Source organism: Narcine bancroftii, unplaced genomic scaffold, assembly GCF_036971445.1.
Source record: "Narcine bancroftii isolate sNarBan1 unplaced genomic scaffold, sNarBan1.hap1 Scaffold_691, whole genome shotgun sequence".
Classification (NCBI taxonomy): domain Eukaryota; kingdom Metazoa; phylum Chordata; class Chondrichthyes; order Torpediniformes; family Narcinidae; genus Narcine; species Narcine bancroftii.
In genome coordinates, this window is record NW_027212200.1 from 1 (window position 1) to 64,322 (window position 64,322).

At 44.7% G+C, this 64,322-nt stretch overlaps 1 protein-coding gene across 2 annotated transcripts; it reads right to left on the reverse strand.

The window, feature by feature from the left end:
• Positions 1-6,162: 6,162 nt before the first annotated feature.
• On the reverse strand, positions 6,163-40,875 carry LOC138751101 (casein kinase I). Of its 2 annotated transcripts, none has more exons than XM_069913179.1 (10): positions 40,801-40,875; positions 35,607-35,717; positions 31,978-32,126; positions 27,283-27,511; positions 26,490-26,660; positions 23,456-23,604; positions 18,939-19,131; positions 16,886-17,025; positions 14,234-14,287; positions 6,163-10,482 (listed from the first exon to the last, which is right to left on the reverse strand). In XM_069913179.1, exons 2-9 carry the CDS (start codon positions 35,620-35,622, stop codon positions 14,255-14,257), a joined length of 1,080 nt encoding a protein of 359 aa, XP_069769280.1. In that variant the 5' UTR covers positions 35,623-35,717; positions 40,801-40,875; the 3' UTR covers positions 6,163-10,482; positions 14,234-14,254. The 2 variants fall into 2 exon arrangements, with proteins under 2 accessions (XP_069769280.1, XP_069769279.1); XM_069913178.1 differs by having other exon boundaries at positions 14,224-14,287.
• Positions 40,876-64,322: the final 23,447 nt, after the last annotated feature.

The following is a 64,322-nucleotide window of genomic DNA, read 5'->3' on the forward strand; positions in this document are numbered from 1 at the left end:
TAACCCGGGGAGTCGAGTTGAACGAAGAGAAAAATGGAAGCAGGTTGCAAGTAATAGACCGGAGAAACCTGGGAAAGTGTCAGGAGGCTCTTACAAAGGAAATTCGGGTGGCAAGAAAGTAGCAGGAAATTTCACTGGTGAAGAGAATTAACCGACAAGCCCGGTCCAACTCTCCAACGTGGCCACAGGAAGTCAGCACCCGGAGTCAACCTGCACTGAGAGTATCCAAACCCCGACCATCGGACCCGCTTCTCTGGCACTGTTTTGTGGTGGGAATATTTTAAATTAAAAATTATGAAATTTCAACAAAACTACATCAATATAATTATGCACACACACGTTACACATTCACACAGCTAAAAAATAGGTATACAGAACCCCCCCCCAACAGCCCTCCCTTTTATTCCCCCCGCCTCTTTATTAAATATTCTTTCGTTCATTGTCAGAGTTTAAATTTACCTCGAATTTAAGGACAGATCACTTTTGATTTTGGAGGATTATTGACATTGAGCACCAACACAGTTTAAGTCTGGTCGGCATAGATTCAGATACTTGTTCCTTAAATAGTACGTTTTTATTTTCCATGGGTCTTCAACTCTCCATCTCTGCTGTCCCCGGAGAGTCCGACTTCCACGTGTTGGCTACTGCCAGTACAATTAACACACAAAACTGTGGGAGATCTTTGCTTATAACTATAAAATTGCCTTATAAATAAAGTCCTGGATTCCCCCCCCACCCCCCCCCCCCCCACCACCTCCAAGAAGGTCGCCCTTGTAATCCATGTTAGTACTTCAGAAATTTCTTTTCAAAAGGTTCTCACCTTCACACACATGGCCAGGTTGCATGAAATGTGGATATGTTACCCATCCAAAGTGTCCACTCTATTTCACTAACTCCTGAAGGAGTCAATGCCTGTCCCTCATGAAAGCGCTCACTTGGGAATGGTTCCATTAGGTGCACCCTTATTTGTTCAAATGACATCAAAAAAACACCATCTTTGTAACAATCTGCTATACAGCGTATACCCTTTTGTATCCATAGGTTTAGGATTCTGTTACGCATGTTGTCCGTGAACTACTCTTTGCAGATGATGCCGCTTTAGTTGCCCATTCAGAGCCAGCTCTTCACCGCTTGACGTCCTGTTTTGCGGAAACTGCCAAAATGTTTGGCCTGGAAGTCAGCCTGAAGAAAACTGAAGTCCTCCATATGCCCCCCCCACATCTCCATTGGGCACACAAAACTCAAAACGGTCAACCAGTTTACCTATCTCGGCTGCACCATTTCATCAGATGCAAGGATCGACAATGAGATAGACAACAGACTCGCCAAGGCAAATAGCGCCTTTGGAAGACTACACAAAAGAGTCTGGAAAAACAACCAACTGAAAAACCTCACAAAGATAAGCGTATACAGAGCCGTTGTCATACCCACACTCCTGTTCGGCTCCGAATCATGGGTCCTCTACCGGCACCACCTACGGCTCCTAGAACGCTTCCACCAGCGTTGTCTCCGCTCCATCCTCAACATCCATTGGAGCGCTCACACCCCTAACGTCGAGGTACTCGAGATGGCAGAGGTCGACAGCATCGAGTCCACGCTGCTGAAGATCCAGCTGCGCTGGATGGGTCACGTCTCCAGAATGGAGGACCATCGCCTTCCCAAGATCGTATTATATGGCGAGCTCTCCACTGGCCACCGTGACAGAGGTGCACCAAAGAAAAGGTACAAGGACTGCCTAAAGAAATCTCTTGGTGCCTGCCACATTGACCACCGCCAGTGGGCTGATAACGCCTCAAACCGTGCATCTTGGCGCCTCACAGTTTGGCGGGCAGCAGCCTCCTTTGAAGAAGACCGCAGAGCCCACCTCACTGACAAAAGGCAAAGGAGGAAAAACCCAACACCCAACCCCAACCAACCAATTTTCCCTTGCAACCGCTGCAATCGTGTCTGCCTGTCCCGCATCGGACTGGTCAGCCACAAACGAGCCTGCAGCTGACGTGGACTTTTTACCCCCTCCATAAATCTTCGTCCGCGAAGCCAAGCCAAAGAAAGAAAGACGCATGTTCATAGATACCAATACACTATTGCATAACGGAGCTCCAATTTTGCCATATGTATTAAACAGCCTGGCTAAATTATTCACTGAATGTCTACAAATCCTACCTGTCCTGGACGTATTAATTTCGGTAGATATTGCCCTATCCTATTAGTTAGTGCCTTTGCTACAATGTTATAGTCAGCATTGAGAAGAGAAATTGACTTGTATGATAATGTTTTTAATGGGTCTCTATTCCTTTTACGTAATGCCACCATTGAAAAAGATTCTGTAAGTGTCTGTGTCTCCACCACTCAGTCCAATACATCCATCAGTAATGAATTCAGGTGGAAACCCATCCTCTCCCAGAGACTTGTTAGTCTGTAAAGTAGTCAGTGCTTTCTCTTTTTATATTAAAAAAATAATTGTTTACATCATTACAGGAAAAAAATGAATAAAACATTAATCAAATATCCATACCCAATGATACAAAAAATACTTTTATATTTTTCTCCCCATCCCTCCTCCCACCCAAAAGAGAAAGAAAATACACACCTACCATTTAATATACAATATTAGCATATACAATCATTAATGGTTATTAAAAATGACTAATTAAGAGGAGTGGATAAGATAGGTGGATGGAAAATTATCCATAAAATCCATAGATGGTTTCCAAATTCTATAAATATTTTCAACTTGATTCCTTAAACTATACGTAATTTTTTCCAATGGTATACAATTTCACACCTCATTGTACCATCCGCTTCATAACACTTCTCCATCATCTCTCCATGACATCGCTATGCATTTCTTTGCAGCTGCTATTGCAACACTTAAAAAAATTTCTTGGTATTTGTCCAATTTCAGTTCTATATCTTTTCATAGATATCTCAAAGTAAAAATATTCTTAGATCCTTTGGTACCTTTATCTTTATAATTAGCCCTAATAATAAACTCAGTTCATTCCGAAACCTTTTCCACTTTTTCACAAGACCACACTGAATGCAAAAAAGTCCCTATTTCTTTCACTCATTTCAATAATTATGATCGTCCATTTAACTTGTGTGGAATAATACAATTGATGAAGCAATTTATATTGAACCATTTGATATCTAACATTTACAGTTTCCCTAACACTTTCATAACATAATTTTGACTAAATCTCCTGAATTTCTATATTTAAATCTTTCTCCCATTGCATTTTTGATTTACATAAATCTTTTTGCTTTCCACTCTTATTTTATATACACATTAGTAATAAGTTTCTTAACAAAAAATGTGTATTATTATATCTTCAAATTGACTTTATTTAGGGAGTCTCAAATCTGCCCCGTCTCTTTTTCAAATACATTTTTATTGATAATAAATCGAGGAAAATTAATAGGTAAAAAAATTATGGAAGTTTAAATTTTTAAAATTTAGACCTCCAAAACGGTAACAGGTTCTTTCAGCCCAAGCCGCCAATTACACCAAAATAACCTCATCCACAGTACAGTTTGAATGGTGGGAGGAAACCGGAGCACTTGGGGAAAACATGAAGACAAGGTGAAAACATACAAACTCCTTTCAGACAGCATGGGATTCAAGCCCGGCACTGATACAGCATTATGCTAACTGTTGAGCTACCTGTGCCTCTCCAAAATTGGCGCACCTCTCCGATAGTTTTCCAATGACGCAACACCCAATCTCAAGCAACTGGAAAATACACTCATCTGGCATCTACTAATCCCCATGGTGCCAGACACCAGGGGTTTTACAGTCCTTTGTAGTTGAAGGAGTCTGTGAAGGAGGGCAAATCTCCATGATAAAGGAGGTACTTGATGCCTCAGTGGGCTTTAAGATGAATATTTCCCTCAGTCAGGTGGAATTTATCCCAGGCTACCATGGGGAGCAAGGAAGGATTGCCTGGGCTCTTGGCCGAGATTTTTAAATCTTTGTTTCCCATAAATTAGGTACAAGACTGGATGGCAGCGAAGATTGGGTTACCAGTGAGCACCAGCACTCTCTCCGAGTCTAAACTAGGACTCCTGGTTCTTGACCATTTCAATTCCCCTCATCATTCCCACATAGACCTGTCCCAGACTTCATCCGTTGCCAGGTTGAGGCCAAATGTAAATTAAGATCATATTCCTCTCAGACAGCCTTACACCTAATAGCCTGAACATTAATTTGGATAATCTTAGGTAACCTCCACCTGGTTCCACTAAAGTGAAGAAACTGAGGGTTGAGCACACCTTTCATTTTTTATGGGTGCTGCATGGCCTGCTCAGTTTCTCCTCCACCTTTGTGTACTGAATTTGGTGTGGGAGGGAAGGAAATAGTGGCTTAGCCCAATTTAAATCCCCACAAGAGGGCGCAACTTCAGGATTGAAGGGCGTCCATTAAAAAGAGGTGGAAGAATTTGCCCAATGACACCACCGTTGTCAGCAGAATTTTGCATCTGTAATGCACAATAATGTTCCACAAAACAACAAATTTTGCAACACACGTTCATTATCTGAAACTGGATTCAGAATTTCTTTAGTCAGAGTGCTGAACCTTTGGAATTTGCTGTCACCGGCAGGTGTGGAAGCCAAGTTGTTAAGACATTGAATTAGGGTATCAAAGGTTATGCAGAGAAGACAGGGGAGTGGGGCTGAGTGGGAGAATGGATCAGCTCATGATGAAATGGCGAAGCAGACTCAATGGGCCAAATGGCCTACTTCTGCTCCTATATTTTCTGGTTTTGTGAAGCTTTGCAAGGAGCTAGTTTGGAGACATTTCAGTGTACAATAAATCTGCTGGAGGAACCTAATGGATCGAGTAGCAACAGTGTAAGAAACATCATCAATGTTTGGGTTGGATCAATCCATGGGACCATAAAAGGCGAGAGTCACTGGAGTCTCCCTCCCCTCCATCAATGTGATCTACCAGGATCGTTGTCTGAAGAGGGCGCACAAAATCATTGAGGACCCCTTCCAACCTGCACACGGCCTCTTTCAGCTGCTCCCATCAGGGAAGAGATCCAGGAGGATCAGAGAAAGCACCACAAGGATGAGGAACAGCTTCTTCCCATGGGCAGCGAGAATGCTGAACGACCAAAGGAACTGCTCACACTGACCTTCCATGACTCACGTTTAAAAAACAATATTTTTTTGTGTGTATATTTATCCTGCATTAAGAATCATTTGTCTGTGTGTTATGTTGGGTTGTGTGCCTGCTCATTTTTGTACCAAGGACCAGAGAACGGTTTTGTCGGGTTGTACTTGTATAATCAGATGACAATAAACCTGAAGAATGGTTTACTGGTGTTGAATCAGGAGTAAATGCTTCAGACCAAAACTTCATTTCCAGACTTCAACAAAACATTAGCTTTATTTCTCTCTCTACAGATGCCTGCTTTCCGTTTCCAAAATCACTTTGATTCACCGACCTCCAGGCCACAGTGGTTACTTGATTTTACAAGCTTTAACTGGTCAGCTGATTGCTTGAGATAGGGTTATGAGATAGGGTTATGAGATAGGGTTATGAGATAGGGTTATGAGATAGGGTTATGAGATAGGGTTATGAGATAGGGTTATGAGATAGGGAGGGTTTCTTTTTTTTTTGTCGTTATAGTTCAGCACATCGAGATCCGAATGGTCAGCATTGTGCTGAGGTGTTCTAAAGACTGGGTAATAAATACCAGTTTTGCCAATAATGCCTATTCCTTGTCAATGAGTATCTCAGTGGTTCTCAGCCTTTTTCTTCCCACTCACATCCCACCTTAAGTAATCCCTACGCTATCAGTGCTCAGTAAGGGATTGCTTAAGGTGGGATGTGAGTGGGAAAGGTTGAGAACCACTGCTCGAGATCTAATTGTTACTGAAATATTTTGTTTGAGAAAAATTCTCATTGGCCCATTTCCCTTGGAGTTCTGAAACCCTGCACATAACGAGTCAATGAGGTACGATTAAAACAGTGGTTTTCAACCTTCTTCTTTTCACCCACATCCTTTGCTAATCACAGAGCACCTATGACATAGGGAATACTTAAAGTGGGATGTGAGTGGAAAGAAAAAGGTTGAGAACCACTGGAGTAACTAAACAAGATTACCATGAGAATTATAATTCTGTTGTACAAATGTAAAATAAAACATACCAAGGTTTTTCTCCTCTCGCTTTTATTTATAAGTTTTAAAATGTACACAAATAACAATATTAAATTGCATTGTAAATAATGTTAAATAGTATCAGGAATAAAGAACTGTACATTAGACATCGAGACAGAAGGTCAGAGAGCACTCAAAAAGAAATAAGGGGTGGAGCAAGGGCAGTTTGAACCATATTACATTTCAGCCAAGTTCACATTTTGATAGGATCTATGACAGGATAGACTCAACCCCCACAGAGAAGCCAACAAAAATCACTGCCAGTAACACAAAAAGGTCAAACTAACAAGGTTACAGGAAGTTTCCATTTGTTGCTTTATTGCAGGCATTAGACCCAGAGCTTAAAAATCAGTGCACTCCCCTCAAAACGCCCAAAGTTATACAGGGTATCTGCAATACCGAGGAAGCATCTTCCTCCATTTAAAATTGCAAACAGGAACTCAGTCTTGCAATGGTCCCCAACATGTCAGGCGGTGTCACTTTTCTTTTTAAAAGGAGAAAAAAAATTACATCAGACAGAGACAATCACATGCTGTACACAGGCGAAAATTTGGGGAGTGATTGCAAATGAACTGCGCTGTAAGTCTTGAAGCCACTAATCGTTAATTCCCTTAAAGTCTTGCCAGTAGCCAAAATACATACACGTATACACACATTCAGAAGACAGTTTGCAATAAATACAATATACAACATGGATTTGTTTTGCCATTACCTCCCTAACTTGAACCAATACTAGCACCCAGCCTGGTGCCAGTCTTCAGAAATGCAAACGGCAAAACACAAGCCGTTTTTCCCCCCCCAAATTAAACTGGTCACCGATTTCAATGAATCTTCTTCCATACCATCACCTGTTAGTGCAGCGCACTGCTCTTTTATCCTCCTGAGGCCCAGTAGTTGATGTCTGGTGATAGAACTTTGCAGTGGCAGCTCTGAGCTAATGCAAATGTGGTTTAATTTGGACCCTGATCTTTTGTCAGATTGGAATTTGGAGAATTCAGTAAGTAAATGTGAAATGCATAATTAAAATTTTAAAAAAGCCATCAGCAAGAAAACCAGAGAGAATATCCCTTGAATTCTGGTTGGAGTTAACATTGCTTCTTCAGAATGGTCAAAATTCCAAAGAACACTAATGTACTAGCGACTAAATCTAGTTTATAGTCCACCCGTAGGTGAACTGTGGTGCAGGGATACTCCCCACCCAACCAACCCCACGTCTTGGACAAATCAAAACTATGTTACACTGTTCAACATCAGTACTAAGCAACAGTTTGCACTTTACAATCAAAAACTTGCTATTTACACAAATACAAAAAAAATCTCAGTTATTTATGAAATACCAATGTTTAAAAAAAACAGGGAAATAACTTAGTGTATTAAATACAATACCAAAATATCCAAGGGGCTGTTAGCATTGGTGCAGTAAATCTAAAAAAGTGACATTCAACTTTACAATAAAGAAAACAGATTTTAATTATAAATTGAAGAGGAGGCTATTGGCTGTCAAATAGCAGGCGAGAATCTTTGTGGAGAAACTTGTGAATGAGACTAATCTATTTTTCTGCTTTAAAATTGCAAACTGCTAGACTCAAACTCGCGCCCCCCCCACCCCCCCAACCACTAAACTTGCCCAATCCTGCCTTCTTTTTCCTGAGCACCGTTTGTGGATACACCCCACCAGTCAGATGCATAACCCAGGCCCTAGATTGGCAAAAGCCAGAATTGCTTTGGTGTTGAAGAACTTCTGTGAGGTTGCAAAACAGAGGGACTTTTTTTTTTAAAAAAACCAACCTGTAAACAAAGATGCAATGCTACAATATATATAGATTTTTTTGCTTAGCATAAATTGCTTTAAAAGGTGGTAGTGGTATAAAAGAGAACCCTGGGAAATTTTGATGAACTGCAATGGAACATGGAGGTAACCTTTTGCGCTTTCTGCTCACAATCAAAACGCAGGTGCTTTTTGATTTTAAATGCGTTCAAATTGCACAGAGTGAAATATTATTTTGCCATCTTCAAACATTTGACCTCGTTGGCTCTCCCTCAGTATTTGCTTGCCCGCAGATGAACCCAGAACCTTTTTTCTGCAGAGTCCCAAAATAATTTTTTCAAGTGAGGGGAATTTCAGAATGCTGGCCAGTGGCCCTCACAGAGGGTGGCAACGATCCATCTCCGTAGGCAGAGGCCCTGGTGCCTAAAGTCCAGGATTGTGCTGACTCCAAGCTTTGTTCCGATAATTCAAAGCCTTGAAGTTGGTGGGAATCTGTTCAGGTTTCTGGCTGCTGAATTTGCAAGAATTTCACAGAACACTTAGAAAGCCACAAGCACCGAGGTTGTCAACACATTTACACCTGGACTGGAATTTTAAGAAAAATCAATTGTGCCAGACATGAATTAAAGAATTAGGAGCATAATACATTTTATATCTTGTAGGCGGTCTCTAAACCGCATTAAAAAGAGGGCTTTTTTTTGGGTATTTTGGTCTGTCTCGTTGCTTTCTTTTCCTTGTGATCCAAGCTAGTCTTTGTACTTAACTTCAACGCTAGGTGGGCAACCGTTTAAAAAGGATAGCGTCAGTCGCATTTTCAAACAGTTAGCACCTACAAGGCATGGCTGACAAAGCAGGGGAAGCCATTTTACAAAGGGATCCATCCTTAAAAGGAGCAAGTCACATGCACAACCATTTGGCAACAGACATGGGGAGACACTTGAGCATTCAGTCCCGCAGCTCCACCAGATGCCCAGCTGACGCGCAGCTTTCTTCCTTGGATGTTTACTGGGCACTGGCCGGGCTGAGGACTCATGCACACAGAATGTATGTGGGCATCCAATTGCGCTACACACGTGCAGCTATGATAAGGGGTTCTTCAACAAGATGAAGGGTCACTTGAATGAGACGGGGGGGTGTAAGGAAAGAGAGAGCGCCTAGACATTTTAATCGGAACAACTCCTGTGCGTAACTGCCTTCTAGGCCAGAGTCCACAATTGGGGCTTGACCATGCACTTCAATATTCTGCCACAGTTGTATTAGATCTAGGTTCATCCAATGTCAGTGTAGACCCGGTCGGTGCCTTTGCAGGAATGAAAAACATCTGAGGCCATAAACGAAAGGAAAAAGCTTTGCAAAAATACCCCCTACGGCATGAACAGCTTGGTCAAGCATTGTCAAGTAATCAAAACAAGGAGTGCACTCAAAAGGGAACATGGCATTGAAGCTTTACACCTGGATTAGAAAACCTCGTTCCCCCACTCTGAATTTCTTGATCCTTACTTGAAGAACAACAGAATGCTATAAAAAATATTTTTAAAAAATAAATACATACATTCTTCAGAAATTAGCAGCCAATGCGATTCCAAGTCACTGGTTTTGTCAACACACAAACACAAGATATAGTCGTCACTGAAAAGAAAAGCTGTTCTAATTTCACAAACTCTCTTTAATGATGGTTTGCTGGGCAAGGATTTCCTCCTTCCCTTTAATACCAGGTAGTGCTGCTATTTAAAAAAAAATCATAACTGATTTTATATATAGTTTTTTAAAAAATATTATGTCTTATCACCCTGGATATAGATTAAAAAAAACTTGATACTTACAAGGAGAGATACGGAGTGAATATTATTCAGAGCGAAGGTTCAGAGTGGGAAGAGGAACTAAAAGAGACGCCTTACATACAGGAACCTACTTGATCGAGAACGAAGGGGGGTAATCCCAATTTTACTTGCACCACACCACGTGAACTGCAGCCATGGTGTGCAGGTCTTGCTACTTAAACCGAGCTACTGTGGGAAACACCCACATTTCTTTTAAAAACTACAGCAGCCAAACCTGGCGTCGCAGAAACAGGACTACTGCAGGTCACAAAAGCTTTTGGACCTCGGTATTAAGGTATTTCCTTTTTCTCTCACCTCCCATCTTTTTATTGACGTCTTGGGAAACCATCACACACTCAGCAGACAGGTGGCGAAAGGCAAAGACAAGACATTTGCAACTGACCACAGGAGCAAGCTTGAAGCCCTGAAGGCAGAACTTCCCCTTGTCGGGGTGAAAAGGACAGTCGAGGCAAAATCTGGGTTTTCTTCCAGGTAAAGAAAACTCCAAGCATACAAGGAAGAGGGTGGGGGGGAAATCTACATAATAAATCGGAGGTGATTGACAAGATCATTGCAAGTAAGTTCTGACTGAAATTGGAGATCCCGCATTGTTAATTCACACACAAATACAAGTGCGGGTCATTACGAGCCCTCTTCGAATATCCTCCCTGAAAGCCTGTGCGCAGTGGTCAGTGTTGGAAAAGTTGTCCCAGTGTTGGCAAAGGTTCTGGGGAGGGGAAAACAGACCATTATTAGAACATTCCTTCTCCCGCTGTGAAAGAATAAGTTTAACGAATATGCTAAACAAAGGGAAAAAATACTGTAGTCAACTTGAAACATGGTGATAATGTAATCATCTTCTAACTTGACCTTCCGTGTGTTGCAGTGAGATAGTAACTAACACCACAAAGAATGTAGTAAAAGTAAATAAACCAAGAGTCAGGACCCCCTGACATTTCCTAGCCATTTGCAGACACAAGGGAACAGGTTGTGTAAAAACAGGAATCGCCAGCTGTGTGAAACTTGCTGGGTCTCACGGTGACCCCTGCCCAAAGGTGTAGAAAAGTGCAATAACACTCTGTATGCTTTGAGTGGAGCTCAGTGTAGAGAATGTGTTACTGAACTCTTTGTACCTCTCACTCCTGCTAGCGTTATCAAGGTTGAATAAGGAATCTGTTGTACACTTAATTGGTTCTGCTGTTTGTTTTATTACAGTGCGGGTCGACTTTCACACTTCCACCCCACCAAACCCCCTCTTAAAAACTCCCCTTATAAACAAAGGCGTTGGTGATGTGTCTTAAGTGATCTAGTGGAAATCTGGATCCAGTTTTGACCCAGCCAAGGTGACAACTGGTAATGGAGTCTGCCCTTTGCTCAAGCTTGGAGATCTACGGCATAGCCAGCACTGCCCTGTACCTCAGCCGCTCAATCCCATAGTTGGACAACACACAGGCGGTCCCGCGAGCAAAGAAGTTGCTGGAGGGATTCAGAGGGTCAGCCAGCATCCATCCAGAGAAATGGACTGGGAACCCTTTATTCAGACAAAAATCAGGAGATAGCAAGCACAGAAAGGAGTGGTGGAAAGAAATAGGATATTGGGTAAAAGGAAGGGGAACCAAGGAAAGGGTACATCTTCTCATTTTCCCAACTGGTACTCAATTTACACTCTGTCTTGTCTCCCTACTCCTCCTTTATTTGTCCAGTATCCTACCACCATGCCCATCCATCTTCACCCTCTTCCCAATAAAAGGTCCCAACCCAAAATCTTCATAAACTCAATATCCTACACATCCAGTCAACAAAAATGGGTTTAACCAGTGGTTTTCAAACTGCCCCCCTAAACTCATCCCACTTTAAGTAATCCCGATGCCATAGGTGCTTTGTGATTAGTAAGGGATTGCTTAAGGTGGGATGTGAGTAGCGAAAAAAGGTTGAGGACCAAAAACGGTAGAGGACCAAAAACGGTAGAGGACCAAAAACGGTAGAGGACCAAAAACGGTAGAGGACCAAAAACGGTAGAGGACCAAAAACGGTAGAGGACCAAAAACGGTAGAGGACCAAAAACGGTAGAGGACCAAAAACGGTAGAGGACCAAAAACGGTAGAGGACCAAAAACGGTAGAGGACCAAAAACGGTAGAGGACCAAAAACGGTAGAGGACCAAAAACGGTAGAGGACCAAAAACGGTAGAGGACCAAAAACGGTAGAGGACCAAAAACGGTAGAGGACCAAAAACGGTAGAGGACCAAAAACGGTAGAGGACCAAAAACGGTAGAGGACCAAAAACGGTAGAGGACCAAAAACGGTAGAGGACCAAAAACGGTAGAGGACCAAAAACGGTAGAGGACCAAAAACGGTAGAGGACCAAAAACGGTAGAGGACCAAAAACGGTAGAGGACCAAAAACGGTAGAGGACCAAAAACGGTAGAGGACCAAAAACGGTAGAGGACCAAAAACGGTAGAGGACCAAAAACGGTAGAGGACCAAAAACGGTAGAGGACCAAAAACGGTAGAGGACCAAAAACGGTAGAGGACCAAAAACGGTAGAGGACCAAAAACGGTTGAGGACCAAAAACGGTAGAGGACCAAAAACGGTTGAGGACCAAAAACGGTTGAGGACCAAAAACGGTTGAGGACCAAAAACGGTTGAGGACCAAAAACGGTTGAGGACCAAAAACGGTTGAGGACCAAAAACGGTTGAGGACCAAAAACGGTTGAGGACCAAAAACGGTTGAGGACCAAAAACGGTTGAGGACCAAAAACGGTTGAGGACCAAAAACGGTTGAGGACCAAAAACGGTTGAGGACCAAAAACGGTTGAGGACCAAAAACGGTTGAGGACCAAAAACGGTTGAGGACCAAAAACGGTTGAGGACCAAAAACGGTTGAGGACCAAAAACGGTTGAGGACCAAAAACGGTTGAGGACCAAAAACGGTTGAGGACCCAAAACGGTTGAGGACCCAAAACGGTTGAGGACCCAAAACGGTTGAGGACCCAAAACGGTTGAGGACCCAAAACGGTTGAGGACCCAAAACGGTTGAGGACCAAAAACGGTTGAGGACCAAAAACGGTTGAGGACCAAAAACGGTTGAGGACCAAAAACGGTTGAGGACCAAAAACGGTTGAGGACCAAAAACGGTTGAGGACCAAAAACGGTTGAGGACCAAAAACGGTTGAGGACCAAAAACGGTTGAGGACCAAAAACGGTTGAGGACCAAAAAAGGTTGAGGACCAAAAAAGGTTGAGGACCAAAAAAGGTTGAGGACCAAAAAAGGTTGAGGACCAAAAAAGGTTGAGGACCAAAAAAGGTTGAGGACCAAAAAAGGTTGAGGACCAAAAAAGGTTGAGGACCAAAAAAGGTTGAGGACCAAAAACGGTTGAGGACCACTACTTGCCTAATTGTTACTGAAATATTTTGCTTGAGAAAAATTGTCATTGCCCAATTTCCTTTGGAGTTATGAAACTGTGCACATAAGTCAATTAGGGATGATTACAACAGTGGTTTTCAAATGTTTTCTTTCCACAAACCATTGGGTTAAACCAACTCAAAGGGAACAATTCAGACACTGGTCTCAAGCAGCCATTCTCAACAGGGCCTCCCAACTCCCAGGGGCTACAACACATTGACTAAAAAACCTAGTTTTCCTTTCACCTCATGTTACACGAATATTTTTTATGCAGTCGGTAGGAGGGAAGAACAAAAGAAACCAAACTTCACCGCTTCACAGGGAAGGGGGCCCATAAACTTTGAACAGAGTCCTAGGAGGGGTCCATTGACAAAAAAAGGTCAAGAATGGCTGGTCTCGAGTCTGGTAAAACACTAATGAGTTATACACAAGCAAAGGTTCATTAGTGAAGCATTTGGGACACTGTGCCAATTCAACAGCTCACAGTGATCATGTTTAAACACAAATTAGTCGATGCCAGTGCAGTGCTGCCACTTGTCCATCCGACAACCCCAAGTTTGGGATCATAAACACTTCACAAGGGTGAAAGACTCCTCTGTAAACCTGAATTTCAGAAGCCCAGTGGCAGAGTTACTGGAAAGGAGGGAAAAATCCCCATTGACCCCAGTTTCATTGTGTTTATCTCACACAAGATAGTCTCTTCCTCCTATTACATTTAACTAACATATCCTCCCAGTGCTTACCAGTTGTTTAAATTGTTAAAAAATTAAATTTAGATATACATACAGCAAGGTAACAGCTCATTCTGGTCACAAGGCCATGCCGCCCAAATACCCCCAATCCGCGTACACTTTTGAAGAGTGGAAGGAAATCAGAGCAAACCCACATAGACGCGAGTAGAGGTATAAACCCTTTACAGACCGCGCAGCACGCGAACCTGGACCACTGGCGCTGTCGTAGCGTTGCACTAACCACATCACCTAGAAACTCGGTGCAATGAGAAAAAGCAACATTTGTGGTAGAGGCAAATTACCATAGTGAGGAGTTTCAAAAGCCACTTACCAAATCTTACCTGCTGCTCCAAAGATGTTAGTCACTTTGCCAGATGTTCAAAGGGCATGCTGGTCTATCAAAGAAATAATGGCAAGATAGTTATAGCACAAAATGATCCATTCAGAGAAATTTAAAACCCCTACAGGTGATATCAATACCTCAGATAACATGATCATGAGACCAGCAAGCGAAACCTTTCCATTATCAGCTCTCAATGCAAAACAAGTGTTTAACACAAGTGCAGTGTCCTGCCTTCTTGCAGGCTGGGATTAAAATCAGGCTGCTTTCCTCATCCTACAAGATTATGCGTCGATCCGCAAGACTGTTGTAGAGAACACCAAGTTCCTTGGAGTTCACTTAAATAATAACTGATCATGGACACTCAACCTCTCCTCACTTGTCAGGAAGCAACTGCACTTCCTGAGAAAACTGAAGCAGACAAGGCCACCATTATGTCACCCTTCTACAAGAGCTCTACCGAGAGTCCCCTGGCTCAGTGTGGAATGGTTGCTGAGGAGAAATAGATCGGAGATCATTCCACAGGAAAATAAGAATGACACAGAGGATCAGTGGAGTCTCCCTCCTCCCACCCCAATCAACGCAATCTACCGGGATATTTTTCTTAAGAGTGTGTGGAAAATCATTGAGGACCACTTCCTCTCCATACACTGCATCTTTTTGCTGCTCCCATCGGGAAAGATATACAGGAGTATCAAACCCACCACCACCAGCTAAGGAACAGCTTCTTCCCATGGGCAGGGAGAACGTTGAACGACCAAAGGAGATGCTCATATTTACAAATCAATATTTATTTGCATATATAAATGCTTGTCCTATATATGTATTGTTTGTCTGCATGTGTGTCATATCCAGTTATGAGTCTGCATGTTTTGCACCAAGGACCAGAGAACGCTGTTGCATCGGTTGTACTTGTAAAATCAGATGTTAATAAACTTGACCAAATTTCTCCAAAGAATCCCACGTTCTCAACCCCAAATAGCTCAAGACTAACTTGCGCTAAAAACAAAGTACTGGAACATGAAACAGCTACCAACAATAGTTAGAGAAGAAGAGAAAGGAGAGGACAAATGCAGAGCAACAATTCCTTATGAGCGGCTAAAGTGTGGTACACGTTTGTGGTCAAAATTTCAAAGTGCAAATTAGGCTCGGCTGCAGAACACGGAGTGTCAGAATACAGTGCTTTAAAGGGATGGTGGTAAAAAAAATGCATTTCATGGAGGGGGGGGAAGGGGAGAAGAAAAGAAGAAGGGAAAAATTTGAGAGAAAGGGACTTTCCTTCATTGAACATTGTTACTACCTTTGTTGCAGCTCTACTCTTCACCACCAGAGTGCCTCAAAGAACTGCACAGATCGCAGGCTGGGCCCACGTTAGCTGGAGAACTAAGCCACATAATCTGTGGATCTTCTGTCCCGCCCACTAACAGAGGGAATATTGTGTTAACAGGATCTCTGAGTTTTGAAGAGGAAACACTCTTCCTTACAAACAGGATTGATACTGGTAATTCTTGAAGCCCACTAATTACACTGGACAATGAAGATTTTTCTTCCTGAACACTTTTAGGTATATTTTATGGATTTTGGGCTGTTGATCACGAAAATCACCTTAAAAATTTCCTATCAAGTGGTTTTTTTTAAAAACCACTTTTTAAAAAAAAAACAATTGTTGTGATTTTTTTGTCATATTTTAAGTTACTTCAAGTCTACAAAACCACAAAGTGCAGCATGTCATTGAAAATTCATTTTCTGCATTCGCACTCGGACCTGTTCCCTGCTGATCTCGGTGCCGTCAGTGACTGCGGCCATGGAAAAGTTGTATCAGGCCAAATGGAATCATCAATGCTGGCCGACTATCGAAGGAAGTCCTGCTAAATATGGATTACCAAATACTCAATATTTTTGTTATTAACAAATCAGAGATTGTGATCTCAAGTACACACATTCCCTATGACCTCTGATAAGAATTTAATATATGTAATATTTTTAATTTACAATCTTTTAAATAATGTTCATTATCTAACATTTATGGCATGCTGTTGGGAATAAGAGAGGCTCCTTTAGATAAAAATAACAAAAGCCTGGGAACAGTCCAGTGTGATGGTCGAGGTCAGCAGATGTGCACGTGTAGATGCGTGCACACATAAGTATGCATGTATAGTCTCCTATGGACTAGGTACAGCTCATCTCAATTCATCCACCTTTTATCTCTTGCCTTCCTTCCCTTGTCCGATACCTGCCAATCTAGTGTCTCCGTCTCCCCATTTGTACATCATTCTTCAGCACCCCGCAACCTTATTCATCAATCCCTGACAGAATACCAGTTCATTGTATACCAGCAGAGGGATGCAGGTGAAGCAATTGGGACATTTGTCAATTCAAGCAGAAATGTTATCATGAAAAAATATACGCAAAAACTGAATGAAAGGTCACAATTTCACTGTTGCGTTGCCTCTCACTTATCTGACCTGTCAATTAGCCTCATACCTGGGATCTGCACTACTTCAGGGATACGGCACGAATTCAAGGCTCCCACATAATCCTCGTTCTTAAAACAAACCCAGTGGCAAAGTTACCAGAAACCTTCCCAGCCTCGCCACCATATCCACTGTATCGGAAATCGGCAAAGACGGGCGTGGGGGCGTGAAATGCATACCTGTGATGCAGAAATGCGTGAAGCATCTTGCCGCGCTGTGAGATCAGAGGATGAAACGTTGGCAGGAGCCCCCCGGTGCAGCCTCATGCTGACCTTGCGCTCTCGCTCAGCTCGAGAAATGGGCCTTGGCGAGGTGTTGGCTGCAACAATAAAAGGGCCCTTTGTTAACTTGAAATCCCACACCACAGTGCTGATTCTGGAGGGCTGTCCTATTGGTAACATTCCCCGTCAAACCATTTTACTAAAAGTGCACACGCCTCAGAGGTTTCAAACGACAGAATGCCAAGCGTGTGGATGTTCCACAAGCAAATTCTTGCTGATTTAATGCCAAATAAAATTTTATCCCATCCCTGTTCTTCTGAAAGTAGCAGAGTTGACAAGTCACAAGCAGGGAAAGGCTTTATGCTGGATTACCATGGAATGGCCAATAGCGGAAGCCACCAGTTACCATCTACATTCTTTCGGGACATCTTGCTCCTTTCAAAGTACCATACAGTGACACTTGCGGAAAAAAAAAATAGCGGATGTGTCGGAACCGCTGCAAGGTTTGGACCCTGGAGAGCAGGGAGTGGAGACACAACTCCACAGGGTTCTACCGCTCAGGCCGACTAACGACGGACGGCTCTATGCAGTTTTTAAACAGCCTGTTGTGGGAGCTGATGGGAGTTTTATTTTAAAATCCCGCGACTGTGGGGTCTGGACCAAAGATGGTGGTGCCTGTGCTGGCAGCGACCTCAAGGGGGTTGCAGACTCCAGGAGAGAGTGGACCGGAGCATGGAACCAGAAAAATGGGGAGAACCTGTTGAGGAGGAGGAGAAGCAGAGGAGATGGCCTTACAGGATAGTGACCACGGCAGAGGACTAATGAGAAGCTCTGCGGCTGATGAACACACAGTCAGCAGGCTACTAGTGACTCGCGCAGGAACTCGTGCAGGCTGCAGGCGATGTGGTCAAAGGACTCGCACACCAAGCTGTGGACTGCTGGAGACTTGCTGAAGGGAGTAACAGGTATTGGAGCAAAGATGAGAGAAGGTGTCGAGACTGGAAGAGGCTTCTGAGTGGCCTTGGGTGCTGAAGGCTTCCCGATTATGTCAGAGGTAGGGGTCTGGAACTCAGGTTGCAGATGGTTTGGAATGAAGTCTGTGTGGAGATGGAGGAAAATCCATGGACACTAGGGGCATGGGGCGGTGCACAGTCCCACAGGCAGGGGGGATAATAGGTGGATAAGTGAGGATGGGGCAAAACAGCAAACAGGAGGGGGGAGGAATAGCTCTTTGAATGGAGAGGGAAGTGGGTGGAGAGCTGTACGAAAGACAGAATGGGATGGGAAAGAAAACAGAGTAGATGAGTAGAAACCGCAGAAGTCAATGTTAATCCCATCTGGCTGGAAAATTGTGTTTCTCCTTCAATTTATGGGTGATCTTGGACAGTATGGTTGGACAATACCTCCTGCCTTTGGGCCTGTGCTACTCCCCATCACCTCCACCATCTAGTTTGGGTGCCTGCCTACATTTTTTTCATACCTTGAAGGGCTCAAGCCCGAAACATTGGTTATACATCTTTACGACATAAAATACAATGTTTCTCACTGTATTTTTACTGAAACAAGATCAAGAAATGGTGAAAGCAGGCTCGATTTTAACACTGAAGCAGAATTTGGACAGGAATATGGATGGGAGTGCTATGAAGGGCTATGGACTGGGTGCAGGTCAGTGGGATTAGGGTAGGTGAAAAAAATGGTTCGGCACAGACTAGAAGGCCTGTTTCTGTGCTGTAATGTTCTATGGTTCTAACTGTTAATATTGAACCCAAGTTGAACAATTCTCTAAGGAGGGATAAGAGATAAAAGGTGGGTACATGGAATCAGGCCAAGAGTTGGCCACATATTCAGTGAAAGGCAGAACAAGGTTGAAGGGCTGAGGGCAGGACAGGACCCTGCTATCGATGGAAACTTTGCTGGAGTGGGCTGACAACCCACTGAAGGGAACTCAGCATTAGGGGCACCAGCTGGGAAGTGGTGCAGCACAGCAATGTGAACGGAGGCAAGTACTGACCAGACTGCTGAGCCCGAGTGGCCTGTGATGGGAGCATCGCTTCTTGTCCGTTCCGTAATCGGTTGCCGACCGCAGCAGCACCAGTTCCCGGGGGGAGGGCTCGCGTGGCCGAGCTGCGTGTCTGCACCACACGCTCTTCCCTCTCGTGCTCTCTGCGCTCACGCTCACTCTCCTCTGGAGTACGACCGGCACCCTGCAATCAATAGAAATGTAGTTCGTGCCTCTTGAATTAAAATACAACTGGGCTTGGGTGTGTGCATGAGGAAATCTCCATTCGAAGAAAGTGCATCCCATTTGGGTTCTCCTAGTCTGACAATGAGCTGCCCTGTGAGGCAGGATCAGGCAAGGCCGAGGCTTCAGTCTGCAGGGTAGGCCTCTCAGGCTGCCGTAAACTTTCAACTTTTAGCCTTCTTGTTTGACATTTCAACCCTTCAAAATCCACCCATGTCATTCAACAACAAACTCAATGAGGGGCTCATTTAAGGACTCTAACTTTTGCACTTGTTTGTTCCTTTTCTCCTGTATGTATTGGACAGTTGTTTACACGTGTACGTTGTGCAGTTTTTTTCGCACTACCAATAAGTGGTAATTCTGTTTAGCCCGCAGGATAATGAATCTCAGGGTTGTGTGTGTTGTGTACCTACTCTGACAATAAATCTGAATCTGAACTCATAACTTCAATACGTTGCCAACTACAAACGAATGGTCGACCACTTCCTGAATTGCTGTTAAATAATACTTTAATACAATTCGCAGGAGCTCTGTAGGTTGTGACACTTCATTTGGTTCTCAAAGGCTTTGCCCAAATCCAGAAGCTGTGACCCTTGGTTCTGAGCTCTCCAACCAGAGGAAACATCTTCCAAACCTAGCCTGTCTTGCTTAAACATTGTAATAGGCTTTTATGACAACTCCCATCATTCTTCCAAGACAGTGGTTCTCAACCTTTTTCTTTCCACTCACATCCCACTTAAGTAATCCCTATGCCATAGGTGCTCTCATTAGTAAGGGATTGCTTAAGATGGGATGTGGGTGGAAAGAAAAGGTTTGAAAACTGCTTTAATCTTATCTAATTGACACATTATGTGCAAGGTTTCAGAACTCCAAAGGAAATGGGCCAAAGACAATTTTTCTCAAGCAAAATATTTCAGTAATAATCGGGTTCAGAGCAGTGATTCTCAACCTTCCCTTCCCACTCACATCCCACCTTAAGCAATCCCTTACAGAGCTCTGATAGCATTGGAATTACTTAAAGTGGTATGTGAATGGAAAGAAAAAGGTTGAAAACCACTATTCAAAACTCCAGTAGATAATCCCAATTGACACTCCTCGTCCATCAAATCAGCCACCAGTTAAACCTTTTTTTTTTAAGGACGTATTCTAGAAGCACATTCCTTCCCTCCCCCCGCCCACAGATTTTAAAAAAGTGCACGCGCACCCCGCCAGCCTCAGCACGCGCACCCCGCCAGCCTCAGCACGCGCACCCCGCCAGCCTCAGCACGCGCACCCCGCCAGCCTCAGCACGCGCACCCCGCCAGCCTCAGCACGCGCACCCCGCCAGCCTCAGCACGCGCACCCCGCCAGCCTCAGCACGCGCACCCCGCCAGCCTCAGCACGCGCACCCCGCCAGCCTCAGCACGCGCACCCCGCCAGCCTCAGCACGCGCACCCCGCCAGCCTCAGCACGCGCACCCCGCCAGCCTCAGCACGCGCACCCCGCCAGCCTCAGCACGCGCACCCCGCCAGCCTCAGCACGCGCACCCCGCCAGCCTCAGCACGCGCACCCCGCCAGCCTCAGCACGCGCACCCCGCCAGCCTCAGCACGCGCACCCCGCCAGCCTCAGCACGCGCACCCCGCCAGCCTCAGCACGCGCACCCCGCCAGCCTCAGCACGCGCACCCCGCCAGCCTCAGCACGCGCACCCCGCCAGCCTCAGCACGCGCACCCCGCCAGCCTCAGCACGCGCACCCCGCCAGCCTCAGCACGCGCACCCCGCCAGCCTCAGCACGCGCACCCCGCCAGCCTCAGCACGCGCACCCCGCCAGCCTCAGCACGCGCACCCCGCCAGCCTCAGCACGCGCACCCCGCCAGCCTCAGCACGCGCACCCCGCCAGCCTCAGCACGCGCACCCCGCCAGCCTCAGCACGCGCACCCCGCCAGCCTCAGCACGCGCACCCCGCCAGCCTCAGCACGCGCACCCCGCCAGCCTCAGCACGCGCACCCCGCCAGCCTCAGCACGCGCACCCCGCCAGCCTCAGCACGCGCACCCCGCCAGCCTCAGCACGCGCACCCCGCCAGCCTCAGCACGCGCACCCCGCCAGCCTCAGCACGCGCACCCCGCCAGCCTCAGCACGCGCACCCCGCCAGCCTCAGCACGCGCACCCCGCCAGCCTCAGCACGCGCACCCCGCCAGCCTCAGCACGCGCACCCCGCCAGCCTCAGCACGCGCACCCCGCCAGCCTCAGCACGCGCACCCCGCCAGCCTCAGCACGCGCACCCCGCCAGCCTCAGCACGCGCACCCCGCCAGCCTCAGCACGCGCACCCCACCAGCACACCCAAAGTTTCATTTCTCCTTCCCTTCCTTCCCAAAAATCTCCATTTTAAATAATTTCTTTTGTTTGAAGTGGATAATGCATTTCTTCTTTGGCTTGGCTTCGCGGACGAAGATTTATGGAGGGGGTAAAAAGTCCACGTCAGCTGCAGGCTCGTTTGTGGCTGACCAGTCCGATGCGGGACAGGCAGACACGATTGCAGCGGTTGCAAGGGAAAATTGGTTGGTTGGGGTTGGGTGTTGGGTTTTTCCTCCTTTGCCTTTTGTCAGTGAGGTGGGCTCTGCGGTCTTCTTCAAAGGAGGCTGCTGCCCGCCAAACTGTGAGGCGCCAAGATGCACGGTTTGAGGCGTTATCAGCCCACTGGCGGTGGTCAATGTGGCAGGCACCAAGAGATTTCTTTAGGCAGTCCTTGTACCTTTTCTTTGGTGCACCTCTGTCACGGTGGCCAGTGGAGAGCTCGCCATATAATACGATCTTGGGAAGGCGATGGTCCTCCATTCTGGAGACGTGACCCATCCAGCGCAGCTGGATCTTCAGCAGCGTGGACTCGATGCTGTCGACCTCTGCCATCTCGAGTACCTCGACGTTAGGGGTGTGAGCGCTCCAATGGATGTTGAGGATGGAGCGGAGACAACGCTGGTGGAAGCGTTCTAGGAGCCGTAGGTGGTGCCGGTAGAGGACCCATGATTCGGAGCCGAACAGGAGTGTGGGTATGACAACGGCTCTGTATACGCTTATCTTTGTGAGGTTTTTCAGTTGGTTGTTTTTCCAGACTCTTTTGTGTAGTCTTCCAAAGGCGCTATTTGCCTTGGCGAGTCTGTTGTCTATCTCATTGTCGATCCTTGCATCTGATGAAATGGTGCAGCCGAGATAGGTAAACTGGTTGACCGTTTTGAGTTTTGTGTGCCCGATGGAGATGTGGGGACACAAGAGAAACTTGTCCGTGAACTACTCTTTGCAGATGATGCCGCTTTAGTTGCCCATTCAGAGCCAGCTCTTCAGCGCTTGACGTCCTGCTTTGCGGAAACTGCCAAAATGTTTGGCCTGGAAGTCAGCCTGAAGAAAACTGAGGTCCTCCATCAGCCAGCTCCCCACCATGACTACCAGCCCCCCCACATCTCCATCGGGATAATGCATTACGGGGATTGCAAATGCCAGATATGAAAATTTTCTGGTTGCATGATACTCACTCTCACAATACCCAACTAATACACCTGCATTACTAGTAAAAAAGATAGCAAAATGTAATTTTCAAAGAACCAGTATTGTCATCCTTAATTACTGGTATGTACAGTTCTCTTTAATCAGATAACTCTGTAATCTACAAAATTTAACTTCGAACTCTGGTCACTGGCACTGTAAAAGCGTTGATCTAATTGCTACACTAACCATGTCGCGGTCATAATTAAACCCCCTCTCCAAATTTACAAATAGAGCCTTATTAATATACAGTACTAATAAAGAGTCTTATTTGGCAGGGATAGGGAGATACTCTGAAAGAGTCGCCCCAGCGGCATCATCCCGGGCGCCACTATTTTATTCAAACATAACTTGATTGAAACTTTATTCAACAGTTGCTGCGTGTGGGACACAACCGGGGGCTGAATGTTTGATCCCATTTAAATCTTTTATCTAAATTTTAATTTTTTTTCCCCCCAATTTGTTTTATTTGTCAGTTGCTTAAATTTCGAATAACATGAGTTTTGCTGTGTAGGTTAGCAGGGGCCAAGCACCAATCCCAGAAGCATCTGCCCCTAACTACCATCAACTACTTCTCACTCCATTCCAACATATTACTCCAATCATCCATCTGAGAAATCCATGCTGCCTGCAAAATCCCATAGGGCTCTGAGAAACCAGCAATACTAGGTGATTCCTAAAGGTTTTATTTGATGCTATGTGCTACAGAACATACCTACAGTCCACTCCCAGCACCCAAGTTTTCACTCTTAACATGCCCTCACTTACAAACTTCAGCATGTTCCAGTCAAAGACGTAGTCATACGAGAAGCCCTGTCGGTGGAAAAGGTTCCTGAAAAGCTGGCGCAGGTACGAATAATCAGGCTTGTCGTCGAAACGCAAGGAGCGACAGAAGTTCAGGTAGGTAGAAAACTCAGCTAAGTGAGGGAAGGGAAAATAAAAAGGTTAGTATCACAGAAACACTGAAGCAAGACTTACTTGTCAAGAAATATTGGGTCAAAAAAAGGCCAGTGGTGGATGCTACAAGAGGGCTGCTAAGTCCCAAGTGACGATATTTAGTTGAGAAAGGAATGAGGCAGTTCAGAGATTTCAAGGTTCCCTTACATCTTGCACACTGGCAAACCACCATCTGTGTCAAAAGGAAAGTAACACCTGGCTTCGAAGTGGCAGGTGTCCCAAGGGACAGATCCGGGGAAGTTAGCAGCAGGATCTGCCCAATCAAGCCAGAGGGAATGGGTAAGGAAAAGAAATAGGCACAGTTGACGTAACTGTTAGTGCAATGACTTATAGCACCAGCGATCAGGACTGGGGTTTGAATCCCATGCTGCCTGTAAGGATGCTCTCCCCGCATCTGCGTGGGATTCCTCTGGGCGCTCTGGTTTCCTCCCACTGTTTGAAACGTACTGGGATTGTAAGTTAATTGGGTGTAATTGAGCAGCACGGTCTTGTGGACCAAAATGGCCTGATACCACACTGTACATCTAAAAAAAAACCTCAAATGGGCTATTCAGTCCATCGAGTCTACCCCGCGATTCAATCATGAGCTGATCCACTTTCCCACTCAATCCCACTGACCACCTTTGATGCCCTGGCTATTCAAGAACCTATTAATCTCAGTCTTAAATACATCCAAATGACCCGGCCTCCACAACAAGTTCCACAGATTCACCACCCTCTGGCTGAAGAAATTCCTCCATGTCTCCGTTCGAAGAGCATGGCCTTCAATCTTGAAGTTGTACCCTTCACCCACCATAACCGGTCTACATCTCCTCTGTCTATGCCTTTCAACATTCAAGAGGTCTCAATGAGATCTCCCCCCCCCGCCCCCTACCTCATTCTCCTAATTCACAGAAAAGGTGTCAACGCTCCTCTTATCATTAACCCTTTCATTTCTGGAATCATCCTAGTGAACCTCCTTTGAAGCCTCTACAACGTCAGCGCACTTGGCATAGTGGTTAGTGCAATGCTGTTACAATGCCAGCAATCGGGTCCGGGACACGAATCCCGGACCGTCCGTTAGGAGTTTGCACATTCTCCCCGTGCCTGCATGAGTTTTCCCTGGCGGCTCTGGTTTCCTCCCACTATTCGAAACGTTAATTGGGTGGCATGGACTTGTGAGCCAAAATGGCCTGTCTTCGTGCTGCATGTCTAAATTTAAATTTTAAAAAATGAACAGCAAAGAGAAAGGAAGGCCTAGATTGGCAGTGTTTCAGGTGGATCTTCAGACTGCAGAATTATGCTTGTGGCTGTACTACCCCCACAGAGAGGCTAGGTTGAGGAAAGGGTTTGCTGGGGTCTCGCACCCGATGCAAGCTCACGAGTCAACACGCAAGAGGAGATAGAGGTTCACCTGCAGGCACGGTCATCACCGTTTACCAGAGGACTAACTTGGGTGTTGCCAAGGGAAGGTGAAGCAGGTGTTTAACTCCAGGGGAAGGCAATTCAGGAATTTTCTCCTTCAGAGACAGATGATAACAACTATGGAAAAGCAAATACTGATGAAAAATAAAAAAGTCTCTGCGATGACAGAACAGTTAGATTATATCTATGCATCAGGAGGGGCAAAACTAGCAGAGACTCTATAAGATCTCTCAAAGGTTCTAACACAGGAATACCAAAGAGAAAAATCTGCACAAAGCATAGTACAAAGGCAAGGGGTTTTATTTCACTCCGCAATAACATTCCTGTATTAGTGGTCTTAAGAATTTTTTTTGTTTGTTTCCAGCTTCAATAATACCTGGTTACCATTGCATTTATAAATGCAACACCCTTTCCTAGATGTGAACATGCTACCTGCCGCAAATCACTGTTCATAGGTACTATTTGTTAAGAGTTCAACAGCAATTAAAAACTTGATCTGGCTTCTTGAGGTGGGGGCTGGTGGTGAGAGAAAAAAAAGCAAGTCAAAAAAATTAGATACCCCTGAACTCTGTGGCATGAGCCATGGGCTTTTGAGGGGGGCGGGGGTTCACAGGTCACTGCAGTAGTATTCTGGCTCATCGTCGCATAGACTGACTAAAGGGAGCGAGAGGGTGCCAATGGCGCCGAAGGCTTCCAGATCGTGTCGGAGGTTCAGAACTGGAGCTCGGGCTGCTAATGGTTTGGACTGGACTCTGGCTGTGAGAGGGCTGGAGGTAAATCCACAGGCACTCAGTGACTCTTGAGGGGACTCTCCTTTGCTTTTGTTTCTCTGACTGTAAGAGGTGCTTCAGGCAATTTCTGCCGATGGCGAACCATACATCAGACAAAAGCAAGTTCCACGCAAGAGTGCACTGTTTTTATTACATAAGAAATGAATCTTGATTTACGACTTCCGTAATCCTCCATGATTTCAATCCACAGTACTGTGGCAAGTGACAAAGATCAAAACATTGGCCGTTATACACACATTGGGTATGATAGCATCCTCATTATTTAAAAAAAGAGCTTCGACTGCCACACAGTGCAATGGAGAGAGGAGCGTCTACATTCCTGCTTCTGCTGAACCAGTGAATCCACCAAGGACTATGTATGAAACAGGTGGTGGTGATGGCTGGGCTTTGCTACAATCATGTCCTCAACCACCTAACCTTGCATGCAAAGAAATGGACGCACACAGTCCATTGGTTTTGTGTTGGAGCAAGAGTTCAAATTGACTTGTCACCCGATTGAAAAAGTACAACCAATGAAACAGCATCCTCTGTGCCAAACACTGCAAGCACACATACAGACGAACCAAGATCAAATAGGATTTTACACTTGATGGCACTGCTAACTCAGTGTGAAGCATCACTATAAAACACCAGGAGCACGGGGCACTCACATGGATAGCTCTTGCACAACATTTCGATCGGAGTGGACATCTTTTTCTCGCTGATGCGCTCGTACTTCTGCCGTTTTGTGGCTGCTTTCAGTCCCTGCCATGGCAACGAGCCCAAGTTAAAATACATCAGGACGTAACCCAGTGACTCCAGGTCATCACGGCGACTTTGTTCTGTGGAGATTCGTTTTTCATTTAAAAGTCAGGAGCTAAAATTTATTTATATGTGTGTCACTAGCAAAATGGCATTTCAGGGATTCTCTAAATTCACCAACTCAAACACTTCCCAAGTACCTCTAGTTTCCCCACATAGAAACATTGCCTCAAAGTTCTTACTGCATAAATCTTAAATATAAAATTTAAACATGTCCAGTCAGGTTGAACAAGAAAGTCTGCAGATCCTGGGGCCGAGGGCAATGCACAAATGTGGTAGAGAAACTCAGCAGGTCATGCAGCATTTGTATGAAATGAAGGGTAACCAACATTTCAGGCCTGGTAACTACCTGATGAAGGGCTCATGCCTGACACACTGGTTACCCTTAACTTCTTATGGATGCTCCATGATCTGCTGAGTTTCTCCAGCACGTTTGAGTGTTGCAGACAAGGTGGTCCATTCAATTGCCAGCACTGATCATAAACTCCTCCCTCCACCCCCACTCCTCTCCATCTTGACTTGGCTTCCTCCCCAATACCTGGAGAGCTGATTCCCTTGCTAACTCGGTCTAATGTTAACAGCAGAAACTGGAAACTCACTTTCTGTGCAGGCTCCACAGACGCGCAGTCTCGGTTTACTTACCGATGCCTAGATGGGTGTTGATGGACGCATACCGCGCTGTGCCGGTAAGGTTCTTGTTTTCCCGATATGGGATGTGCTGGTGAGTCCTGGCATCGCGATACTTCTTGGCCAGGCCAAAGTCAATGATGTAAACCAGGTTACCCTTCTTGCCCAAGCCCATTAGGAAATTGTCTGGTTTAACATCACGGTGGATGAAGTTTTTGGAATGAATGTACTCAATTCGACTGATCTGGAAGGGGTGGGGGAAGTGAATAACAAAAAGAATAAAACCATGTACCAGGAATTTATTCATCTGCTTCTGAACGTTCAAGTCACTAGATCTGGTCTGCGATACCTTACGGATGCCCTTTAACAGGAAGTCACTACAGATATTGTTCAATTTACCGCTTATTTACTCATCAACTCTATGGCATTTTCCTTGATCAATTTTTAGTACAAAAACATGCACGTCACTCTCCAGTCATAGGAACACAATGTATCAAAACCTCGAATCATTTCACCCTGCTTTGATTTATAAAGATTATTTAGCAATTAGACGGAATGATTAGGACAGCACTGGGTTGAACCTGGGTTGCTGGTGCTGTCTTGTAAAGAGTTTTACGTTCTCCCCGTGACTGCGTGGGTTTCCTCCCACCCTTCAAAACTTATAGAGCTTGTAGGTTAATTGGTGGGGTGGCATGGGCTCATTAGCCAGAAGGGCCTGTTACTGTGCTGCATGGCTAAATGTAAAAAAAAATCCATTCAAAAACTGAGGTATAGAATAATTTCCAGCACCGGGAAATAATTCACTTTCCATGTTTGCATAGAGACTGACTTCATTCTTTGCCACGTCCCAATATTCACCGTGCTTTTATTTAATTTCTCCTGTCTTTGGTCGGTCACGGACATTTTTCATTCTCTACTTCCTCTGCATCTTAGATTTCTAGAAGAATTATTTCCCCCCCCTTGGACGCCAAGTATTTCAAATTTCTCAGTTCAGAATGCCAGCATCCATCACATTTTTGCTTTTTTTTTCAAAAAAGTTTCCTATTTGATAGACCGCAATATTTTCAGGAACCTGCAGGCTCTGCACCTCCTCGCTGGTCAGGATTTAGCCCCGTGAATTCAGCGCGTCACACTTCCAAGCAAGTTCCACATTTACAAAATGCTGCTGGACCAATGAAAGGGGGTGAAAACAACCACCTACCACACCGGGATACGTGCAATGGCCAACTTGAACACTTTAGCTGTAGGAAACTACTGCTGACACAAGTTTAATTGGGCAACTGCCTGCTTTGCATTCTTGGCGACATTTTTGTTTACCAACAACCATTGCTCAAATGAGCAGGCTGGGTGTGTAAAATGCTAATAATAAACTGACCATTGATAGATCAGACTTCCCCAGCAAAGCACACAATTTGCATTTGTGGAGAACCTTTAAACATTTCCCATTGAGGAGCATCAGACCACCCCAAGGCAAAGTTTGACACTAGGTGAAACTGCAAGCAACTTTAAACCAGAGGTCAGCTTTGAAGAAGAAGACTTACACAAAATCACTGCGAGCCAAACAACTGGAACCATGGCTGCTAACTGCAGAAAAATCAGAGATGATAATAGGTCGGGGGTGAGCAGGCTGTTGAAGAATCAGATGAAATTGGACAGGAGAGGCGGGAAGCAGAAAGAAGGGCAAAGCCAGAGAGAAATTTGGGAGCAAAAAAAAAAGAGAATTTAAAAGCATGGTACTCCAAGAACAGAGTGTGCCCCACCAAAGGAGGAGAGCAAAATATTAGACTTGGCCCGACTGCCATCAAAGGAATGTGAGCTATCCCGTGGCACTAATGCTGTCCATCAGGGGAGTTCAGATTTCTTTTTCTGAACAGCCTGTCGATGGACGAAGGCAGCACAAAACAGGATTGGTACAAAGTGAATCAGAAAACCCACTAGGCTGCACAAAACTGAAAAGATGAATACAGGTTGTATCTGGCCACTGTCAGACCACAGAAAATGCCAGAAAACAGAAATCGACCCCTAAAGGAACCCCCTATGTAAAGCTATCAAATGTAGAACAAAGCTTAAAACAGGAAATAACGGTAAGTGCAATGACTTTACAGCACCAGTGATTGGGGACCAGAGTTCGATTCCCGAGCTGTCTGTAAGGTGTTTGATTCAAACATGCTGGGCCATGGGAGTTGCCACCGAGCTCCAGATAAGAGGTGTACAACCTGTATTTGAGCTGGTTGATGAGGGTAGCAAATTTAAACTACATGATGTTAGCAAGCTGTTTCACAAAGACCTACAGGGAAGATTACTCAAGAAAGCAAGTCCATGGGAAAACATCAGGACATTAAAATTTGACTCTTGCGAGAAAGCCAAATGGTTTTAATGAAAAAGGCTTTTTAATGCCCTGGAGCTCAGGGCTAGATGGCTTGAGATATTAATGCCATACTTGAAGTCAGGCCACAAACAAGAACCTTGCTGATCATTGCAAATGCACACTTTAAAAAAAAACATATTCATTGGATGAGGCTGTCAACAACAGGATTTGTTGTCTACCCCCAATCACCCCTCAACTAACAATGTTAAGAATCAACCACGTTGCCATGTATGGAATCACATGCTGGCTAACTAGCAGCAGTTAACTCAACGCTGTTACAGCGTTCAAATCCAAAGCTGTCTGTATAGAATTTGTGTGTTCTCCCCTTGACCTGCGTGAGATTTCGGAGTTCTTCGGTTCCCCCCCCACCTTCCAAAATGTTTGGGGTTGACAGGTTAATTGGGTGTAGTTGGCTAGCACAGGTTCATGGGCCTTGCTGTATCATTAAAATAATACATTTTAATGCAAGATAAACAGGAGGCTACTTAAACAAAACATGCAAATTAACAAAAGGATCTGGGAATATACAACCACAAAATATTGGTCAGGAAGCTAGAGATGGAACATGGATACAGTCTAGGAGTTGTGAGGTCAAACAATTGTATCCAAACTATGGACACTGCACTGTGGCAAGGATGGGATAGCATTTGATGTAGAGCAGCCATTCTCAGCCATTCAGTAAATGTCTCATTTTCTTTTCACATTACGTAACATCAATTTTTTTTTGTATGCTTTTATGTCTTCAGTAGGATTGGAGTAGAGAATAAACCAACTAATCTTGAACAGAGCCAAAAAAAGGTTGAAAATGGCTGATGTAGAGGATGATGCTGGGGCTGGGGAAACCATCTTGGCTGGAGCAGCTTTCTTTGCAACAAAGACACATCTAAGTGAGGCGAACAAAGTTTTGAATAGGGGGGACCCATTTCCCTTGGCAGAATGGGGGATACAGATGCTTAAACATACAGCACGGTGAAAAGTTTTGTTTAATCCCACGAGCTCGTGCCACTCAATTGACCTTCAACACTAGTGTGTTTTTGAATGGTGGGGGGGAAACTGGAGCAGCCGGAAGAAACCCACACAGTGCAGTGAGAACCTACAAACTCCTTACAGACAGCTCCGCATTCAAACCCCGGTCACTGGCGCTGTGTTAACCGTGCCACCCTTGTGTTTTGGAACATTAATGAAATAGGGCTCAAGAATGATCGAGGGCCCTTTCCATCCATCTTTGGCTCAATGTCATCAGGAAGGACATAAAGGAGCATCAAAATCAGGACTTGTGGAGGAACTAGAAGGGAAACGGGGAACAAGTGCTTGAAGTCACTGCCTGAAGAGATGGAAGTAGAAACTGCTGCCAAATATTTGGATAAATGCAAGAAGTAAAATCCACAGGTCTCAGGATTAAAAGCTTAGGAGAAAATACCGCCATTGTGGACAGAAAGGGGGGGGGGGGGGGGAAAAGTAATGAAATTTCTGGCCATGTCAAATATTTATTGACAGAATAGATCTGGTCAGCTTTGGAACTGCAGAGTGGCAATCAATTATTGAATTTAACAGTGATTAAACTTAATAAAGAACTGGCTGGAAAAGCTGACATATAATTAAAAAAAAATTAGACATACTCTACGAGCCCACGCTGCCCGATTATACGCAATTGAACTACAACCCCTGGTACGTTTTGAATGGTAGGAGGAAACCCACGCAGACATGGGGAGAAAGTACGAACTCTTAACGGGCAGTGCTGCATTCGAACGCAGGTCACTGGTGCTGTAACAGCGATGTGCTAACCGAGCTGGTCTCTCTATGCTAAACATTCCACATTGCAAGAGGGAATTGATCATCGCTGACCAGAGATATAGTAGATGGGCGGGCATGGTTTGGCAACAATTACAAAACACACCAAAATGATTCAATTGTGTCACAGACATTGGTGGTTTCATTACAATACTATTCAACCACAAGAGGTGGGGTCTCAAGAAAGCAGCCTCAATCCTCAAGGAGCCTCACCACCTAGGCCAGGTCCTCTTCTCACTGCTACCAACAGGAGCCTGAAGATGAACACCCAGCAATACAAAAGCAGCCTCTTCCCCACTGCCATCAGATTTCTGAACGAACCAGACACAAACTCATTTTTTTCCTCTTTCGCATTAATTTATTTTCAAAAATGTAATTTGCAGCTATTTTTCCACATGCAATGCCGCCGCAAAACAACGAATTTCGTGACACACTTTCACGAAAATAAATTCTGATTCTGAATCTCATTCCTTTCCCCCCCACCGCCCCCCCCCCCACCCCCTTTTCCAGTTGCACTGGTCAGAGTAGTTGCACATTATGAAAGTTCATACCATCTGGTCTGCCAGGAGAAGTACAGTCTTTAGACTGAACTTGCGTGAACAAAAGTTGAAGAGGTCCTCCAGACTAGGACCAAGCAACTCCATCACCATCACATTGTAGTCTCCTTCTGCACCACACCATTTAATTGAAGGAATCCCAACTGCAGGAAGAACCCAAAATACAGAAAGCAAATCAGTCACACTATTACCAAGCAAACAACAGGTTAACAAAGCAAGAAAAAGTTACCAGCTGCTGTTAACTGGCCATCCCTCATGCCAGGAAACCACACGACGTAAAACTGCGGCCACTGCAATGTGCTGACAATATACCATTTACTGTGACCCAATTGTTTTTAAATGGTCTTCTCTTGAATCAGTAACACATGCCAAATCCAAAGCAGACCAAACTCATCCAATATATTAGCAGTCCCTTGGGATCAAAGGTACAGTGCTGTGCACATACAGTCATGCATCAATTAAAGCCCAAAATTCTGTGAAATTGGGCATTATGCAAAAGTGGGCATTGTGCAAACATATTACTGAGCAAAGCTATATGGGATAATGTAGTGTACCAGTAAACTTTTTATTTTTAAGTAGGGATCAGTGTGGGGACTGACACAGGGCTGTAGGGGGAGAGCGGGACAGTGGGATCCGTGTGGGGACTAACACAAGCTGTTGGGAGAGCGTGGGGCATTGGGTTTAGTTGGTACTGATATAGGTCTGTGGAAGGAGAATGGGGCAGTGGGATCAGTTTGGGTATATGGTATACAATTTCCTACAGCTAGCGATCGCTTTTTCTAAATTGCTGCGGACTTGCTTGTGGTAACTGAATGGGACCATGGATGTCTATGCCGTCGGACCTTGTCCGAACAGATGTTAAGTGGCGCTTAAGTGTTTACATGCTAGAAAAAGCACCTTCATATTGTACACAATCACACATTTGTCTGGACACATTCAACTTCCAGCAAGAGATAATGTGTTTAACTACTGACTTTGGATATCCTTGGGCAAATGTTGAAAGAATCACAGGTTTTGTTTACATTAATCTTGAACTGCAACCACACAGAATTCTCAAAAGGGTCAACTATTATAGCACAGCAGATCCAAACATGCAGCTTTCCCACCACTCTCTCGTCACTGTTTAATGATCGTACTTCATCTGGAGAAAGTAAACTTTCCCCACAGGCACACCCATTTTAAATAGAAAAACTGCCAAAGATACAGTAGGTGGGAATAAAAGACTGAACCTTTGAGCAGAAAATTTGGCATTAAAGCACTCCACAAGTTTTGAAAATGCCACATGCTGAAAGAGAATAATTTAAAAAGTTCCCACTTTTGGCAGAAATCAAGTGGGTACCTATGGATTTTGGATGTGGGCACAACTGCAATGCCCCCTCTTTTGATGCTGTGAACATTTCACTGCGATTGACTCATCTGACGGCGGGCAAAGGGGTGAAGATGTGTGCGGCCTCGATAGAAGACCTAGCGCCTTCTCGAGATCGTGAAACCCAGGAAAAGACCACGGTAGCACTTCAGACGGTCTCCATGTTCAAACAAGACATTAAATAAACGATCACCTGCCTTTGGAGTCAGACAAGATCCCGTTCAACAATGTCATCTAGCTAAATGTGGCAAGTTGCCCAAATATTGCCAGTTCACACACACAAAGACAAATCCAAACTAGACAATTAATGCCCAGTCCACTTACTCTCAAAGTTGTTGACAGTGCTACCAAGCAGCACACATTTGCAAATAAACCTGCTCATCTCTGTCAAGTTTGGATTTCACCAAGGTAACTCCATTCCAGATCTCATCACAGTCTAAACATGGAGAAATACTAGAGGAATATTTCAGGCTTTAGTCCTTCTTCAGGTCTCTGGCCCGAAACATCAGTAATGTATATTTAACTACTATGGACGCTGTGAGACCGGCTGAGTTCCTCCAGCATTTCTGTGTGTTTTTAACTACAATCACAGCGCCTGCTGACTTTCGTGTTTGACTTGGTGTAAATATAGACCCAAGAAGGGAGTTCGATGATTGAGAAGAGTCCCTTCACTGAAAAACTGGTACGGCAAGTTTCACTCAGTAAAACTAAAGCCAGTGGGAACCAAGTGGCTTGTCCAAAAAGGAAAATGGCTGCGATGATTTGGACAACAAAGCAGTTCTTCTGCACAACGACTGTGGTTCAACCGCCTTTAGTTGGCTCAAAAGCCACCTTCCCAATACAGTCAGAAGTAGGGATGCTCACTGATGAGAACACCATGTCCGATTCCATTTGCAACTTTTCAGCAAATAAAACAGTCCTCATGGCTGTGGGCCAGCAAGACAGAGACACCATTTAGGCAAGGCTGGTGCCACAAATAAATACCAAGCATCAAAAGTCTATTCACCTACGTGACATTCAGTGGTTATTACCCTACTAACAACAAGTAGACAAGTTGGTTGACGTGGGCATAAGAGTTGAAGGGCTCATTTATGAGCTGCAGAACTATGTAAACCTATGACCGAGACTGTTGATACTGACAACTCCATGATGGGAGAAAATAAAATGACCACCCTTGCCTCTCAATTTTTAAGACTGCCTCCCATTCTCTAACATTAGAGAGAAGAATCCAAGTTTGCTTAACCTCTATAAATAATACACTTCAATCCACTTTCAGCAGGTTCTGACCCACACTTACTGTAATCTCACTTTGCAAAACATAAATACAGCAAAATCCTCCAAATCTATTGTCATCTGATTGGATAAGTACAACCCGACGAAACAGCGTTCTCCGGTCCTCGGTACAAAACATAGAAACACACAACCAGAATGGCTGAGCTTCACCACAATGGTGCCTCTTGGTCAAATGGAGAAAATAATCTTTCTCTTGATGGCGAGACGTTATTCACAGCCCGAAGCAGACACCCAAACTTCAGTTTTCAGTCACAGCCACATCTCTGCGAGATTGATTGGTCTTAGAACCACAGAACACAACAGCCCAGAAAATAGGCCATTCAGCTCTTCTAGTCTGTGCCAAAACATCATTCTGTTAGGCCCACTGACCTGCTCCTGTTCCATAACCCTCCAGACCTCTTCCATCCACATCTACCCTTTTTATTCTTAAAACTTAAGAGTGGGCCAGCATTTACCACGTCAGATGGCAGCTCATTCCATACTCCCACCACTCTGAGTGTTCCCCCTGAACCTTTCCCCCTAAAGCCATGTCTTCTTGTATTTATCTCTCCTAATCTAAATGGAAAGAACCTACTTGCAAAAGAGTCTTGTTACTCATTTAGGGTTAATGGACTCACTCAAGAATTCTCCAGTATAAAAGAATGATATTACTCTTGTCAGAAAAGCAGATAAACTCCTGCAAATAGAAATAATGGTTCAAGTGGCCAGGGCAAACAACCATGGTTAGCCATCAACAAATGTTTAGCTCAAGTTTATTTGTCATCTGACTGGATAAGTACAACCCGGTGAAACAGTGTTCTCCAGTCCATGGTGCCGAACAGTGGAAAACACACGTACAGACATAACACCCATACAGGGCAACTATATATAAATATATATATCTCTCTCTCAGGCACTGTTGGAGCCAGAGGTCATTTTGCCATCTTTCCACTTTACATCCTAGGTTGCCACTCAGAGCACTTACCTCCTCCTTGCATCATCTTGTAAAACTTGCTCTCGATGTGGAGCTGTGGGTGTTTCGTTTTGACACATTCCAACTTTATTGCAACCTCTTCCCCCGTCGCAATGTTTGCACCTGAAAAGCCACAGATAAAGAATGTAAGACTAATTCTCTTTTGCATCTTCTCATTCCATCCTAAATAAGAGAGAAAAGCTACTGTCGGTAATAACTCAAAGTAACATTTTCGTAAGAAAATATTTTTTATCTAGAGACGGGGGGGGGGTTTAAGTCTATAAGGAGAGCTTATGTCGTCTGGGATTGTACTCACTGGAATTTAGAAGAATGAGAGGGACTCTTATAGAAGTATAAAATTATGAAAGGAATAAGATAGAGATAGGCAAATTGTTTCCATTGATGGAGGAGACTTGAACTAGATCATATAGCCTCAAGATTCAGGGCAGTAGATTTAGGATGGAGAAGAGGAGGAACTGCATTTTCCAGTGGGCAGTGAATCTGTGGAGGCTACCTCAGTAAATATACTTAAGACAAGGTTGGATAGATGATTTTTTTTTTAAAAAAAACACAAATCGGGATATGGGGAAAAGAGAGGTAGTCAGAGACGAGCCCATCATCAGATCAGCCATCTTAATGATCGGTGGAGCAGACTTGACGGGACGGATGGCCGACTGACTCCTGCTTCTTACATTCTTAAGAAAAAGATATGCTCTGCTTGCTGATTCTAGTGTGCTTGGATAGAATGGGTCCAGCGTGCTACTAAACACAAACTTGAAGAGTCAACCGAACCCATATTTACAGTCAACTCAGATTGGAAAGAAGAATTTAAACTGGACCCATAATCTTCAAATAATATTTCTAAAAAAGAGTGGGGGAAGGGAAAGAGGACTGGAAGGATTGAGAAAAGCATAAAGTTCCAACTTAGTCCCTGACTAATTTCAGCAGAGAAACTACCCATGAACTTGCTGTCTGAAAGACAGAGGTCACAGTCCATTAAATCTGTTCCAGTAGGATAGCATCTTCAGAACACAATGGAATCTTATCAAACTGCAAGTAGTGCCCGTCTTTCAAACAGAGAAGACATTGCTGGCTACTGCCCCATCTTTTGCAACAAGTCAGGGAGGAAAAAAAGTGGCAGCACTCAACACACCGATCAAAGAATCCATCAATGTTACATCGCAGGGCCACCAGCAGTTAAAATCCAACGTGAAGATGTTCTTGCAACTAGCATCTTTCAGAAAGATCCCAGAACAGCTAATTATGTACTTTTTTGAAAAAAAAAGAGCTATTGTCATTGGAATGCAGGCTCCAGCCAATCTGCTGACACTGCCATGGATGCTCTCGAGCCCAAAGGTTTGGTTACAACCAGAGAGTTCTCGATTTCATCTTCGCCATACCAATACTGGACAGAGGCACCTGAAATTCTGCATATGAATTCCTTTGAAGAAAGATTTCAATTGGCGACCTCTTCATTCAGATAAGAGTGCTACAAGTGAGTTAAGAAAGTCTTAATTAATTTCCCACCATCTAAAATGGTGGCATCTCCCTAACAATGGTTCCAGTCCAGAGTCCTGGTCTCATTTCCAACGGTTACTTTGAATTTTGCACAAGAAGGCTAATTACAACTGGGGCCAATTCTGCACGCGTCACCAATGAATCTGCCCAACAATTTCCTGCCTGGAAGCTGTAGAATTCTAAAGAACTGCAGTAAATAGGGGTGTGCGCTGCCACAACAACAGCACGCAGTTAAAAGGCTTCTCTGCAACCAAAACTAACTAAAGGCCCTTTCAGGTGGACCCTCCACCTTGAAGGCTGCGGCAGGAGCGGATCTTAACTTGCCGGCTCACCCTAAAAGGCTGCTGCAGCATTGCCTGGTCCACCTGAAAGGGCCTATTCATATCAGAGGCACCTCATAGAAACATAGAAGATAGGAGCAGGAGTAGGTCATTCGACCCTTCGAGCCTGCTCCGCCATTCAACGAGATCATGGCTGATCTTAAAGTTCAGTACCCCGTCCCTGCCTTCTCTCCGTAACCTTTAATACCCTTATACTGAAGAAATAGATCTAATTCCCTCTTAAATATATTTAATGAACCTGCCTCTACTGCCCTCTGTGGCAATGAATTCCACAGATTCACCACCCTCTGGGTAAAGAAATTCCTCCTCATCTCGGTCCTAAATGGTTTGCCTATTATCCTCAAACCATGGCCCCGGGTTCTGGATTTTCCCATCCTTGGAAACATCCCATCTGCATCCATTCTGTCCAGTCCTGCCAGAATTTTATATGTCTCTATGAGATCCCCTCTCAATCTTCTAAACTCCAGCGAGTACAATCCCAATTTGCGCAATCTTTCCTCATAAGTCATTCCTGCCATTCCAGGTATCAGCCTGGTGAATCGCCTCTGCACTCCCTCCATTGCAAGAACATCCTTCCTTAGATAAGGTGACCAAAACTGCACACAATACTCCAGGTGGGGTCTCACCAAGGCCCTGTACAGCTGCAGTAAGGTATCCTTGTTCCTATACTCAAACCCTCTTGATATGAAGGCCAACATACCATTTGCCTTTTTAACTGCCTGCTGTACCTGTATGCCCGCCTTCAGAGACTGGTTTACAAGTACCCCTAGGTCTCTCTGCACTTCCCCATCTCTTAATCTACTGCCATTCAAATAGTAATCTGCCCTCCGGTTTGTATTACCAAAGTGGATAACCTCACATTTATCCACATTGTAGTGCATTTGCCATGTATCTGCCCAGTCCCTCAATTTATCCAAATCACACTGGAGCTTCCTGACCCCCTCTTCCGTGCACACAATCCCTCCTAGCTTAGTGTCATCTGCAAATTTGGAGATATTACATCCAATCCCCTCATCCAGATCATTAATGTAAATTGTGAACAGCTGGGGTCCCAGTACAGATCCCTGTGGCACCCCACTGGTCACCGCCTGCCACTCAGAAAACGAGCCATTTATCCCAACTCTCTGTCTTCTACCTGCCAGCCAGTTCTCAATCCACATCAATACTTTGCCCCCAATCCCATGAGCCTTGATTTTGGAAGCCAGTCATTTATGCGGGACCTTATCGAAGTCCTTTTGGAAGTCCAGGTACACCACATCCACTGGCTCTCCCCAATCTATTTTACCTGTCACCATCTCAAAGAATTCCAATAGATTTGTCAAGCATGATTTACCTTTTGTAAATCCATGTTGACTCCGTCCGATCCCTTCTCTGCTAGTCATATGCTCCGCTATTACATCCTTAATAATGGATTCCATCATTTTGTCCACTACTGACGTAAGGCTCACCGGCCAATAATTCCCCGCTTTTTCTCTACCCCCTTTTTAAATAGTGGGGTAACATTAGCTACCCTCCAATCCATGGGTACTGATCCTGAGTCTATCGAGTTCTGGAAAATAATTCTTAAAGCAGCTGCTATCTGAATGGCCACTTCCTTGAGTACCCTAATATGTAGATTATCAGGCCCTTGGGATTTATCTGCCTTTAATCCCATCAATTTCCCCAAGACCATGTCCTTAGAGATACTGATTTCTTTCAGTTCCTCCCTTGCATTAGTCTCTATGTTTCCCAACATCCTTGGGAGGTTATTTGTATATTCTCTTGTAAAAACAGAACCTCGTAGCAGCTCCAGATCTGATGGAGGCGGGGCAACTGGTGCCGCAGTGCCACCTGTCACAAATATGCGGCATAGCGATGGCCATCTTCCCTATCCATAATCCTCCACACAGGGGGAACTGCTCTGTGTTTCCAATGGGATTATGCTAGGCTGCATTTTGAGCCACGGAGCAGCCCCGGTACATTGGCGGCCAGCCAGGCTGTTACAGCCCAGACCAGATGTCTCTCCCCGGGGGGGGGGGGGGGCGGGGGCGTGGCTGCCAGTCGGCTGGGCAGTGGGGGTGGCTGCACATTCAAGTGCCTCAGCGGAGCCCGGCACTCCGCCGATTATCCCTCCCTGAGGAGGGTTGGCGGCGGCGCCTCAGCTGCATTCTGGTAAGTACGTCTTTAGCCTCAAGGGGGGAAGATTATGCGGCTTTACACTGGGGTGTTCAGGCCACCCGAAAGTGCCTTAAATAACTACCAATTTCCAACCACACTACATTCAAAGCGTCACATTCAGTGAAAAGAGCTTCTAGCAAAGGCCCAAACCTAGTCTTCCAAAAAGTGGCTGCAGTATCAAAAATGACAAATGAAAGTGCAGAATTAATTATGATCACACAATAGTACACAATGAAATTTTTTGTTATCCTCTCAAAAAGGATCCCGAGGATCAGCCGTGCTTGGTTTCCTTCAAGTCGAGACCCACTTGGCCATCTGAACAAATCTACCCTCAGCAAGCCAGCCTTGCTACCAATGAAGTTCTGCATTTAAAAGGACCAGCCCTGTGGAGGACATTAATCCAAAATGACTTCTCTTATGGAGGCAAAAAGATTTCATGCCACTATTTCTGACAACAGCAGGGGAGCTCTGCTTAATGTCACGAGGAATGCAGGCATCCCAAGGTTACTCGAATGTTCTGTTCCAGAGAACTGCCGGCAAATCAAATTTTCCTAAAGTCAGAAGCAATTTTCCCCAAAAGCAAATATGTGTAGATATTCAAATGTTTGAGAAACTCAGTAGAAAACAGCATCTAAAGGAAGTGTAACCAATGTTTTGGACACAAGCCCTTCATTAGCAAAAAGCATGCAGAGCCTGAATAAAAAGGGTTGGCAGAGGAAAGGGAGGGGCAGGGGGAGGAGTACAGGGTAACAGGTAAGAAAGAGGTCGTAGGTGGAAGGGTAGAAGGGAAAAGCAGAGAGGTGACCGAGGGTGGGGTGGGTGGGGATAGCTCTCTGATGGAGAGAGAAGGGAAGGGGTGGGGAAACTGGAAGAAAGAAGACAGAGGGATGGGGAAAGAGAGAGAGAGGATCAACAGCAATTGGAGAAGTTGATGTTAATGCCTTCTGGTTGGAGTGCCCAGATAGAATATTGGGTGTTGTTCCTCCAATTTGCACAAGGTCATAGACAGACACATCAGTGTGGGACTGGTTGGGTGCTGGGGAGGCCCCATTATTACAGTAGGAAAAGCAAAGGTGCTAAACGAAATGATCTCCCAACCAGTGTCCAGTCCTCTTCGACGTAGAGAGGCCACAATGGGAGCACCACATGCAGTAGATGACCTCATGATGACCACATGAACTGTTGCTCACCTTGGAAGGACTTTTGGCCTTAATTTAGTTTTGAGTCAAGAACTTCCACAATGATGCTTTTAATGTTGTTTGATCTGGAAAAGAAATATCAAATCATCTTCTGAAGACACAAGAGGCTCAACTTCTGGACTCTGCCAGAAAAAAATCAGGTCAAACAGCAGTGGGAGACAAAGGATGCTCGACATTGATGAAGGGTTCCAGTACAACTAGAGCGAACAACCGGTATCTGAACGTTTAAAAAAAAAGATGGTTGTCGACTTCAGGAGGGCCCAGGGAGATCACACTCCCCTGACCATTGACGGCCCCACCGTTGAGGTCGTCAAGAATATCAAGTTCCTTGGAGTGCACCTGGTGGAGAATCTCTCCTGGCCCCTTAACACCAAGGAAGCACAGCAGCAGGTGGAGGAAAGTCCATCTCCCACCCTCTATCCTCACTACATTCTACAGAGGATGTATTAAGAGCATCCTGTGCCACTGTAACACCGCCTAGTTTGGAACCTGTATCCCCCCTCAGATCGCAAGACCCTGCAGAGGATAGTGAAGTCAGTGGAAAAGACCTTTGGGGAACCTCTTCCAAGCATGAAGTACGTCGACTACATTAGAGGCAGAAGGAAAACAATAAGCATTGTGAAAGACTCCACACATCCTACATGCAAACCATTCTCCCTTCTGCCATTTGGCAGGAGGTACTGTTGCACTTGGCCCCTTGGGTCCAGAGTGGGAGACAGCTTTTTCCCCCCATGCCATCAGGTTCCTGAACTCCCAGTACAGATGAGGATAGCGTACCATGGATAGTACCTTAATATTTTAAGGGTGTCAACTACTTTGCTAACTGTAAATATGCTTCGTGGTCCTGAAGAAACGCTATCTCATCCTATCATACGAGCACAGTATGAACAATAAGTAAAGTTGACTTGACTATAAACAAAATATTCATCATCCTCTTTCTCCCACTGATGCTGCTCGACTTGCTGAGCTCCTCCAGCAGATTGTTAGCTGCTTTATTATTTTTATGCCATGGTAATATTTCAATATCTGTTGTTTATATGGAACTAACAGCATCCTTCATTTTATACACTGTGTGCAAAAGGCAAGTAACTGTGGGCTAGCTCGCTTGTAGTTGGGAAAATGCCTGAAGCTATCATTAAGGAAGACACAGTGATATACCTAGATACAAGTTGTCCATCAGGCAGGTGTAGCGTGGATTCAGGAAGCACAGATCCCATTTACAGGTATACCTCGCCTTTCGCAAGCCAAAATGGCATAAAGCGAAGAAGCAATTACCAATAATTTATATGGAATTTTTTGGAGCATTCCCAGACCCAAAAAGTAACCCACCAGATCATACCAAATAACACACAAAACCTAAAATTACATTAACATACAGTAAAAGCATGAACGATGTTAAATACACAGCCTACATAAAGTAGTGTAGTTTCACTACACTATTGAGAAAACAGCGAGTTTTGACACGCCCGCTGGCCACCCTGTGACACCCTGCCGGCTGCCTTTTCGAATTTGTATAAAGTGAGTAGTCTTAAAGTGGGATATACCTGTATTATGTACTAGAGTACATAATGAATACAGTGTATCGAGGGGATCAGATTGATATTGTAAAAGAACGAGAGGGAATCTTACAGAAACATACAAAATTATGAAAGGCAAATGATAAGAGAGAGAAAGGCAAGTTGTTCATGTTGCTGGGGGCAGCTAGATCTACGCCAAAATAACCACAAGACCCAGGGTAGTAGACTTAGGATGATGTTTTTCCCAGAATTTGGAATTTGCTGCCCATTGAAGCAGTGGATGCTGTCTCAGTAAATATATTTAAGACATAGTTGGATAGATTTTTTACATAGTAGAATTAAGGGATATGGGAAAAGGCAGGTAGGTGGAAATGAGACGATCATCAGTCATGATCTTACTGAATGGTGGAGCAGGCTCAATGGGCTGAATGGCCAATGCTTGCTCCTTTCGTTATATTCTTATGTACACATGGATTTCCAAAAAAAACACGGATCAGGGTGCATGGAGTTGAGAGCAATGTCTCACCATCGTTAGAGGATTGGTCAACCAAAAGGCAGCAGAGTTAGGATAAATGGGTGTTTCTCGGCTTGGAAATCAGCAGGGAGCAGAGTCCTGGAGGGTCCTGAGCTCACATCTGTTCATGATGTACTGCATTTGATGGCATATAGGATGCACCTCCCCCCCCACCCCCCCCAAAAAAAAAGCCTCAAAAACCACCCCAGGTCCTATATGCGAAGGTGACATTTTGAGGCTGCCATTTTGAAAGATGGCAGCAGGAGGAACACTTAAGCTACTCACCCATTCCTCTGGAGTTACCGTCGCTCACTTCCCCTGGTGCTCTCCCTCCACCTCGTGTCCCTCCCTCCTGTCGCTCGCTCTCTCCCACAGTGCTTTGAGGGGAGCGCTGGGCCTCAACGATCAGGCTTTGTTCGACGAGCACAGCTCCCCAAACAGAATGAATGAGGCACCCCCGCACCTCACTCAATTTGCTCAGGGTTCCTGTCGCTCGTTCCCTCCTGTCGCTCGCTCTCTCCCATAGTGCTTTGAGGGAGCGCTGGGCCTCGATGATCATACTCGTTGAAAAAAGCCTGATTGAGGCCCAGCACTTCCCTCAAAGCACTGTGGGAGAGAGGGAGGGAGCCATTGACGGGAAGAGAGCAAAATGAGGTAAATATACTAAAACAATTTTTTCCTGAAACCTCATGTTATAAATGAGGGTGGGTCCCATCAAATACATGTATTAATAATTTGAAAGAGGGGACTGAGTGCAGCGTTTCCATGTTTGCTAAATGACACTAAACTACAGTGATTTCTCCCCTAACCTCCCCTCCCCCAATGAGGAGCAGCAATGGAGAGAATTTAGTTCGTTGAGTCCTTGCAAATCAGATCCTCTATTCTGCGGATTGTGTGCACTTATCCAGCAACCAAGCTCACAAAGTCGTCATATTATTTACAACATTCAAAAGGCACTTCACCCCTTCAAGATATTCTAAAGTAGCATGACAAATTCAAAACCTCTTTCATGTGGCAACTTCCACATTCACAGATATCCAAGCTCCGAAAAACTGCTTTTACTGTGCACCCATTCTTCTTCTTTGGCTTGGCTTTGCGGACGAAGATTTATGGAGGGGGTAAAAAGTCCACGTCAGCTGCAGGCTCGTTTGTGGCTGACAAGTCCGATGCGGGACAGGCAGACACGATTGCAGCGGTTGCAAGGGAAAATTGGTTGGTTGGGGTTGGGTGTTGGGTTTTTCCTCCTTTGCCTTTTGTTCGTGAGGTGGGCTCTGCGGTCTTCTTCAAAGGAGGTTGCTGCCCGCCAAACTGTGAGGCGCCAAGATGCACGGTTTGAGGCGTTATCAGCCCACTGGCGGTGGTCAATGTGGCAGGCACCAAGAGATTTCTTTAGGCAGTCCTTGTACCTTTTCTTTGGTGCACCTCTGTCACGGTGGCCAGTGGAGAGCTCGCCATATAACAGGATCTTGGGAAGGCGATGGTCCTCCATTCTGGAGACGTGACCCATCCAGCACAGCTGGATCTTCAGCAGCGTGGACTCGATGCTGTCGACCTCTGCCATCTCGAGTACTTCGACATTAGGGGTGTAAGCGCTCCAATGGATGTTGAGGATGGAGCGGAGACAACGCTGGTGGAAGCGTTCTAGGAGCCGTAGGTGGTGCCGGTAGATGACCCATGATTCGGAGCCGAACAGGAGTGTGGGTATGACAACGGCTCTGTATACGCTTATCTTTGTGAGGTTTTTCAGTTGGTTGTTTTTCCAGACTCTTTTGTGTAGTCTTCCAAAGGCGCTATTTGCCTTGGCGAGTCTGTTGTCTATCTCATTGTCGATCCTTGTATCTGATGAAATGGTGCAGCCGAGATAGGTAAACTGGTTGACCGTTTTGAGTTTTGTGTGCCCGATGGAGATGTGGGGGGGCTGGTAGTCATGGTGGGGAGCTGGCTGATGGAGGACCTCAGTTTTCATCAGGCTGACTTCCAGGCCAAACATTTTGGCAGTTTCCGCAAAGCAGGACGTCAAGCGCTGAAGAGCTGGCTCTGAATGGGCAACTAAAGCGGCATCATCTGCAAAGAGTAGTTCACGGACAAGTTTCTCTTGTGTCTGCCGGATGTAAACAGCGTCTTCATTGTTGGGGTCTTTCATGGCTTGGTTCAGCATCATGCTGAAGTAGATTGAAAAGAGGGTTGGTGCGAGAACACAGCCTTGCTTCACGCCATTGTTAATGGAGAAGGGTTCAGAGAGCTCATTGCTGTATCTGACCCGACCTTGTTGGTTTTCGTGCAGTTGGATAATCATGTTGAGGAACTTTGGGGGACATCCGATGCGCTCTAGTATTTGCCAAAGCCCTTTCCTGCTCACAGTGTCGAAGGCTTTGGTGAGGTCAACAAAGGTGATGTAGAGTCCTTTGTTTTGTTCTCTGCACTTTTCTTGGAGCTGTCTGAGGGCAAAGTCCATGTCAGTGGTTCCTCTGTTTGCGCGAAAGCCGCACTGTGATTCTGGGAGAATATTCTCGGCGACACTAGGTATTATTCTATTTAGTAGAATCCTAGCGAAGATTTTGCCTGCAATGGAGAGCAACGTGATTCCCCTGTAGTTTGAGCAGTCTGATTTCTCGCCTTTGTTTTTGTACAGGGTGATGATGGTGGCATCACGAAGATCCTGAGGCAGTTTACCTTGGTCCCAACAAAGCTTGAAAAACTCATGCAGTTTGGCATGCAGAGTTTTGCCGCCAGCCTTCCAGACTTCTGGGGGGATTCCATCCCCCCAGAAGTAATGGGTACTGTGCACCCATTACTAGGTGAGTGAATGAACCAATGAATCTGGAAGTTTAAAACGTGACCAGATAAATGAGTTTAGAAGGATCCAAGAGACAGCCTTTCTCTTCAGTGAGGTCTGTAGGTCAGCAACAAGACAAGAGGCTTGTAGATGTGACAAAGTATAGAGATAATTCTACAGTAAGCCAGCTTGGATGAAAGCCTCATGTTCTACCACAGTACCCAAACTAGTTTTCATTACACTAGACAACAAAGATTTTGCATCTGAACACATGTGAATATCCTGTTTTTTTTTAAAAGATACAACCTATTTTTGTGATTTCCTGACACATTTTAAGTCTACTTAATTTTTTTTTTAAATTTAGACATATGGCACGTAAAAGGACATTTCGGCCAACAAGTCCATGCCGCCCAATTTACACCCAATTAGCCTATACCCACGGGGACACATACAAACTGGCGCTGTCGAGGCATTGCACTACCTGCTACGCCAAGCCTCTACTTCAAGCATACAAAAGCACAAGGTGCAACGTGTCATTGACAATTAATGTTTTTCATTCGCACTTGGACGTCTTCCCTGCTGATCTCAGCGCCATCAATGACGAACACGGTGATATGTTTCACCAGGACATTGCCACCATGGAAATGCGGTATCAGGGCAACAGGAATCCATCAATGCTGGCCGACTATCATTGGACACTGACACAAGAGACATCAGATGCTGAGTAAAAACAAAAATCAGTGGGAAAACAATTTTAGGTCAGTTGAACTAACGCAATGTTCCAGCGTCATATTGAGATTGGACTAAATTCAATAAAAGTTATTTTCATGTTCCTCCATTTTCCTACATGATCCAGCAAATCTGAAATCATCTTTGTGTTCAGCTTGAAGTCATATTACATAATCCCCAATTTATTCAGGAAGAAACCCTTTCGAAAAAATTTGTTGTCCAGTGTTATGGGGACATGCTGAGAAGGGGGCTTTGCAAGAAAAATTTGAAGGATAACAGTATAAATCTTGTCCTCTTGCTCATGTCACCTTTTGTCAATATTTCCAGAGTTAGCCAAAGTGAACCAGAGGGCTAAACAAGACATGGCGATGCAACATTTTATTGGGAGAACACAAAACAGATAATACAGCAATGGAGAAATTGGCTATATAAAAATAGTTTTGACCCGTTTTGTTGGTAGACAGGCCTGTATCCAACCAATGACACAATTTGCACAATTTATTCAAGAACTAGAATGATTCCTTTCCTCAACAACAAAGAGAAGAATCCAAAAATACTGTGCACATTAATAATTTGTCACGGAGACGTCAAGTTCTTCTCCTCCTTTGACAACAGAAATAGGAATCCAGAGTCATGGTGTGACTCACAAGCACTCAAATACAATTTAAAAATAAGTGATTTTAAAGGAAACCATGGAAAGGAGCGTGATCCCACAATGGGGGTGAGTAGAAACAATGCATGTCGCATTTTTCACTTGTGTAACATTCCTGAACCGAGTATCAAAGCCAGAACAAGGATTTTTCTCTTCTAAACAAAATAACAACCTCAAGCCTCTCCAAGATCTTCAACATCTCTAAGTACTTCGTCAGCTGTCCCAATTGTATGTGGCATGTTACATTATTTAACACATTTTGGGTAATCAAAGAAGCAAATAAGATTTTACAGTTTTAAAAAAACCAGTATCAGGCCCCTATGCAGGACAAGTAAATTTGCCAGTTGCTTGAAATTGTGTGCTGTGTGAATTGACAAACTGACACCAGAGGTGCAAATTTTAAACTTCCGTATCTTTTACCTATTTATTTTCCACATTTTTTTTTGCCAGTTGCTGGAATTCTGGATAACCGGGATTTTACTATATTCAGTTTTTAAATCGAAGGCATCAGGGTAATAGACGGCTGGCAAATTTGAAACTGTCCAGGAATTTCCCCTCCCACCATTTTTACTTTTCTCTACCACAGAAATTTGCTCAGTCTTTGACTATATTCAAGACAGATCCATAGTTGTCGTTTTAATTGTAGTCGACTACTCAAAATCTACAGTGTTGCCCTGCAGACGACAATAGGTAGGTTGATGGTCAATCCTGTGCCATCCTCATCAAGATGGTGACACTGCCGGACCTGCCGTAATGGCAGCATTACCGCTGGTGCAGACCTGCGGAGAGCAGGGAGTGGAGTCATAGTGCTCCTGCGGGGTCCCACTATCTGGCCTGACTTCCGTCAGCTCAATACAGGCTTTGAATGGCCTGTAAATGGAGCAGACTGTGGTTTTATTTAAAAATTCTTCAACCACGGGGTCTGCACCTATGACCAGCAATAGCCATGGGGGAGGTGGGGGAAGGGGGTTTGCAGACTCCAGGGAAGCAGAGGACTGGCACAGGGCACCGGAAAACAGGGAGAACAACTCCCGTTTGAGAAGCAGAGGAGATGACCCACAGGACAGTGACCACAGCAGCAAACCAATGAGGGGTTCTCCGGTTGAAGATATGCAGGCGACAGGCTGCAGGTGACTCAAGGCAAGGAACCCACACAGGCTGTGGGCTGCTGACTGACTGCAGTAGAGGCATTCACACTAGGTAGTGGAAATAGGAAGCGAGAGGGTGCTAAAGGGTTCATGATTGTGTCAGAGTTCAGATCTGAAGCTCAGGCTGCTAATAGCTTGGACTGGACTCTGTGTCTGCGAAAGCACTGGAGGCAAATCCATGCGCATTGAGGACTCTCTTGCTTCTCCTTCGACTATAAGAGGGACTTCAATCAATTTCTGCTGATGGAGGAGGGTGTGGCAAGATGGTGTAGAGGGAAGATGTGTGGTTCCACCTTCCCCCAGTTAGACTTCTAAATACCCAACTTTAAAATTTGTAAAAGTGGTTAAAAATAGTATCTACAGATTTTGGAATAGTGAAGGATTGAAATGGCTGCAAACGTGAAAAAAATCAAAAGCTCAATTGCAAAAGAAACTACCTTACAAAAGCGTTGAAGAATTGAGGCCTACCTATCAAATTGAAGCCAGGACTCGTGACTAGAGCCCCCAAGCCTCAGTATTACGCCGGTGCCGATCGCGCATCCGCAAGATGGTGCCGGTTCAGCGACGAGCTCGGCTTTTTCTGACTCGTGCGCCCGTGAGTCCAGGCACGCGGGCAGATCGGCCGAGCGAGGACAGACCTGTGAGCCCGCAACATTGCCTCCTGGTCCAGGGTGCACAGTGTAGCGTTGGAAGACGCACCTGCGCGGTGTGGTGCATCACGAGTCCGTGAATTACTGGATAAGGTGTGGGCTGCGGGGGAGCCCGAGCAACAGCAGGCTGATGAGGTCGGCACGCTGTCGTTGGGTGTCCAAACTCGCAGCCGCACCGGAAGAGGACCTACTTCATTTGAGGAGGAAGAGAGCTCAACTTTTTGGAATTTACACAGGAAGAAATGGGGACTGACATCAGAGAAGGTAGGCCTCAAAGGGAGGTGATGGAACCTGGACTGGATTCTGTGTTTACAAACTTGGAAGGGATTGCTCATCAAATGGAAAATACGTCAATGCAGATGTCTACTCAGATGACTCAAGGATTTATGGAAGTGAAAACTAAAATGAATAATATGTGAAGAAATGACTTTTATGAAGCAAGATTATTACTGTAGTTAAAAGTGATGTCAGTGGATGCATAAAATCAGTGGATACCATACAAGATAATTTAAAAAAGATTGAAGCAGCTTTTTTGGAATGTGGAATGTAATAGAGAAAAAATGGAAATAGTGGAGGATTCTTTCATGGATTGGGGGACTCAGAAGAAGGAATTATTGAAGAAGATTGATTCATTAGAAAATCAAAGTCGAAGTAGTAGGTCTTCCAGAAGATATGGAAGGTTCTAATCTGGTAAAGTTTTTTAAGAAATGGATTCCTGAGGTCTTGAGCAAGGAATTCTTTCCCGATGGTCTGGAGTTAGATCGGGCACAGAGCATTAAGGAAGAAACCATGTCCAGGCCAACCACCACGAGCAGTTGATTCGCTGTTTGAAATATCAGGATAGAGAAATGATATTGTGAATGGCGGTGCAGAAGGCACGATAAAAACCAGGCTCAAATGATGGTTCAAAATAACAGGGTGTTTTTTTTTTTTAATGCAGATTTGAGTCAAGAAGTTATTAGAAGGCGCCGAGAATTTAATTTAGCTAAAGAAGTATTGTGGCGAAAAGAATCTAAATTTGCCTTTCGTTATCCGGCAGTATTGAAAGTTTTTTTAAAATGGGAATTTTCAATCTCAATTCTTTGAAAATGACCATGATGCATTAATCTTTGCTAATTCATTGCCAGATCTATGAGGAAATGGACGGTCGCCACTATCAGCGAAGAGGAAGGTAAATGGCAATGGAAATCGGAAGAATGGAAAACATGGAAAGAATGGGAAGAAAGTTGAATTTGATATTGAGGACCCGGAACAATCACTCGGACGACTGTTTTTGTCTCAGTACTTTGTGAAAGTCTGACTAGGGGGGAGGGGGGGGGGTTGGATGACACTGAGACCTTTAGTCACCTGCCACTTTTTAACCACACCCAGATTTTTAGGGAGCTACTACTTTTTAGTAGTTTGTTTTGGGGATTGTCTTTTTTTTTTGTTTTTATATAGGGGGATTAGAATATTAAGGGAATTAGAAGGGGAGCATTATTTTATAGTAGTGGAATATATTATTAGATTAAGAAATGTCTAATTTGAATTTTGAAACTTTTAATGTCCAGGGTTTGAATAACTCAATTAAGTGCAAACGAGTTTTGGCTTGTATAAGAAAAATGAAAGTTGGTATTGCTTTTTTGCAAGAAACACATTTGACCGAAAAAGAGCATTTGAAATTGAAGAGCGAGTGGGTTGGTCGTGTGTTCTCTTCTTCTTTTAATTCTAAAGCAAAAGGTGTAGCGATTTTAATTCATAAGAAATTACCGTTTGATTTGGAATCGTTTGAGGGAAATGCTGGGAGGGTTTTGATGGTTAACTGTAAAATTTTTGCCGAATCGTGGACTTTGTTAAATGTTTATGCACCTAATGTAAATGATGAACGGTTTATGTCGGAGGCTTTTTTATTGCTTAATCAGGCCATTAATAATATACTGGTTGGGGGAGATTTTAACTGTCTTTTGGATCCTTTATTGGATAGATCTCTGAAAAGTACAAGGAAATCAAAGGCGACAACACAAATAGGAGCTTTGATGAAAGATCTGAATTTGGTTGATGTTTAGAGGAGAAGAAACCCTACAGAGAAAGACTTTTCATTCATCTAGACACGATTCATTTTCTAGAATAGACTTTTTCTTGGTTTTTGGGGCATTTTACAGGGTAGAACGCTACAGGTTGAATACAAAAGTCGGGTTATATCGGACCACTCCATGTTATTTTTCTCCCGTACGGTGCAGTCGTCTTAGAGATGGAGGTTTAAGACGCTGTTTACATCTGGTACCGCACGGATGGCAGTCTCTTCAATCTGAGGCGCCTGCAAGCTCACACCAAGACACAAGAGAAACTTGTCCGTGAACTACTCTTTGCAGACGATGCCGCTTTAGTTGCCCATTCAGAGCCAGCTCTTCAGCGCTTCACGTCCTGTTTTGCGGAAACTGCCAAAATGTTTGGCCTGGAAGTCAGCCTGAAGAAAACTGAGGTCCTTCATCAGCCAGCTCCCCACCATGACTACCAGCCCCCCCACATCTCCATCGGGCACACAAAATTCAAAACGGTCAACCAGTTTACCTATCTCGTCTGCACCATTTCATCAGATGCAAGGATCGACAATGAGATAGACAACAGACTCCCCAAGGCAAATAGCGCCTTTGGAAGACTACACAAAAGAGTCTGTAAAAACAACCAACTGAAAAACCTCACAAAGATAAGCGTATACAGAGCCGTTGTCATACCCACACTCCTGTTCGGCTCCGAATCATGGCTCCTCTACCGGCATCACCTACGGCTCCTAGAACGCTTCCACCAGCGTTGTCTCCGCTCCATCCTCAACATCCATTGGAGCGCTTTCATCCCTAACGTCGAAGTACTCGAGATGGCAGAGGTCAACAGCATCGAGACCACGCTGCTGAAGATCCAGCTGCGCTGGGTAGGTCACGTCTCCAGAATGGAGGACCATCGCCTTCCCAAGATCGTGTTCTATGGCGAGCTCTCCACTAGCCACCGTGACAGAGGTGCACCAAAGAAAAGGTACAAGGACTGCCTAAAGAAATCTCTTGGTGCCTGCCACATTGACCACCGCCAGTGGGCTGATATTGCCTCAAACCATGCATCTTGGCGCCTCAGTTTGGCAGGCAGCAACCTCCTTTGAAGAAGACCGCAGAGCCCACCTCACTGACAAAAGGCAAAGGAGGAAAAACCCAACACCCAACCCCAACCAACCAATTTTCCCCTGCAGCCGCTGCAACCGTGTCTGCCTGTCCTGCATCGGACTTGTCAGCCACAAACAAGCCTGCAGCTGACGTGGACTTTTACCCCCTCCATAAATCTTCGTCCGCGAAGCCAAGCCAAAGAAAATTGAAGAAACCAGAGTTTATTGCTTTCATTAAGGAACAGATTACTCGATTTCTGGCTGAGAATGTCAATTCTGTACGTAGTTAAAAACAAATTCTGCCCATGGAGAAACATGCCAGACGAAAACAAGTTCTGCGTAACATTACTCTGCTTTCATAACATGACAATAAATTGAATTGGAGATGTGCTGGAAAAAAAATTGAGCATGGGGAACAGAAAATATCCTTGATCCTTGGCCATTTGCTCCTGCTCGAACAGTCTGAATCTACACTGGTGCAAGGAGGATGCATAAAATTTACAGTGTGGAGTTATTATCCACCACCCAGAATCTTATTTCACATCAAGGCAGAATTAAAGGGCTGCCATGACAACTTTCACAATAGGGATCTCACCACCATGACATGCTCACATGAGAGAATCATGGAAAACTAAAAGTTATAAAGCATCTCAAAAATTCATATGATGTCTACAAATCTATGACTGATCAAAGGAAAGCAAATTTTTTTGGCAATATTACAAAGAAAAGCATGTTTCAATTTGTCAGGGCCAAAAAAAAATCTGATTGCCAAATTCCCACATTATAAAACCAAGTGATTACTTAGTTCCTGTAAAGAAGTGGTTTTGGGGAGTGACTCTGTGGTTCATTTACCAGAGCACCCTTCCTATACATCAACTAAGATACAAGCCCAGACAGTCCACAACACAGAACTGCAAAAAGAAATTTTCACCAATCCTTTCTGTGCAAGTGCCAACTTCTGCTAGAAACCCCAAAATATACAGAGCTCAATAACACCGGTTACTTGGGTTGCTCGGTTAGCTTAGCTGTTAGCAGAATACTATTACAGCACCAGCGACCTGGGTTCACATTTGGTGCTGTCTGTATGGAGTTTATATGTTTTTCTCGTGTCTGCATGGCTTTCCTCTGGTTTCCTTCCTCCCTTCAAAATATTTGGGGCTTGTAGGTAAATTTGGTGTAATTGTGCAGCACAGACTCGTGGGCCAAAGGGCCTGTTACCGTGCTGGATGTCTAAATTTAAAAAACTTTCTTCTGGCTTAACATTTGTTTCTGAGAAATGATGAACAAGGAGGTGCCTACTAGAATCCATGAAAAAGTGGAGGATCCTGTGATCTGGGTCTCTGAAAGTAACATCAGAACATCATTAAAGAGGGTGAATCCTCGCAAGGCATCAGGCCCTGATGATGCACGTGGCAGAGTTCTGAAAATCTGCGCCAATCAACTAGCTGGAACACTCGCACATTTTCAACCTCTCATTGTGGCAGTCAGAGTTCCCACCAGCTTCAAAAGGGCATCAATCATCTTGGTATCCAAGAAGAGTAGCAATTTGCCTATCGTCACAATCGCTCCACAGCAGATGCAATATCACTGGCCCTCCACTCAGCTCTGGATCACCTCAAAAAACAGCAATTCATACATACACCTGCTCTTCATCAACTACAGTTCAGCCTTCAATACCATTAATCCCTCAGTGCTGGTCAAGAAGCTACAAACTCGAGACCTCTGCAACTGGATCCTTGACTCTCATTGAAAGACCACAGTCAGTACGAAGTGGAAACAACGTCTCTTCCCCACTGATCATCAACACAGGCGCACCCCAAGGATGTGTGCTTAGCCCATTGCTCTACCCGTTATACATCCATGACTGTGTGGACAGGCACAATTTCAATGCTATCTACAAGTGTGCCTAATGACACCAGAGTTCTCGGCAAAATCACAAACGGCATGAGGAAATGTACAGGAGGGAGAGGGATCTCTCACTGAATGGTGTAATGACAGCAAACCTGCGCTCAATGTCAGCAAAACCAAGGAGATGATTATGGACTTAAGGAGCAAGTCAGGGAAATATGACCCAGTCGTCATTAAGGGCTCAGGGGTCAAGAATTTCAAATTCCTGGGTGTCAACGTCTGAAGATCTGTCCTGGTGCCTCCATGTTAATGGAATCAAGAAGGCCCGCCATACTTTGTGAGGTGTCTGAGGAGATTCAGTATGTCACTGAAGACTCTCGAAAACATCTACAGGTGTACCATGGAAAGCATTCTGGCTGGTTGGTACGGAGGCGCCAACTTTCGGGACAAGAATAAATTCCAGAGGGTTGTTAACTCGGCCTGCAACATCGCAGGCACCACGTCACTCCATCGAGGACATCTTAAAAAGGCAGCCTCTATCCTCAAAGACCCCTACCACCCAGGCCAGGCCCTCTTCACTCTGCTTCCATTGGGAAAAAAGTACAGGAGCCTAAAGATGAGCGCTCAGCGGCACAGGGACAGCTTCTTCCCTGCCGCCATCAGATTCCTGAACGATCAATGAACCACAGACTCTGCCTTACATTTGTGCTCGACTATTGTTATTACAATTTTAAAAATATCATAAGATGGTCTGCACTATGAAGCTGACGCAAAACACTGAATTTCTTGACAATAAATCCTGATTTTGATCTTGGAGTCACACAACCCCCTTTGGCCCATGCCAACCATCAAGACCCATCGATATTAAACCTATTTGCCAGCATAGATTGGAAATACAAGGCAAAAGAGGAACAACTGTTTGAAAGTCGAAAGAAAAAAAGTGGGGAAAAGAATAGAGGAGGAAATGGCACAAACAAGAAAGCAAGCTCCAAACACCACCACCACCCCCCCACCCCACCCCCCCAACCACCAATGGGCCCAACAGATAATTAAATCAATCTACTGGACAAAATCTTTGCAACAAAAATCCCAGATTGGCATTTTATACTTCCTTTGCTGGGACGAGTCATTGGTGCAAGGAAACCATAGATCAGGTATGGCAGAAGTAGAAACCATCAGAATGGTCCTCTTGCATTGAATACCATCTTAGTAAAAAAGGTAAATTTGCACAGGCGAAGCGCAACATCAACTCGACCAGCACCATCACAGGCATCAGTCTCCATGCCATCGGTGACATCTACAAGAGGCAGTGTCTGAAGAAAGCAGACTCCATCCTCAAGGACTCTCATCAGCCAGGCCATGCCCTTTTCACTCTGCCACCATCAGGAAGGAGGTACAGAAGCCCAAGGACAAACCCCCAGTGGCACAAGGACAGCTTCTTCCCCTCTGCCATCAGATTCCTGAAAGGACACCCCTCTTTCTCTTATTTTGAAATGCAATTTTATAGTGTAATTTCCACTGTAATGCTCCCACAATACAATGAGTTTTGTGACATGTTCATGACGATAAATTCCGATCCAATTTCCAATGAATAATTTCCTCCCTGTACTTGGATGTTTAATGTAAAGGAAAAAGTGAAATGGAAGGAGACCAAATTTGCAGGTTAATCTCAGCAGGACTCTTGGTGCCGGGGAGCGGGGGAGAGACTGATGAGGGTTGAGTTAAACCAGCCATTCTCAACAGGGCCACCTGGGGACCACAGAACATTGAAGTAAAAGCTGGTTTTTCTTTCACCTCACTCAACACAAATTTTTTTTTTTTTAAATGTCGTCAGTAAGAGAGAATAGAAACAACTAGAATTTGGCCCCCTTCCTAAACTTGGTACAGAGCCCCAGGGGTGGCACAACCAAAAAAAGGTCGAGTTAAACAAAAACTAACCCCCTCCCCCACCCCAACTAGACTCTCCAAAAAGTTATGCTGCAGTTCAACAGTTTTCCCCACCCATCCTGGTCCATCACAGGCAAGGAATCTTTAGCACCAACAACTTATCTTCTCAAACAAGAAGTGGTATTGTGTTGGTCTAAAAAGATGTAGAAAAGCACCCATATTCTTCTAAAAGCCAAGTGCAGTGTAATGCAAAAGCACTGCTGAACAACAAAGAATGACCTATCTATCCATGGTTAATATCTTTCAAAGCTACAAAATACTGATGGAAATGAAAGACCTAATAGCAGAATGCAGCTTGAGCCCCAGTTGCAGAACACAAGCTTGTTATAGGGCAAGTTGCAACAAGTCCAGTTAACTGTAGTTTTGCACTGGCTAAGAAGGGATTCAGAATACCTTTTCAACTGACCCTTAAAACACTATATTGGAATCGCAAACCAAATCCAAGAGTTTCTTTTGCCTGTGTATCACTTTTCACGCCCGCAGAATGTTCACAGCCAGAGTACACCAAACTTATTCAAGGCTTGTAATGAGGCAAACTTGGCACTGAAGGACAAACATTGACACAGTCCACAAACGCTCAGGTCAATAGATGCTTCAACGCTTCAAGCTTCGAATTTCCCCCTTGAAATTTTAAGTGGAGGTCTCACTGCTATTTCAGAAAGATCAACAAATTCTCTGCCCATTAGATCACGTTCTAACTTTCTAAACTGCCGTATCAGTGACTTTAAAAAGTGTGCACAGCATTATTAGGTTTGATTAAATTGAAGCTTTCAATCTAGATCAAGACTTAATTTGTTGGGCAATTTTTATCCTCATTCTTTGCTTATATGCTATTCCTTTCAACCAAAGCTACAGTCAATACCTTGGCTGACCAATAGTTGAATCATTCAATAATATCTTTCAAAATGAAAATACCAGCTGTGAAACATGCAAGTCTGCAGACGCTGTGATCACAGCGTAAAAAGCACAAAACCGCTGGAGGAGCTCAGCAGGACTCGCAGCATCCATAGAAGGTAAAGAGATATCAAACGTTTCAGGCCTTTGAGCTACCCAGGGATACAAGGTCAATTGAAGACTGAAGTTGCCGAAACTGAAGGCTTTTATTTGCAAGAGATAGATGAACAGCATCCCCGTGTTGGTCGCTCACGCTGACACGGACATGAACGGAGGGCAGGCTTTGGGCATGACAGACTTTATGGGGAAGGGGAGGAGTCATGAGCTGGCCAGTGAGAGCAGGGTCAACCAGGAAAGTTCATGTCATTTACATGATGAATATGTACAATAGCGATTTCACCACACCCTGCAAATACTTTATCGTGCTAGTACAGCCTTTGAACACCCAGCAGCTTCAGATCGAACTCAAGCCCAGTATACCACTTAACGTACACCAAGCAGCAGGGATCCCCCATTATCCTGTTATGCTTTCAAGTTGGTCACCAAAAGCAGCACCTCAAAACTTTGCATCTTCAAGATCCGAGTCTCAGAGGTATATCCATATCCCCCTCCAGCAGCGAATACAGATAGACCCCATCTCACAATGTTGTGACTGACGATATTTCAAAAGTCAGGGTTGACCCGTATCAACATGGTGGCTTTTCCTTCACTGAAGGAAATGCTTCCGTCCAATCAGTCCCACTGCCACCATTCCTTCCCCCCCCATATCATTTCGGTGCTCCTCTTGTAGTGACGCCAAGGAAACGTGCTTTGTCGGACCCAACATTGTTTTTTTTTAAAAAGGAAGTGATTTGGAATGCACGTGCAGATTGCTGCCGCTGGGGAGGGAGAGATAATGAAGAGGGAAAGAGAGCGACGGCAATCTGAGCGTGCGTTCCAAATCGCAACGTAGGTTGCGAAGTGATGTTGCTGCCCCCAGTTACCAGGCGCCATCTCGGGCTCCAGAAGGAGTGGGGACATCGGTTCAGCCTCCTGCCGGCAGCGGGGACATTGTCCTCCCAGCAGGAGTTAATCACAGAAATGAACCCCATCGTAAAAATGGGGTCTACCTGTACCACTCCATTGTGCACACATGGAACGTAACAGCACAGTACAATGTTGTGCCCACCTATATACACCTTCTCCAAAAACTAAATCTTTCCCATCTCAGATCCCTTTAATTTTTCTTGCATCTATGTGCCCAAGGGTCTTTTAAATGTCCTTATGTAGCAGCCTCTACCCCTGGCAACACATTCTAGGCGCCCACTACTCTATATGCAAAACAAACTTACCCCCAACATCTCCCCTAAACTTTCCTCTCCTCACTTTGTACAATGTCCTCTGGTGTTTGCTACTCCCACCCAGGGAAAAAAGGCACTGGCTGTCATATGCCTCACAGAATCTTGGAGAGCACTACGTTGCCTCATCCTTCTTTGCTCCAAAATGAAAACCGCAAGCTCTGTCAATCTTGCTTTCAGAAGACACATTCTCCAATCCAGGCAACGGCCTGATAAGTCTCCTCTGCTCCCTTTCCAAAATTTCTTTTCCCTCCTGTGAAGAGGAGTCCAGAACTGAACACAATACTCCAAGTGTGGTCTACCCAGAGTTTTATAGAGCTGCAACTTTACCTCTCGTGTGCATGCCTGATGCCAGATCTGCAGAACACACACTAGGAGTTTAAAATGGTGTTGAGAATGCCAGGTAGCTGCAGGAAGAAATTCAAGTTCAAAACCTCAATGGGGGAGGGCAGGGGTGGGGGAAATGAAACACTGCCACCAGTTTCCAGGGATCTCAACCCATGATTGCTCAAAGCAGGGAACAATTAGGATGACAGCAGGAATCTGGAGTGTTTGCATCATGAACACACAGGATAAGTCCAGTGTAAACAACAGAGGGAATGCAAACCTTCAAGCTACTGAATGGCTGCCAACATAGCAGCTCTTGCCCACCCATGGCAAAATCTGCAAGTCATACATTGGCTGTGCTATCTCAATAACCACAGAAGTCCACTCTTCCTCCCAAGGGATTGATAAGAGTAAAGCAAAACATCTTGGAATGTTTTACTGTATTAACAGGCTATGCAATTACAAATGGTTCTTTTCATTCTCTATGGCCTAACCAAGACTTTTGCTTTATATTGACCCAATTTTCTTCCCGATCCTCAATTCAACACCTTTTAAAAAAAAAAATTTTTTTTATATAAGTGATTTTAAATAATTTTATTTACAAGGTAGAAGCATATTCTGGCCATTTAGACCTGTGCTATCCAAAACATGGGATTGTAGGTTGATTGAAAGGTGGGAGGAAACCTGAGCAGCCCGAGGAAATTCACACAGACGCAAGGAGAACCTTCAAACACCTTATAGACAGTGCCGGATTTAAACCCGGGTTTTCTGCACTAACTGCTGATCTGATTTTTTTTAAAACTGTTGTTATACTTCAGCATTACAAAATGAGAATTCAGCTGTGGGTTTGTCTAGTGCTGTTGACCTGCTACGTAGCATTTTATTTTAAAAGCAACTTTGCTTTTGAGAGAACAGTGACATTCAATCAAAAAAATAGAACCACCCCCCCCCAGTTTTAGGAAACATGCTGCAACTTCTGTGATTTGTTTTGCAAGATGCAGAATCAGTTCCAACAAATTTGCCAAGGAATGTTAGGCTCACATGCTCCCCAATGCAGATTGGTTTGGCCAAAACAAACCCTTGGTAAATGATCGGAAATCGATCGACTAGTATTATACAAAACCTCATGTGGCTCTTCAAGCTGTCCTGAAAAGCGTTAGTGTTTAACTGGATTAGCATCACCAAGTCTACTGCTAACATCGGTTGGTTGGAGACACATCTTGTTAGTTAATTTAGCTGCAGGAATGGGTAGAGGCTGAGAGCCCTGCTATGACCGACTCACCCATCTGCTCAAATAAAAGGTAATGGTTCCATTATTGTCACATTTGGAATGCAACGTACATGAAATGTCTACTGTAAGGCACAGTCGCCAATTTATCCAGGGCCCCTCACAGAAACCTATAGCGCCTCGGCAGTCTCCCCTCCAAGTACTGACCAGTCCTGTGCCTGCTTAGCTTCTGAGACCAGACAATCCCAGGCATATTTAGGCTATTAGGTGCTATCCAACCTACAATTAAGCTTGGATAGATGTTTACATAGTGGGGGAAATTAAGAGATATGGGGAAAAGCAAGATAGTTGGAGATCAGCCATGATCTCACTGAATGGTGGAGCAGGCTCGATGGTCAGGATGGCCGACTCCCGCTCATATTTCTTGTTCTCAACACGACCGATCCCAGACACAATCAAATTCTTGCCACTTTTTACACGAAGCAGATGAATGCAATCAAACACCATACTAAGCAACCCACTTGATGGGCACCCAACTTACAAAACATAAATACCACCCTTCTGTCACTGGTAGACCCCTGCTGTTGCAGGCACCATGTATAAAAGGAGCATCGGCTACCCCAACAACACCTCCCAACTCCACCATTTGAAGGACAAGCAGCAAGCAGGTGGAATGCTATTAGATCCCCCAAAAAATTCGATATCCAATACCTTCACCAGATACACTTCTGGTTTCAAGGAGACATCTCTCCACCAACTTCTTTCTTTCTTTGGCTTGGCTTCGCGGACGAAGATTTATGGAGGGGTAATGTCCACGTCAGCTGCAGGCTCGTTTGTGGCTGACAAGTCCGATGCGGGACAGGCAGACACGGTTGCAGCGGTTGCAAGGGAAAATTGGTTGGTTGGGGTTGGGTGTTGGGTTTTTCCTCCTTTGTCTTTTGTCAGTGAGGTGGGCTCTGCAGTCTTCTTCAAAGGAGGTTGCTGCCCGCCGAACTGTGAGGCGCCAAGATGCACGTTTTGAGGCGATATCAGCCCACTGGCGGTGGTCAATGTGGCAGGCACCAAGAGATTTCTAGCCACCAACTAGACAACAGGCAAACATTGCTGGACTGATGTTGCAGAAAGAATGAAGTAAAACTATGTATTTTAAGTTTCTTCTTTCTTTGGCTTGGCTTCGCGGACGAAGATTTATGGAGGGGGTAAAAAGTCCACGTCAGCTGCAGGCTCGTTTGTGGCTGACCAGTCCGATGCGGGACAGGCAGACACGATTGCAGCGGTTGCAAGGGAAAATTGGTTGGTTGGGGTTGGGTGTTGGGTTTTTCCTCCTTTGCCTTTTGTCAGTGAGGTGGGCTCTGCGGTCTTCTTCAAAGGAGGCTGCTGCCCGCCAAACTGTGAGGCGCCAAGATGCACGGTTTGAGGCGTTATCAGCCCACTGGCGGTGGTCAATGTGGCAGGCACCAAGAGATTTCTTTAGGCAGTCCTTGTACCTTTTCTTTGGTGCACCTCTGTCACGGTGGCCAGTGGAGAGCTCGCCATATAATACGATCTTGGGAAGGCGATGGTCCTCCATTCTGGAGACGTGACCCATCCAGCGCAGCTGGATCTTCAGCAGCGTGGACTCGATGGTTACAGGCCGTTTTAGCCCATGTCCCCGTGCCATCTAAATACACCCATATAACCACTTACAGCACAGAACAGGCCAGTTCGGCCCTACTAGTCCATGCCGTAACAAATCCCCTCCCTCCTAGTCCCACTGACCAGCACCCGGTCCATACCCCTCCAGTCCTCTCCTCTCCATGTAACTATCCAGTCTTTCCTTAAATGTAACCAATGATCCGGCCTCAACTACATCTGCCGGAAGCTCATTCCACATCCCCACCACCCTTTGCGTAAAGAAATTTCCCCTCATGTTCCCCTTATAATTTTCCCCCTTCAATCTTAAACCATGTCCTCTAGTTTCTGTGTGACCAATTAATTTACTAACTCAGTAGGTCTTTAGAATGTGGGAGGAAACTGGTGGACACTGTGAGAACGTACTGGAGTGCTGGATTAAAACTGGTGCTGGAACGATTTCCTTCCGATTGCATGGAGAATGCATACACATTCAGTGTTGCTCAATTCCAAAATAAATTCCAGAATTGAAATGCAGACCATTTCAGGACCAAAACATTGCACAGTAACATCAGCTTCTATGCTGTTCAAACGCCTCACGTTTCCAATCATATTTCTGAAGAACCGTCAGACTTCTGACTAAAATTGTATTAAATTAATGCAATTTACATTCCCACTCAAGACAAGATAGGGCTAGCCAACCAAGTTTATAAATGAAGACAGTGTTGCCAATAGCACCTTTGACAGTGAAGTGTATGAAACCAGGTTTCACAACATTCAAGGCAAATCTTAACTGGAAACAACATCCAACAGGCTGGGACAAAAAAATCTGTCAGTGAAGACAGAGTCCTTTGCGTGCAAGATTTTACTCTATTTTAAACTTTGTAACATTCCACAGTAAATATCAAAATAAATCCCCATGCAGTTGGACCCAAGTAATTCAAGCATCTTCTGCAGAAGTTTAGAGTGGAGCATTACACAGAGGAGATAAACTTCAAGAAAAAAAAATGGAAGCATTTGACACCTAATCAAATTTCAGCAGAAATTGACAAATCACAGTAGCTTGGTCTTTCAACTTCCTGGTTTGAAAGGTTTAGAAGAAATTTCAATTGATTCAAATTCTCCATATGCCTCCTTGGCTTCAATGTGTACACCAAAAATAGCAGTAGAAATTAAACCCACAAAATACAGCAACTAATTATAAGATTCGAGATTCCTTTATCAATAGAGAACATGTAATATTAGACAATATTGCCTTTTGCCTGTAATAAGGCAGACGGAGTTGCCATTAGCATTGCCTGGTGCCCCTTACAGTATGAGAGAAAGAAGCAAGAGAGAGTTCCTTCAGAGTGAATGAGCATCAAATTTCTGAAAAGGGACTAAGAAGTACTTCATCAAAACAGAAAATCGATTAGGCAGCTTTGATAACACTTGGCCACTAAGATTTTGCTTCCTGAACACTTATGAGTATTCTGTGGATCACGAAAATCACCTTTAAATTTTTCCTATCATATACCGTTTTTTTAAAAAAGATATAACCTATTTTGTGATTCTTCTGTCATATTTTAAGTGCTTCAAGCAGACAAAACCATGAAGTACAACATGTCGTTGAAAATTCATTTACTGCATTCGCACTTGGACTTCTTCCCCTGCTGATCCGGGTGCAGTCGGTGACGAACACGGTGAAAGGTTTCACCAGGACATTGTGACCATGGAAAAGCAGTATCGGGGCAAGTGGAATCCATCAACGCCGGTCGACTATTGTTGGACAATGACACGAGAGGCATCAGATGCTGACTCCAAATGAAAATCAGTGGCAAAACATTTTTAGGTCAGTTGAATGAACACAATGTGTCAGCGTTATGATGTGATTAAACAGGCTAAATTCAATAAAAGTTAATTTAATGTTTCTCCAACTTCCTACAAGATGCAGCAAATCTGAAATTATCTTTGTGTTCAGCTTGAAGTTGTCTATCATAATCCCCCATTTTTTTTTCCAGGAAGAAAACCCTTGGGGGGGGGGGGGAAAAAATTGTTGTCCAGTGTAATAAGCAGAAAAATGTTCTCTGGGCTGCACAGTTGGTGCAGCAGTTAGTGCAACGCCTTTACAGTGCCAGCGATTGAGACGATGATTCGAATCCCGCGCTGTAAGGAGTTTGTATGTACTCCCTGTGTCTGCGTGGGTTTTCCCCAGGGGCTCGTTTTCTCCACCGCTTGAAATGTACAGGGGTCTAGGTTAATTGGATGTAAATTGGGCAGCCCGAACTCGTGGGCTGAAATGGCCTGTTAACGTGCTATATGTCTAAATTTAATGTTGAAAACTTAAATTCAATTTCTCTCCAAACTGGTGAGGCCGTCAAGAATTTGCTAGTATCAGAGAAATCATGTACACGTGGCCTAAAACAGCCATTCTTCTTTTTTTTGGCTGTAGCCCATTTAGGACTCTGCTCAGTTTACGGTCCCCCTTTCCGATGAAGCAATAAAGTCTAGCTAGTTTCTTCCCCATTTCCCAACTACGTTAAAATTTTTTAATGATTTCAGTCCAGAGCCGCCCTAAAATGTTCTGTGTCCTGATCAGGAGTGGGGTTTAAAATTCCGTGTAAAGATAGCCACACATAACTTATCAGAAAAAAAAAACAACAGCTTGGTACACAACTTGCAACTGATGGGGTAGGGATAGTGTAGCTGGTCACATCAGAGATCCGGTAACCTGGATTCCAACCCAACCTGCAGGACAAAAAAGGTGACTTCCACCTGGGACCCAGAGATATAGGGGTTGACAGGTTAAAATTAATTTCACCGCAAGTAGATGAGTGGATAATCTGGGGAGAGACAACAGGAATAGGCTTGTGGAAAGCAAGCAATGGGATTGCGGCACGATTCGCATCGACTCGACGGCCAAAGTGACCTTCGACGTTTCGATTTTTAAAAAAACACTGCCGCTGTTAACTCAGTATTTTAAATGCGGGAAGTTCACGCCATTGCTTCAGAACAGCAAAGCTTAATAAGTTGGACCTTCAGAGCAACTTTTCATTTTAATTTACAGTCAGAAAGTTTTGTTTAAAGTTCATCAGGTAGTGACCGACTTTTCTTCAGTGTGAATTGCTGAAACTAATTTGTATCATGCGCACAGTGTTTGCTTTATACCAACCAAAATAAAAGCAAAAGGAACAATTACAAACTATTATGACCACAAATCCCCAAA

Excerpts from the sequence above, each read along its gene's own strand:
- LOC138751101 (XM_069913179.1), bottom strand. Across the intron at positions 26,661-27,282 it reads CAACACCCATCTAGGCATCG|AACAAAGTCGCCGTGATGAC; the intron begins GTAAGTAAACCG and ends GAATCTCCACAG. Across the intron at positions 14,288-16,885 it reads CACGCATTTCTGCATCACAG|ACCAGCATGCCCTTTGAACA; the intron begins GTATGCATTTCA and ends TTTCTTTGATAG.